This window comes from Euprymna scolopes, chromosome 26 (genome assembly GCF_053919585.1).
Source record: "Euprymna scolopes isolate OS-2025 chromosome 26, ASM5391958v1, whole genome shotgun sequence".
Lineage (NCBI taxonomy): Eukaryota > Metazoa > Mollusca > Cephalopoda > Sepiida > Sepiolidae > Euprymna > Euprymna scolopes.
The window spans coordinates 1,810,403-1,882,491 of record NC_136507.1 but is presented as its reverse complement, the minus strand read 5'-3'; the positions used below and the strand labels follow the sequence as shown (position 1 = coordinate 1,882,491).

At 33.1% G+C, this 72,089-nt stretch overlaps 1 protein-coding gene across 1 annotated transcript; it reads left to right on the top strand.

Annotated features, from left to right (window-relative positions):
• The first annotated feature begins 13,392 nt into the window (after positions 1-13,392).
• LOC145247887 (small nuclear ribonucleoprotein E-like) lies at positions 13,393-60,147 on the top strand. The gene is made up of 5 exons (XM_080109497.1): positions 13,393-13,549; positions 49,399-49,425; positions 53,241-53,303; positions 54,876-54,954; positions 59,968-60,147. The coding sequence occupies exons 1-5, from the start codon at positions 13,499-13,501 to the stop codon at positions 60,024-60,026; spliced, it is 279 nt and encodes a 92-aa protein (XP_079965623.1). The 5' UTR covers positions 13,393-13,498; the 3' UTR covers positions 60,027-60,147.
• Positions 60,148-72,089: the final 11,942 nt, after the last annotated feature.

The following is a 72,089-nucleotide window of genomic DNA, read 5'->3' as shown; positions in this document are numbered from 1 at the left end:
CTGATGTTTTTGTTTGTTTTAGTAAAAAAATGCTGAAATAGAAGATCTAAAAAATGCAGTTTTATGTTTCTTTTATTGCAGACTGATGTTTTTGTTTGTTTTAGTAAAGAAATGCTGAAATAGAAGATCTAAAAAATGTAGTTTTATGTTTCTTTTATTGCAGAATGATGGTTTTGTTTGTTTTAGTAAAAAAAAAAAAATGCTCAAATAGAAGATCTAAAAAATGCAGTTTTATGTTTCTTTTATTGCAGACTGATGTTTTTGTTTGTTTTATTAAAAAAATGCTGAAATAGAAGATCTAAAAAATGCAGTTTTATGTTTCTTTTATTGCAGACTGATGTTTTTGTTTGTTTTAGTAAAAAAAAATGCTCAAATAGAGGATCTAAAAAATGCAGTTTTATGTTTCTTTTATTGCAGACTGATGTTTTTGTTTGTTTTAGTAAAAAAATGCTGAAATAGAAGATCTAAAAAATGCAGTTTTATGTTTCTTTTATTGCAGACTGATGTTTTTGTTTGTTTTAGTAAAAAAAAAAATGCTCAAATAGAAGATCTAAAAAATGCAGTTTTATGTTTCTTTTAATGCAGACTGATGTTTTTGTTTGTTTTAGTAAAAAAATGCTGAAATAGAAGATCTAAAAAATGCAGTTTTATGTTTCTTTTATTGCAGACTGATGTTTTTGTTTGTTTTAGTAAAATAATGCTCAAATAGAAGATCTAAAAAATGCAGTTTTATGTTTCTTTTATTGCAGACTGATGTTTTTGTTTGTTTTAGTAAAAAAAAAAAATGCTCAAATAGAAGATCTAAAAAATGCAGTTTTATGTTTCTTTTATTGCAGACTGATGTTTTTGTTTGTTTTAGTAAAAAAAAAATGCTCAAATAGAAGATCTAAAAAATGCAGTTTTATGTTTCTTTTATTGCAGACTGATGTTTTTGTTTGTTTTAGTAAAATAATGCTCAAATAGAAGATCTAAAAAATGCAGTTTTATGTTTCTTTTATTGCAGACTGATGTTTTTGTTTGTTTTAGTAAAAAAACGCTGAAATAGAAGATCTAAAAAATGCAGTTTTATGTTTCTTTTATTGCAGACTGATGTTTTGTTTGTTTTAGTAAAAAAATGCTGAAATAGAAGATCTAAAAAATGCAGTTTTATGTTTCTTTTATTGCAGACTGATGTTTTTGTTTGTTTTAGTAAAAAAAAAAAATGCTCAAATAGAAGATCTAAAAAATGCAGTTTTGTTTCTTTTATTGCAGACTGATGTTTTTGTTTGTTTTAGTAAAAAAAAACTGCTCAAATAGAAGATCTAAAAAATGCAGTTTTATGTTTCTTTTATTGCAGACTGATGTTTTTGTTTGTTTTAGTAAAAAAAAATGCTCAAATAGAAGATCTAAAAAATGCAGTTTTATGTTTCTTTTATTGCAGACTGATGTTTTTGTTTTTTTTTAGTAAAAAAATGCTCAAATAGAAGATCTAAAAAATGCAGTTTTATGTTTCTTTTATTGCAGACTGATGTTTTTGTTTGTTTTAGTAAAAAAATGCTGAAATAGAAGATCTAAAAAATGCAGTTTTATGTTTCTTTTATTGCAGACTGATGTTTTTGTTTGTTTTATTAAAAAAAATGCTCAAATAGAAGATCTAAAAAATGCAGTTTTATGTTTCTTTTATTGCAGACTGATATTTTTGTTTGTTTTATTTAAAAAATTCTGAAATAGAAGATCTAAAAAATGCAGTTTTATGTTTCTTTTATTGAAGATCGATGTTTTTGTTTGTTTTATTAAAAGAATGCTCAAATAGAAGATCTAAAAAATGCAGTTTTATGTTTCTTTTATTGCAGACTGATGTTTTTGTTTGTTTTAGTAAAAAAAAAAATGCTGAAATAGAAGATCTAAAAAATGCAGTTTTATGTTTCTTTTATTGCAGACTGATGTTTTTGTTTGTTTTAGTAAAAAAAAAAATGCTCAAATAGAAGATCTAAAAAATGCAGTTTTATGTTTCTTTTATTGCAGACTGATGTTTTTGTTTGTTTTAGTAAAAAAATGCTGAAATAGAAGATCTAAAAAATGCAGTTTTATGTTTCTTTTATTGCAGACTGATGTTTTTGTTTGTTTTATTAAAAAAATGCTGAAATAGAAGATCTAAAAAATGCAGTTTTATGTTTCTTTTATTGCAGACTGATGTTTTTGTTTGTATTAGTAAAAAAAAAAATGCTTAAATAGAAGATCTAAAAAATGCAGTTTTATGTTTCTTTTATTGCAGACTGATGTTTTTGTTTGTTTTATTAAAAAAAAAAATGCTCAAATAGAAGATCTAAAAAATGCAGTTTTATGTTTCTTTTATTGCAGACTGATGTTTTTGTTTGTTTTATTAAAAAAATGCTGAAATAGAAGATCTAAAAAATGCAGTTTTATGTTTCTTTTATTGCAGACTGATGTTTTTGTTTGTTTTAGTAAAAAAATAAAAATGCTCAAATAGAAGATCTAAAAAATGCAGTTTTATGTTTCTTTTATTGCAGACTGATGTTTTTGTTTGTTTTAGTAAAAAAATGCTGAAATAGAAGATCTAAAAAATGCAGTTTTATGTTTCTTTTATTGCAGACTGATGTTTTTGTTTGTTTTAGTAAAAAAAAATGCTCAAATAGAAGATCTAAAAAATGCAGTTTTATGTTTCTTTTATTGCAGACTGATGTTTTTGTTTTTTTTAGTAAAAAAATGCTGAAATAGAAGATCTAAAAAATGCAGTTTTATGTTTCTTTTATTGCAGACTGATGTTTTTGTTTGTTTTAGTAAAAAAAATGCTGAAATAGAAGATCTAAAAAATGCAGTTTTATGTTGCTATTATTGCAGACTGACGTTTTCGTTTATTTTAGTAAAAAAAAAAATGCTGAAATAGAAGATCTAAAAAATGCAGTTTTATGTTTCTTTTATTGCAGACTGACGTTTTCGTTTGTTTTAGTAAAAAAAAAATGCTGAAATAGAAGATCTAAAAAATGCAGTTTTATGTTTCTTTTATTGCAGACTGATGTTTTTGTTTGTTTTAGTAAAAAAAAAAATGCTTAAATAGAAGATCTAAAAAATGCAGTTTTATGTTTCTTTTATTGCAGACTGATGTTTTTGTTTGTTTTAGTAAAAAAAAAAAATGCTGAAATAGAAGATCTAAAATATGCAGTTTTATGTTTCTTTTATTGCAGACTGATGTTTTTGTTTGTTTTATTAAAGAAATGCTGAAATAGAAGATCTAAAAAATGCAGTTTTATGTTTCTTTTATTGCAGACTGATGTTTTTGTTTGTTTTAGTAAAAAAAAAAATGCTCAAATAGAAGATCTAAAAAATGCAGTTTTATGTTTCTTTTATTGCAGACTGATGTTTTTGTTTGTTTTATTAAAAAAATGCTGAAATAGAAGATCTAAAAAATGCAGTTTTATGTTTCTTTTATTGCAGACTGATGTTTTTGTTTGTTTTAGTAAAAAAAAAAATGCTTAAATAGAAGATCTAAAAAATGCAGTTTTATGTTTCTTTTATTGCAGACTGATGTTTTTGTTTGTTTTAGTAAAAAAAAAAATGCTGAAATAGAAGATCTAAAAAATGCAGTTTTATGTTTCTTTTATTGCAGACTGATGTTTTTGTTTGTTTTATTAAAGAAATGCTGAAATAGAAGATCTAAAAAATGCAGTTTTATGTTTCTTTTATTGCAGACTGATGGTTTTGTTTGTTTTAGTAAAAAAAAAAAATGCTCAAATAGAAGATCTAAAAAATGCAGTTTTATGTTTCTTTTATTGCAGACTGATGTTTTTGTTTGTTTTAGTAAAAAAATGCTGAAATAGAAGATCTAAAAAATGCAGTTTTATGTTTCTTTTATTGCAGACTGATGTTTTTGTTTGTTTTAGTAAAAAAATAAAAATGCTCAAATAGAAGATCTAAAAAATGCAGTTTTATGTTTCTTTTATTGCAGACTGATGTTTTTGTTTGTTTTAGTAAAAAAATGCTGAAATAGAAGATCTAAAAAATGCAGTTTTATGTTTCTTTTATTGCAGACTGATGTTTTTGTTTGTTTTAGTAAAGAAATGCTGAAATAGAAGATCTAAAAAATGCAGTTTTATGTTTCTTTTATTGCAGAATGATGGTTTTGTTTGTTTTAGTAAAAAAAAAAAATGCTCAAATAGAAGATCTAAAAAATGCAGTTTTATGTTTCTTTTATTGCAGACTGATGTTTTTGTTTGTTTTATTAAAAAAATGCTGAAATAGAAGATCTAAAAAATGCAGTTTTATGTTTCTTTTATTGCAGACTGATGTTTTTGTTTGTTTTAGTAAAAAAAAATGCTCAAATAGAGGATCTAAAAAATGCAGTTTTATGTTTCTTTTATTGCAGACTGATGTTTTTGTTTGTTTTAGTAAAAAAATGCTGAAATAGAAGATCTAAAAAATGCAGTTTTATGTTTCTTTTATTGCAGACTGATGTTTTCATTTGTTTTAGTAAAAAAAAAAATGCTCAAATAGAAGATCTAAAAAATGCAGTTTTATGTTTCTTTTAATGCAGACTGATGTTTTTGTTTGTTTTAGTAAAAAAATGCTGAAATAGAAGATCTAAAAAATGCAGTTTTATGTTTCTTTTATTGCAGACTGATGTTTTTGTTTGTTTTAGTAAAAAAAAAAAATGCTCAAATAGAAGATCTAAAAAATGCAGTTTTATGTTTCTTTTATTGCAGACTGATGTTTTTGTTTGTTTTAGTAAAAAAAAAAATATGCTCAAATAGAAGATCTAAAAAATGCAGTTTTATGTTTCTTTTAATGCAGACTGATGTTTTTGTTTGTTTTATTAAAATAATGCTCAAATAGAAGATCTAAAAAATGCAGTTTTATGTTTCTTTTATTGCAGACTGATGTTTTTGTTTGTTTTAGTAAAAAAATGCTGAAATAGAAGATCTAAAAAATGCAGTTTTATGTTTCTTTTATTGCAGACTGATGTTTTTGTTTGTTTTAGTAAAAAAATGCTGAAATAGAAGATCTAAAAAATGCAGTTTTATGTTTCTTTTATTGCAGACTGATGTTTTTGTTTGTTTTAGTAAAAAAAAAAAATGCTCAAATAGAAGATCTAAAAAATGCAGTTTTGTTTCTTTTATTGCAGACTGATGTTTTTGTTTGTTTTAGTAAAAAAAACTGCTCAAATAGAAGATCTAAAAAATGCAGTTTTATGTTTCTTTTATTGCAGACTGATGGTTTTGTTTGTTTTAGTAAAAAAAAATGCTCAAATAGAAGATCTAAAAAATGCAGTTTTATGTTTCTTTAATTGCAGACTGATGTTTTTGTTTTTTTTAGTAAAAAAATGCTGAAATAGAAGATCTAAAAAATGCAGTTTTATGTTTCTTTTATTGCAGACTGATGTTTTTGTTTGTTTTAGTAAAAAAATGCTGAAATAGAAGATCTAAAAAATGCAGTTTTATGTTGCTTTTATTGCAGACTGACGTTTTCGTTTATTTTAGTAAAAAAAAAATGCTGAAATAGAAGATCTAAAAAATGCAGTTTTATGTTTCTTTTATTGCAGACTGACGTTTTCGTTTGTTTTAGTAAAAAAAAATGCTGAAATAGAAGATCTAAAAAATGCAGTTTTATGTTTCTTTTATTGCAGACTGATGTTTTTGTTTGTTTTAGTAAAAAAAAAATGCTCAAATAGAAGATCTAAAAAATGCAGTTTTATGTTTCTTTTATTGCAGACTGATGTTTTTGTTTGTTTTATTAAAAAAAAAATGCTCAAATAGATCTAAAAAATGCAGTTTTATGTTTCTTTTATTGCAGACTGATGTTTTTGTGTGTTTTAGTAAAAAAAAAAATGCTCAAATAGAAGATCTAAAAAATGCAGTTTTATGTTTCTTTTATTGCAGACTGATGTTTTTGTTTGTTTTAGTAAAAAAAAAAATGCTCAAATAGAAGATCTAAAAAATGCAGTTTTATGTTTCTTTTATTGCAGACTGATGTTTTTGTTTGTTTTAGTAAAAAAAAATGCTCAAATAGAAGATCTAAAAAATGCAGTTTTATGTTTCTTTTATTGCAGACTGATGTTTTTGTTTGTTTTAGTAAAAAAAATGCTGAAATAGAAGATCTAAAAAATGCAGTTTTATGTTTCTTTTATTGCAGACTGATGTTTTTGTTTGTTTTAGTAAAAAAAAATGCTCAAATAGAGGATCTAAAAAATGCAGTTTTATGTTTCTTTTATTGCAGACTGATGTTTTTGTTTGTTTTAGTAAAAAAATGCTGAAATAGAAGATCTAAAAAATGCAGTTTTATGTTTCTTTTATTGCAGACTGATGTTTTTGTTTCTTTTAGTAAAAAAAAAAATGCTCAAATAGAAGATCTAAAAAATGCAGTTTTATGTTTCTTTTAATGCAGACTGATGTTTTTGTTTGTTTTAGTAAAAAAATGCTGAAATAGAAGATCTAAAAAATGCAGTTTTATGTTTCTTTTATTGCAGACTGATGTTTTTGTTTGCTTTAGTAAAAAAAAAAAAATGCTCAAATAGAAGATCTAAAAAATGCAGTTTTATGTTTCTTTTATTGCAGACTGATGTTTTTGTTTGTTTTAGTAAAAAAAAAAAATGCTCAAATAGAAGATCTAAAAAATGCAGTTTTATGTTTCTTTTAATGCAGACTGATGTTTTTGTTTGTTTTATTAAAATAATGCTCAAATAGAAGATCTAAAAAATGCAGTTTTATGTTTCTTTTATTGCAGACTGATGTTTTTGTTTGTTTTAGTAAAAAAAAAAAATGCTCAAATAGAAGATCTAAAAAATGCAGTTTTATGTTTCTTTTATTGCAGACTGATGTTTTTGTTTGTTTTAGTAAAAAAAAACTGCTCAAATAGAAGATCTAAAAAATGCAGTTTTATGTTTCTTTTATTGCAGACTGATGTTTTTGTTTGTTTTAGTAAAAAAAAATGCTCAAATAGAAGATCTAAAAAATGCAGTTTTATGTTTCTTTTATTGCAGACTGATGTTTTTGTTTTTTTTAGTAAAAAAATGCTCAAATAGAAGATCTAAAAAATGCAGTTTTGTGTTTCTTTTATTGCAGACTGATGTTTTTGTTTGTTTTAGTAAAAAAAAATGCTGAAATAGAAGATCTAAAAAATGCAGTTTTATGTTGCTTTTATTGCAGACTGACGTTTTCGTTTATTTTAGTAAAAAAAAAATGCTGAAATAGAAGATCTAAAAAATGCAGTGTTATGTTTCTTTTATTGCAGACTGACGTTTTCGTTTGTTTTAGTAAAAAAAAAATGCTGAAATAGAAGATCTAAAAAATGCAGTTTTATGTTTCTTTTATTGCAGACTGATGTTTTTGTTTGTTTTAGTAAAAAAAAAATGCTTAAATAGAAGATCTAAAAAATGCAGTTTTATGTTTCTTTTATTGCAGACTGATGTTTTTGTTTGTTTTATTAAAAAAAAATGCTCAAATAGATCTAAAAAATGCAGTTTTATGTTTCTTTTATTGCAGACTGATGTTTTTGTGTGTTTTAGTAAAAAAAAAATGCTCAAATAGAAGATCTAAAAAATGCAGTTTTATGTTTCTTTTATTGCAGACTGATGTTTTTGTTTGTTTTAGTAAAAAAAAACTGCTCAAATAGAAGATCTAAAAAATGCAGTTTTATGTTTCTTTTATTGCAGACTGATGTTTTTGTTTGTTTTAGTAAAAAAAAATGCTCAAATAGAAGATCTAAAAAATGCAGTTTTATGTTTCTTTTATTGCAGACTGATGTTTTTGTTTGTTTTAGTAAAAAAAAAATGCTCAAATAGAAGATCTAAAAAATGCAGTTTTATGTTTCTTTTATTGCAGACTGATGTTTTTGTTTGTTTTAGTAAAAAAAAAATGCTCAAATAGAAGATCTAAAAAATGCAGTTTTATGTTTCTTTTATTGCAGACTGATGGTTTTGTTTGTTTTAGTAAAAAAAAAAAAATGCTCAAATAGAAGATCTAAAAAATGCAGTTTTATGTTTCTTTTATTGCAGACTGATGTTTTTGTTTGTTTTATTAAAAAAATGCTGAAATAGAAGATCTAAAAAATGCAGTTTTATGTTTCTTTTATTGCAGACTGATGTTTTTGTTTGTTTTAGTAAAAAAAAATGCTCAAATAGAGGATCTAGAAAATGCAGTTTTATGTTTCTTTTATTGCAGACTGATGTTTTTGTTTGTTTTAGTAAAAAAATGCTGAAATAGAAGATCTAAAAAATGCAGTTTTATGTTTCTTTTATTGCAGACTGATGTTTTTGTTTGTTTTAGTAAAAAAAAAAATGCTCAAATAGAAGATCTAAAAAATGCAGTTTTATGTTTCTTTTAATGCAGACTGATGTTTTTGTTTGTTTTAGTAAAAAAATGCTGAAATAGAAGATCTAAAAAATGCAGTTTTATGTTTCTTTTATTGCAGACTGATGTTTTTGTTTGTTTTAGTAAAAAAAAAAAAATGCTCAAATAGAAGATCTAAAAAATGCAGTTTTATGTTTCTTTTATTGCAGACTGATGTTTTTGTTTGTTTTAGTAAAAAAAAAAAATGCTCAAATAGAAGATCTAAAAAATGCAGTTTTATGTTTCTTTTAATGCAGACTGATGTTTTTGTTTGTTTTATTAAAATAATGCTCAAATAGAAGATCTAAAAAATGCAGTTTTATGTTTCTTTTATTGCAGACTGATGTTTTTGTTTGTTTTAGTAAAAAAATGCTGAAATAGAAGATCTAAAAAATGCAGTTTTATGTTTCTTTTATTGCAGACTGATGTTTTTGTTTGTTTTAGTAAAAAAATGCTGAAATAGAAGATCTAAAAAATGCAGTTTTATGTTTCTTTTATTGCAGACTGATGTTTTTGTTTGTTTTAGTAAAAAAAAAAAATGCTCAAATAGAAGATCTAAAAAATGCAGTTTTATGTTTCTTTTATTGCAGACTGATGTTTTTGTTTGTTTTAGTAAAAAAATGCTGAAATAGAAGATCTAAAAAATGCAGTTTTATGTTTCTTTTATTGCAGACTAATGTTTTTGTTTGTTTTAGTAAAAAAAAAAAATGCTCAAATAGAAGATCTAAAAAATGCAGTTTTATGTTTCTTTTAATGCAGACTGATGTTTTTGTTTGTTTTAGTAAAAAAATGCTGAAATAGAAGATCTAAAAAATGCAGTTTTATGTTTCTTTTATTGCAGACTGATGTTTTTGTTTGTTTTAGTAAAAAAAAATGCTGAAATAGAAGATCTAAAAAATGCAGTTTTATGTTGCTTTTATTGCAGACTGACGTTTTCGTTTATTTTAGTAAAAAAAAAATGCTGAAATAGAAGATCTAAAAAATGCAGTTTTATGTTTCTTTTATTGCAGATCGATGTTTTTGTTTGTTTTATTAAAAAAAAATGCTGAAATAGAAGATCTAAAAAATGCAGTTTTATGTTTCTTTTATTGCAGACTGATGTTTTTGTTTGTTTTAGTAAAAAAAAAATGCTTAAATAGAAGATCTAAAAAATGCAGTTTTATGTTTCTTTTATTGCAGACTGATGTTTTTGTTTGTTTTAGTAAAAAAAAATGCTCAAATAGAGGATCTAAAAAATGCAGTTTTATGTTTCTTTTATTGCAGACTGATGTTTTTGTGTGTTTTAGTAAAAAAAAAAATGCTCAAATAGAAGATCTAAAAAATGCAGTTTTATGTTTCTTTTATTGCAGACTGATGTTTTTGTTTGTTTTAGTAAAAAAAAATGCTCAAATAGAAGATCTAAAAAATGCAGTTTTATGTTTCTTTTATTGCAGACTGATGTTTTTGTTTGTTTTAGTAAAAAAATGCTCAAATAGAAGATCTAAAAAATGCAGTTTTATGTTTCTTTTATTGCAGACTGATGTTTTTGTTTGTTTTAGTAAAAAAAAAAAATGCTCAAATAGAAGATCTAAAAAATGCAGTTTTATGTTTCTTTTATTGCAAACTGATGTTTTAGTTTGTTTTATTAAAGAAATGCTGAAATAGAAGATCTAAAAAATGCAGTTTTATGTTTCTTTTATTGCAGACTGATGTTTTGTTTGTTTTAGTAAAAAAAAAAAAATGCTCAAATAGAAGATCTAAAAAATGCAGTTTTATGTTTCTTTTATTGCAGACTGATGTTTTTGTTTGTTTTATTAAAAAAATGATGAAATAGAAGATCTAAAAAATGCAGTTTTATGTTTCTTTTATTGCAGACTGATGTTTTTGTTTGTTTTAGTAAAAAAATAAAAATGCTCAAATAGAAGATCTAAAAAATGCAGTTTTATGTTTCTTTTATTGCAGACTGATGTTTTTGTTTGTTTTAGTAAAAAAATGCTGAAATAGAAGATCTAAAAAATGCAGTTTTATGTTTCTTTTATTGCAGACTGATGTTTTTGTTTGTTTTAGTAAAAAAAAAAAAATGCTCAAATAGAAGATCTAAAAAATGCAGTTTTATGTTTCTTTTATTGCAGACTGATGTTTTTGTTTGTTTTAGTAAAAAAATGCTCAAATAGAAGATCTAAAAAATGCAGTTTTATGTTTCTTTTATTGCAGACTGATGTTTTTGTTTGTTTTAGTAAAAAAAAAATATGCTGAAATAGAAGATCTAAAAAATGCAGTTTTATGTTTCTTTTATTGCAGACTGATGTTTTTGTTTGTTTTAGTAAAAAAATGCTGAAATAGAAGATCTAAAAAATGCAGTTTTATGTTTCTTTTATTGCAGACTGATGTTTTTGTTTGTTTTAGTAAAAAAAAAAAAAATGCTCAAATAGAAGATCTAAAAAATGCAGTTTTATGTTTCTTTTATTGCAGACTGATGTTTTTGTTTGTTTTAGTAAAAAAATGCTGAAATAGAAGATCTAAAAAATGCAGTTTTGTGTTTCTTTTATTGCAGACTGATGTTTTTGTTTGTTTTAGTAAAAAAAAAATGCTCAAATAGAAGATCTAAAAAATGCAGTTTTATGTTTCTTTTATTGCAGACTGATGTTTTTGTTTGTTTTAGTAAAAAAAAAAAAAATGCTCAAATAGAAGATCTAAAAAATGCAGTTTCATGTTTCTTTTATTGCAGACTGATGTTTTTGTTTGTTTTAGTAAAAAAAAAAAAATGCTGAAATAGAAGATCTAAAAAATGCAGTTTTATGTTTCTTTTATTGCAGACTGATGTTTTTGTTTGTTTTAGTAAAAAAAAAAAAATGCTCAAATAGAAGATCTAAAAAATGCAGTTTTATGTTTCTTTTATTGCAGACTGATGTTTTTGTTTGTTTTAGTAAAAAAAAATGCCAATTCTACCCTTTGCGACAATGGCTGCCAACCCTCAATATTTCCTCCTGTATCAGAAAACACGCTATGTGATATAAAAATATCAGTATGTGATGCTAATCAAAAACCTTGATTCCAGTAAAGCAGCCGGCCCTGACAGTATTCCAATTATAGTACTAAAAAAACTTCAACCAGAACTAGCACCCATACTTACAAAACTGTTTAAACGTTGTCTTAAGGAGAATTGCTTCCCATCACCCTGGAAATCTCATCAGTTTGCCCTGTATTTAAGAATTCAGGTGATCGGTCATCTCCCTCTCAGTACATGCCAATAAGTCTTCTGTGCGTCATGAGTAAGTTGCTGGAATCTGTGTTAAATAGAGAAGTAATCAACCATCTCAGCAAAAATAACCTTCTTAGTGACACATAATATAGTTTCCATTTTGCTTGATCTACAGTAGATGTGCTTACAGTTATATCTCATAGGATTAGTGAATTTCTTGACGGAGGCAACCTTTCTAAGACAATTACTTTTGACATATCAAAGGCCTTTGATAGGGTATGGCATAAAGATTTACTTCACAAGATCTCCAGCTATGGTATAGCTGGAAATGTCTTCTCAATTGTTAAATCATTTCTCTCTGATAGGTTCATAAGAGTAGTAGTTGATGGGCAGAAATCAGAAGCTCACAGTATTCAGTGTTCCATCCAGAAGCTCACAGTATTCAGGGTTCAATCCTGGGCCCAACTCTCTTCCTGATTTACATTAATGATCTTCCAAATCACATCCTTACATCATTTGTAGACATTTATACTGATGACACTACCATGTATGGTAGCACATCTAAGACGGTAAATGACCAAGTTCTCTCCGATTCTCTCTCCTCTTATCTTGAGCACGTGATACAATGGGGAAAGGAGTGGCTGGTTACTTTTAATGCGTCTAAAACCAAGCTTATATCTTTACATCATCAACGCTCTGATCTCCATCTGGCATCAGTTAAAATGAATGGGTCTCGTCTTGGGGAGGCCTCATGTTTTGACAAGCTTCTGGGCTTGACCTTTACTCCTGATCTGAAATGGAACATGTACATCAAATCTGTTGCCAAAACTGCTGGAAAAATGGTGGGATCCTTCTAGCGACCCAGTAGATATCTCACTGCTGATGAAATTCTCTATCTATATAAGAGCCAACTTCGTCCAAGGATGGAGTACTGTTGCCACATCTGGGCAGGAGCTGCTAGAAAGGACTTATCCTGCCTTGATAGAGTTCAAAATAGACTTCGTAGCCTCATAAGAGATGTCGTTTTTCTTCCCTGCAACCTCTTTCTCACAGAAGAGATGTAGCAAGTTTGTCTTTGCTTTATCGTTATTTTCATGGCAAGTGCTCGATTGAACTTCAATCTATGGTCCCCTCCCCCTCGTCAAACTTTCACAAGAAACACTCGTCTACCTGAAAACACTATCAATAATTCCCCCCACTCTTTATCTGTGTCTAAACCTAAACGTAGATTCCATGAACAAATCTTCTTTCTTAGAACTGCACGCCTGTGAAACTGTCTTCCGTTTTCCTGCTTTCCAGCTGACTACAATATGGTTGTCTTCAAGTCCAATGTAAACAAGTTCTTGATAAGCCGTTCATCTTAAGTTAACAAATTTACTGAATTTCCATTACTGACAATTACTATATTGTCCAATTGACTACTGTACACTCTTTAACCTTATCCTCGAGTGGCCCTTGGGCCTTGATAAATGGTGATGCCTATGAAAAAAACAAAATGTATGGTACTTATGCAGAATACTGATTGCACTGAAATAATAACGTTGTTATTTATTATGTAGAAACCTATTCTTAACGTGGGAGGATGGGCTTTTTTGTTAATTATTCTGAACTTTTACCTAACAATTTAATAAACAAGAGCTACCGTAAAAATTGAATTTAACTTGAAATTCATGTCTAAAAAAGCACGTTCCGTACTCTGCATAACGACTAAATTTATATATAAGGTACAAAGTTAAAATCTAGTGTTTTCTGTTTTGGGAGATTTTTTTTTTTTTTTTAAATCTCGGTTACGAAAAGTAAAAAATCTAGCGATTTTCTGGAGATTTTATGCCCCCCAATCTAGCGGGTTTTGAAAATCTCAGTTGGCAAGACTGCTGTGCACTCTCCAAATCAAGAAGCATTTATTGTGACGCATGCGCAGGGCAAGGTTTGTTTTTTTATACCTCTCTTCTTATTGCAAAAGTCGCTTCGTGTTTGTTTTTTTTGCAAAATAATCATGGCTTACAAAGGTGGACAAAAGGTTCAGAAAGTGATGGTACAACCCATTGTATCCTTTTACTGTTTAAAAATCTTTTTCTCAATTATTCTTTTTTCTCAATTATTCAAGTATGTGTGTTTTGAGTCTTTCTTGACCTAATGTTGTTCTAAATTTAACCATCGATCCACGTGCTTTTATTCTTTCTCGCGTTTTCAGTGTTTGATTTCATTGTTATTCATTTTATTATTCATTTTACTTTTTTAACTTGCGTTCACTAATTCCAATTTGACACTAGTGTAGTTTAGCATCTCTTTATTTTTTAATACAAATCTGCACATTTTAAAGTGAGTAAAACCTAGGTATGGGCAAAATGAATGCCGATGCTCAAAATTCATTTTGACCCCTCCCATTACTTAAAAATTCACCAAAAATCAGGAAATTAACCAATTTTAATGAAATTTTGATAAAATTTTACATTCAGCCCCGTCTCACGTTCGTATATAACAATATTATTTTTTTCCCGGTACTTCTAAACTGGTGTGTGCGTGGGTTTTGGGTTTGTATTACTGTACACATAGATTCGAAAAAGTTGTCAAAAAACAAATATATAACAAATGTTATCAAAGGCAAGATAAGTTACTTTTCTGCCAAACTGGATAATTTTTTAGTGTTTTAATGTAAAGTGTTTATTCGGCTCGAAAAACAGTGTTTACCGACGTATTGGAAAAATGCAAATGGCAGCCGTTAAACATGGTAAATTTGGGAAAACGAGTTTAAACAAAAAAAAGAATATACAAAATGCTGTTAGAAACTCCCTCAACATACATAGGCGGACATATATTCGTTGGGTTTCTAACAGTATTTTGTATAATTTGTCTGTTTGAATTTATTTTCCCAAACTTATTCAACAGCGAGCATGTCGCCATTTTTCGGTAAATTTTCAGATTAGGTCCACCTCCACAATTTTCTTTTAAATGACGACTTTATATAGGTTTTCGGGTAATCGTGAAGAAAGAGAGAGCCTGTTTCCTCCGTTTGACTATAGGTGGCGTTAATGTCTGTCCACCCAGTTACGGAAGCACAAAATGTATATAATGGCACCGTTGAAATAAAAATAAATGTTTAATTTTAAACATGTTTTGTTTGTTTGTTTGTTTGTTTTTTGCAAACATATTTAAGTTTGTTTTTGTTTTGTTTTTTCAAACATATTTACGTTTGTTTTTTTGTTGTTGTTTTTGCAAACATATTTAAGTTTTATTTTTCCAAACATTTACGTTTTGTTGCTAGTTTATTTTCAAACATTTACGTTTTTTTTTGTTTTTACGTTTTTTTTTGTTTTTTTTTTGCAGGCATAAACTAAATATTTTTGAAATATTTTTCTTTTAGAAAAGTTTGCTTATGCACTTATTGTACCACGCTATTTTTTTTTTTTTTTTTAATAGTAGTTTCAAGTAATATTCAGGTTTTACAATATCCCTTTTCAAATATATATATAAATACTCGCGGAAAAAGTAAAATAAGTCCAGAAAAATTAAGAAAAAAGAGGGTGGGGGTCAATAAAAAAAAAGATAAAAGAAAAAACGTTGACTTTTTTTTATTATAAGAACGTAAAAAATACTCGCGGAAAAACGGTTGTACCCATAAATATGTTTAAAAGAAAAATATAGCAAAAACATTTAATTTATGCTTGCAAAAAAAAAAAAAATTAAAATTAAAACAAAAATAACGTAAATGTTTGAAAATAAACCAGCAACAAAACGTAAATATTTGGAAAAATAAAACTTAAATATGTTTGCGAAAACAAAACAAAATAAAACTTAAATATGTTTGCAAAAAAAAAAAAAAAAAAAAAAAAACATGTTTAAAATTAAAATATAATAAAAACATTTATTTTTATTTCAACGGTGCCATTATATACATTTTGTGCTTCCGTAACTGGGTGGACAGACATTAACGCCACCTATAGGCAAACGGAGGAAACAGGCTCTCTCTTTCTTCATGATTACCGGTTTTCGACTATGCTGAATACGAATATCGCATTGATATTTTGCAGAAATAAGTAGTTATCGAGATATAAGAAGTTGTATTATGCATTGTGTTCTTCGGCGGCCATTTTTGTTACGCGCGAGCGCCATAAACAAATCTACTGAGACTGCCGCCTACCGGAAACACATTTCTGGAATTGCCCCCCCCCCCTACCGGAAAAATCCACTGTTCTGAAAGTAATAATCACCCCCCCCCCACCACCACCACCACAAAAAAAAATGGTGCCCGCAAAACTGGGGGGGAAAAAAACTAAAAAATTTTTTGAAAACAAATAAATTTAATGACTTTTAAGGGGGTTCTTTTTCTAGTTATGAAGTTCTACTTTTCTGAAACTGAGAATACCCCCCTCTCCCTGTTAAGTATGTGTTACTAAATATTTTCAGTTTCGCAAGAAAATAAAAATTAAAAAAAGATAAATAAATAAAAGGATTCAACTGGCAAGTAACAAAAAAATTTTGAGTTAAAACATTGAATTTTTATTAAAAAAAAAAATAACTTTTGTGTGTGTGTGTGTGTTTTTTTTTTTTTTTTTTTTTTTTTTCCGAATAAATAAATTTAAATGAAATATTGAGATTATAAATTCAATTAAAAAATGTTGGAATTAAAGCAACATTGGATTTTTATGAAAAAGAACGGGTTTGCATTACTGTACACATAGATCCAAAAAAGATTGGAGATTTGATTGTCAAACAAGTGGACGCGGCGCCACGATAATTCTCTCTGTCGCTCTCCCACTCTCTCTCTCTCTCTGTCTCTATCTATCTATCTACCAAGCAAGAACAACAGGAGAAATAAAAAAAAAACTAAAAAAAACGGACTGTTGCTTACACCAATGGTTGTTGTTTTGAATTCTTAAAAAGGGTTTATAATATAACATTTCTATCTCGATAAGGACTTGTGTCTGTAAATTTTCAGTGTGATTTTCATATTCAGCCTAGTTGAAAACACTCACCTTTAAAATTACTTTTATTGGTTTCGGGTATGCTGAAAACGAATATCACATGTAGATGATCGTTTCTCCATTCCTTGGGACCTGTCAGAGAGAGCGCTCACGAAATTCCGTTTGGAAATCATCTCAATGCTCGCTCCAAAAGAAATAAACACGCTTTGGCGCCACTGGGTACTGAAAAGCACTACAAACAAATGTATTTCTCCGCGACCAACAATCCACAAATTTCTCCTTGGCCTTCGGGTCAAGATCAAAGTGCTGCATTTCAATTTCTTGTTTTCTGTCAGTGGAGGAGAAATCTTTCACGACTGAGACAATTTTTATTTTTGTTCCTTTTCTCCACGTTAAAAAACGACCCTGGTGTCTAACTCTGCCCTGTGAGGAGGCATTGTAAATAGGAACAATCCACAAATTTCTTTAAAATTGTGACTTAATTGGATTTTCGACTATGCTGAAGACGAAAATCTCATTTACATTTTACAGAAAAAAGTAATTTGCGAGATAAAAAAAGACCTGTATTATAGAATTTCACATGGCCATGTTCACAAGAATATCTGACACGGCTTGTTTACAGTTACATCGCTTCATACAGAACACCACTAACACTTTTTCACATTTTCTTTTTATAAGAATTTCATTTTTTTTTTTTTTTGTTCACTCCAAAAAGTCGCAGGACATTTTTTGCACATAATTTATCATAAAAAGTTCATTTTTTTGCACATTTTATCATAAGAATTTCATTGTTTTTTTTTTTTTCTTTCATAAAAATAATGGCTGACAATGAGTTCTACCACAGAAACTTGTGACATGTGCTGTAACAAGTACTTTCTTACAATTTATGGGTTCATGTTACAAGAAAAGAGTAGAAATTTCCTCAGAGAACATGGTGTGTTACCAAAAAGTGTAACATGCCCTAAATGTAAGCAACCTTGTTCATACAGGGAGGATAAATGTTTAACCATTTCTTAAGTAACCTGTGGAATCACAAAACTGGAAAATCTTGACATCTCTAGCTGTTCCACTGTTGACTGGAGATCTTTCTGCTCTGAAGTTTTTGCGGTAACTGGCTGCAAAATCAAGACCCAATAGGAGGCCAAGATATTGAAGTTGAAATTGACAAAACCTTAATCGTGAGAAGCAAATACAACCGAGGTAGAACACTTAGTCAAATTTGGCTTTTTGGGGGATCGAAAGAAAGTCCAAAAAGAGTTTTGTCGTCGCTTTGACAGGCCCGAATGAACGAAGAAACGAGGAGACGCTTGGTTGGTTAATAAGAAAATTTGTTCTGCCAGGTTCAATTATCTACAGCGACTCCTGGAAAGCTTACAATAACCTCAGCCAGAATTATACGCACCAGATTGTTAATCATTCAAAAACTTTCGTCGATAAAGAAAACCCAAATATTCACACACAGAATATTGAACGCCTGTGGCGAGACCTAAAAGAGTGGGTGAAAAGGCCTGGCATTCGAGCACAATGAATCAGTACTTGGCTAGATACCTCTTTATCAGAAGTGAAAGTGATAAGTCGAAGATACTACACAAGTTTTTCAGTCACGCTTTACACATGGTTCAGAGAACCATGAGCAGTAAAGTAACGCATGGCACTTTTCAGTGTTGATTTTCGTTTAAATTATTTATTTGTTTGGAAAAAAAAAAAGTTCTATTTTATAAAAAAAATCCAATGTTGCTTTAATTCCAAAATTTTATTAAATTTATATTTTCAATATTTCATTTAAATTATTTGTTTGGGGGGGGGGGACACAAAACAGTTCAATTTCATAAAAATCCAATGTTGCTTTAATTCCAACATTTTCAATATTTCATTTAAATTATTTGTTGTGGGTGGGGGAACCTCGAAAAAAAAACACACACACACAAACAAAAGTTATTTTTTTTTATAAAAATTCAATGTTTTAACTCAAAAATTGTTGTTTATTACTTATTTGCCAGTTGAATCCTTTTATTTATTTATCTTTTTTTAATTTTTATTTTCTTGCGAAACTGAAATACTTAACAGGGAGAGGGGGGGTATTCTCAGTTTCAGAAAAGTAGAACTTCATAACTAGAAAAAGAATCCCCTTAAAAGTCATTAAATTTATTTGTTTTCAAAAAAATTTTTAGTCCCCCCCCCCCCAGTTATGCGGGCACCATTTTTTTTTTTTTTTTTTTGTGGTGGTGGTGGAGGGAATTATTACTTTCAGAACAGTGGATTTTTCCGGTACGTGGTAGGGGGGGGGAATTCCAGAAATGTGTTTCCGGTAGGCGGCAGTCTCAGTAGATTTCTTTATGGCGCGCGCAACAAAAATGGCCGCCGAAGAACACAATGCATAATACAACTTTTTATATCTCGAGAACTACTTATTTCTGCAAAATATCAATGCGATATTCGTATTCAGCATAGTCGAAAACCTATATAAAGTCGTCATTTAAAAGAAAATTGTGGAGGTGGACCTAATCTGAAAAAATACCCATTTTTCTTTTTAAAATATATTGATAAACACTATGATTTTCGAACCGATTACACGTTTTAAAGTGAATAAAACCTAGGTACGGGTAAAATGAATGCCGATGCTCAAAATTTTGTAAACATTTTGACCCCTCCCTTTACTTAATGGTCCTGGATATGATCTTAAACTATATCCAATGGTGAGGCCCCAGCTTGTGGGCTTTGGGGAGTGTGGAGCCACCCTTTAATTGCCATTGCTCCCAGGTCCACTCTGACCCAGAGTGGTAGTACCTGTTAGGGTCCCAACTATGGGTTAAATAGAAACTGACTTGAAAAAAAAAAAAAAAATTCTTCAAAATCACTGGATTTGGCATTAAATAACCTGTTGATATGCCGGAAAACAAAAACAACCAACCAACCCATTACATAAAAATTCACCAAAAATCAGGAAATTAACCAATTTTAATGAAATTTTGGTAAAATTTTACATTAAGGCCCATCTCACGTTCTATATCACACAATTTTTTTTTTTTTTTTTTTTTGTAGATTTCGGTGTGCTAAAAACGAATGCAAACCGTTTCCGTCACAAAAAAGTTTTCATGATATGAAGAAATTACTTTTTCGAAAAGTTGGTGATCACTTTTCCATGTAAATTTTACTTAAATGAGCACCCACTTTCTGGCCACTTGAAAGAGGGGGGGCTTTTTGAGTGTTTATTGGCTAAAAGGTTTTTCGATTTCTTTTGTTTTCATTTCTCAATAAAGACACAAGGAAATTAAAAAAAAATAAAGACAAATCGGTATTATTTTACTTTAAGGCTCGTCTACGTCTCACATTCTTATAGAAAAAAATGTTTTTGTAGTTTTTGAATATGGTAACCGTTTCCGTTGCAAATTTACCGTTTGTATGGTATTAACCCCTTAACTAGGTGTATCAGAAGCGGCCATTAAAAATGCTGTACATGAACTTGAATAAATCAACTTACTATCTTTCGAAGCTTATAACTACTTGAAAAATGTAATTCAAACCCTAATTTTTTTTTTTTCAATTAAAGGAACAAAGACCAAATTTAAAAAAGTTTAATAGCAAATTATGCAATATTTTTTTTTTTTTTTATATATATAATCGGTTTTCTTTAAAAGATTTAAAGAAAATCAACAAAATTTTACTTCGATTATAAAAAATATATATAAATTCCAAAAAATCACTTGCCTATAAAAAATTCTGTTTAATGGGTACTTCCATTGTTCATTGTTAAGAATTTATCTATATTTATACTTACTTATATTCCATGTCCTTTTTAAGTAAAATACTTTTTTAAACAAGGATTAAAAAAAAAACGCGAACTCAGATTTTTTCACTGTTCAAATAAAGGGAGACAAATCTGATTTTTTTTTTTTTTTTCGATTATCTTACGGTGACTTATAAACGGCACAATTAATATCTTTTCATTGCGTGCTGTTAACCAAAATTAGTATTTTTTGGCCTCTGTAGTTGAAAAAAAGCACACATTCACTTATAAGTTTTTGCCGTTAAACAAAAAAACCCAGTTGACCGATTTTTATTTTTTTATTTTATTTTTTTAATTCTCTTAATGAAATACACAAGTTTTTTATATTTTATTTCTACTTTATCAAGTGAATTTTTTTATTATTTAATAGCTAAAAAAAAAACAAAAAAACATTGAATGAAATAGAAAAAATTGTCGTCAGTGTCCGGTATTTACTTGACGATATAAGCATAGCATGAGCTTTCATTAAAAAAAAAAAAAAAAAAATCAACGTGTTTAAAAAAAAAAAAAACGGGTGCTAATGCACTTATTGATCCGCACTATTTTTTAAATAGTATTTTCAAGTTTAAAGTTTTATGATGTCTGTTTTTATTAAATTGTGAAGTTAAAGTGCAGAATAGCTACAAAACACCCTCCCTTCCCCATGTTAAGAATGGCTTTCGAAATAACTTTATTTCAGCACGGATCAATAAGTGCACTAGTACCAAAATAGGTTTTACACAGGTAAATTTCCAAAAAATACTTTTTTTTGTTTTTTGTTTTAAATTAGAGTATTTTATTTATTGATCTTTTATCTTCAATTTGTGCTATATAAAATTTTGGTGAATCAATTATATAAATTTTAAAAATAATGGGGGGGGGGTGAATTTAAAAAAAAAACATTATCTAAAATATTATATTCGGTTTATTGGAAAGAGCATAAAGTTTCACATTGACCCTGAAAATATCGTAAAAAATTGAACCAATAGAAAAATTTTGATAGATTTTTAAAGTTTAAAAATTGAAAAAAATTCACTCAATTCAATTGATTTCATACGTAAAAAATATAGCTGGTTGAAGGCGCACTGGCATTTTCTAAACACTAAATAAAAAATAATATTTCTATTATTTTTCAAACAACTTTAATAGTTTATTTTGGAAGTATATTCCATACAGAAAATAAACAACCCACTTTAAAAAGAGAAATTACGAGTTTTTTATATTTTATTCGCAGTTTTCTGTTAGGGGTGTCAAAAATTTCCTAACAATTCTGATACACATATCCCTTAACTAGGTGTATCAGAATTTTTGTCCAAAGTGTAAAACTTTTTTTTTTTTAATTGGAAGCCCATGTTCTGCTTATATTGTGTCCAGTTTGGATGCTGACGACAATTTTTTCTATTTTATTAAATGTTTTTTTTTTGTTTTTTTTTTTAAATTCACTCAATAAAGTAGAATTAAAATATATTAAATCAAAAATTTGTATTTCTTTGAAAAAAAAAAAAATTCCTCGACTTTTTTTAAGGCAAAATCTTATAAGTAAGATTTGACTATTTTTTTAAACTATGGGAACACATATTTTTTCATGCACAAGGCTAGATGGCTAACGCGAATGTGTGATTTTTACTTCATTCTGTCCATCAGTAGTTCTAAACAAGAACAAACCGGTACTTCTGGTGTTTCGATAACGTAAAAATCCTTACATATTGGCGCCTTTTTCAAATAGTCGTTTAAAAAATTCTTTTATTTAAAAAATAAATGGAATTTAAAATATAAATATGAATAAATTCTTAACAATGAAGAATGGAACTACACATTGAATAGTATTTTTATAGGTAAGTGATTTTTTTTTGGGGGGGGGGATTTATATCGATTTTTTTTTTTTTTTTTTATAATCAAAGTAAAATTTTGTTGATTTTCTTCAAATCTTTTTTAAAGAAAACCAATTTAAAAAAAACAAATATTGCATAATTTGCTATTAAACCTACCTGTTTTTTTTTTTGTTTTTTTTGAAAATTTGGTCTTTGCTCCTTTAATTGAAAAAAAGAATTAGGGTTTGAATTACATTTTTCAAGTAGTTATAAGCTTGTAAAGATAGATTGACTTATGCAATTTTTCTTTTTTCACGCATTAAGGTCGGTTTCTGACACTGCTACCACTTAACTCTGCGACTATTTTCCATTTCACAGCCCAGCCTTCATTTATTCTACGCGCGAGCATAAAAACGCTGTTAAATGTGCACTCGCATACCAAACTGCCTTGTCACAGTGTAGTAGTACTGGCAAAAATTCTTAATTCGATGAGAAACAAGTAGTTTTCCAAATATTAAACCATGTAATTCTACGGGTGGCCATTTTGTACACGCATGCACATGATCGAACACAGAAAAAATGCCCCCTCTCTCTGGTGTCCAGAAAGTGGGTGCTCATTTTAAGTTAAATTTACATGGAAAAGTGATTACCCACTTTTCGAAAAAGTAATTTCTTCATATCATGAAAACTATTTTTTTGCGATGGAAACGGTTTGCAGATTCATTTTTAGCACCGAAATCTACAAAAAAAAAATGTTTTGTTATATACGAACGTGAGACAGGCCTTAAAGTAAAATAATACCAAAATTTTTGTTTGTATTCCTGTACACAGATTCGAAAAAGTTGTCAAAAAAAAAGTTATCAAAGGCAGGATAAGTTACTTTTCTACTTAAGTGGAGATGTTTTTCATGTTTTTATTTAATGTAACATGTTTATTTATCTTGAAAAACATAGTGTTTGTTTACCGATGTATTGGAAAATTAAAAATGGTGCCCGACTTTGACACGGTAAGTTTGGGAAAAGGAATTAAAAAATTTTAAAAAAAGACAAAATACTGTTAAAAACCCACCGAATATGTTGTCAGCCCTATGTCACGGTAACATATATTGAGTGAGTTTCTAACAGTATTTTGTCTAATTTATTTTTTATTTTTAACTCCTTTTCCCAAACTTACCATGTCAAAGAGAGTTGGGCGCCATTTTGAATTTTCAAATACATCGGTAAAAACTGTTTTTCAAGCTGAATAAAAATGTTACATTAAATAAGAACACTAAAAAATTAAAAACATCTTGCCTTTGATAACATTTATTTGTTACATATTTGTTTTTTTACAACTTTTTCGAATCTGTGTACACCAGCTATTATTTTTGCTTTTTTATGAAAATAAAGTAGTAATCTTGAAGATTTTTCTTCCTTTTCTTTACAAAGCCATTTGGTGGAAGTGACGTACAACATTTTTAGCTATGGATGCCCAAAACTATGGAATGAACCTTTTTTCTTTTTTTTTTAACTGTTTTATTCTTTTTATCAAACAAAAATAGAACTTTTGTAATTTATATTATGGACTGCTTTCCGAACATCGAAATTTTGAAATTAAAGTTTGTTTTTTTGTTTTTTAAAAGAAAAAAAAAGTTTTCTTTTTTGAGATTTTTTTCTCCATTTATCACTTTCAAATTTTATTCAACAATAAAATAACCCAATTTACAATTAAAAAAAAAAATACAAAATTTATTTTTCGAAACGAGATTTTTTCTTTAAAGAAATTTTAAAATCTTATGTTAAGAAAGATCAATAAAGTCTATTTTTTATGCAAAAATATGTTAAAAAGTTCAAATAAACAAAGACAATTGGGGAATATTATGTATTGGATACGGGTTGTTTTTATGAGGTTTGATTAAATACATGAGAAATGTAAAAAAAAACTAATTTTTCGTTAAATATATTTAAAAATAATAATAAAATATCTAAAGTCAATGTTTTATGTAAGTAAAAGTTCAAATAAAGTTTAACATGTAATTGATAGAAAAACATTTTTTTTTGTTTTTTTTTAAGTAAGACTAACTTTAATTTCAAAATTTCGATATCGACGTTTACCTAACTTTTATAATAAAAGTTAGGTAAATGTTCATAAACATATTAGTTGGGGGGAAAAAACAGTTCATGAATCTAAAAAAAGAAAAAAGGTTCATTCTATACGGTTTTGGTCATCCGTAGTTAAAAATGTCGGACGTCACTTCCGCCAAATGGCTTTGTAAACAAAGGAAGACGAATTTTCAATATAACCAATAAAGCATCGTAAATTATAACAATTTTTAAAAAATTAATTGTTACAGGAACATTACGAAAAAGGCCCTAAAATCCCTATTAATGAATTCGATATAACTCAAAGAAAAATGAATTTCTCGAACTACCGATATTAAATAAGTATCGTTTATTTAATATTTTCATTAAAAAATAATAGCAAAAATATATATTTTTTTTTTTTTTTAAATTACAGATTTCGCATCATTTTTATATGCAAGATTTTAATAATTTCCTTGCTTGCATGAATATGAAACTTTTGGCGTATCATAATTTTTATATAATCTCAAACAATAATTAAAAAAAAATAATTTAATAACAGGAACATAAAAAATAATTAAATTAAAAAATGAGAAAAATTGATACAAACGCTCAGAATAGGAATGTATGGAGGCACGTTTGATTTAAAAAATAAAAAAATCCCACCCCTACCTCCTCTTAATATCAATTTCATTTTGAAACAGCATTTTTCGATTGGCTGTAATTTTGGGCTTCTGTATAATCATGTTTACAAACCTTTATTTGTTGCATTTTGGCAAACGGCAGAATTACTTGCTTTTGGGGGGGGGGCTAATTAAACTATTTTTTGTACAAGGTGTTTTTTTTTGTTTTGTTTTTTTATTTAATTCAATATCTTGATTTATTATTTTATTATTCATAAACTTTGGAATTTTTTAACGTTGGGTCCACCTCCACAAATGTTAAGAACGGCTTTCAGATTACCCCCCCACACACACACCAACCTCCCCATGTTAAGAATGGGTTTCGGAATAAACACTGGTGGGTGGGTGGGTGGAGGGGTATTTGCCAAATTTAACTGATATTCGTTGTCACCCACAAATACTATTAAAAAAGGACGTTCAATGTCTGTTGCAGAGAAGTAGATTTATTTATCGCACTGAAATTTTTTGAAAATCAATAAAAGTATTTACTTTAAAGAAAATTGTGGAGGTGGACCTAAATGTAAATATTTACATTTAGGTCCACCTCCTTTACTAAATATTTACCAAAAAGTAAAAGTGAGAAATTATCAATAAATGATTTAGTTATTTTTCTTTTCATTAAGAGTTAAACCAATGTAAGTAAATAAATTACAAATATTTGTAAAAGTGAGAAATTATCAATAAATGGTTTCGTTACTCAGCGTTGGCAGTGCAGACGTTAGCCTTTTCTAAGCGTTGGCTGTGCAGGCGTTACCCTTTTCTAAGCGTTGGCTGTGCAGGCGTTAGCCTTTTCTAAGCGTTGGCTGTGCAGGCGTTAGCCTTTTCTAAGCGTTGGCTGTGCAGGCGTTAGCCTTTTCTAAGGGAGTGCCTATTAAATAAATATGCTGGTCGCCATGGAACTCGATGCCCAAGGAGTGCCCAAGTAAAATTCAATTATGATTTTTTTACGAAAAAGATAAGGGGGACCTAGTTTGAAAGCCGATTTATCATAATTTTTTTGTAGTTTTCCGACTACTTTTTGATTGTACTTGAAAGATTAGAGACTAAAGTTAATTCCTAAAGGAAAAAAATATTTGTACATGTGAAATAAAGTTATGAAAAATGTTTTCACGGCGAATTAACCAATTCAGCTAAATTTTGAAGTTAAATTCATTGTAAAAATTCTTTAAAGGATAAATATTAGTTTTCTGGGTCTATTTCAAAGTTAATTAGTAAAGTCCCAAGATATTGAATTAATAAAAAAAAAAAAAAAGCACCTTGTTTGTACAAAAAAATAGCTTAATTAGCGCCCTCAAAAGCAAGTAATTCTGCTGTTCGCCAAAATGCAACAAATGAAGATTTGTAAACCTGTTTATACAGAAGCCCAAAATTGCAGCCAATCGAAACGCTGTTTCAAAATGAAGTCATGATATTAAAAGGTGGTAGGGTACCAGTTCCTTCTTTCCCCCACCCAACCCCGCATCCGTACATTCCTATCCTTAACGTTTGTATCATTGTTTAATTTATTTTTTATGTTTCTGTTTTTAAATTAAATTGTTTTTAGTGTTCAATATTATATAAAAATTATGTTACGTCGAAAGTTTCACATTTCTGCGAGCAAGGAAATTATTAAAATCTTGCATATAAAAATTATGCGAAATCTGTAATTTAAAAAAAGTAGAATTATTTTTGCTTTTTTTGTAAAAATATTAAATGCTTAATTTAATGGTAATATCGGTAGTTCGAGAAATTCATTTTTCTTTGCGTGATATCGAATTAATTAATATGGATTTTAGGGGCTTTTTTGTAATGTTCTTGTAAAAATTAAATAATTTAAAAAAAAAATTTTACAATTTATGATGCTTTATTTTCATAAAAAAGCAAAAATAAATTCTTGCGTTTTCTTTGTTTTTTTGGGGTTTTTTTACTACATAAAACTATAACTTTAATAAAGGTATTTTTTTGTTTAAACAAAATAATACATTTCCACTAAGATTTAAATAAAAATAATGGGTTCATTATATTCTGTGACATTATTTTATAAATACTGAAAATTTCATTAAAATTGGTTAATTTCCTGATTTTTGGTTAATTTTTAAGTAAAGGGGGGGGTCCAAATGTTTATACATTTTGAGTATCAACATTCATTTTGCATTTATACCTAATAACTTTATTATTTAGAACTAGCAGGACCTGTGGAAATTCCACAGTGAACTCTTTCATATGTAATATATCAATGTTGACATGCTGTAGATATTCAACACAAGTAGACACCCTGATATTATTGTACCTCTTTTGTAAAAACTGCAAAAGTATTTATCTAAGCCCAATCATAAATACGCTTAAATATATTTTCATTTATGCAGATTTTATTTGTATGTGTATAATATATATGTCAATGAAGTGATTTCAAAAATAAAAGATATATAAATATATTCATATGACTTGGGTGCATCAGCTTGAATCTAAACAGAAATCAAAACTTATAAACTTCAGTTCCTTCAGCTATGATCAAAACCAAAACTTATGAAGAATTCTTAAAATTATTACAAGAAATGGAAGGTCATAACAATTAAACCACAGTTACTCTGAAGAAAAAAGTGTAAGCGTGACACAAAATAACACGTGTTATTGTATTAATATAAAGATGAAAAACAAATGATTGCGCCCTTGTGCAAACAAACCTGGGCACCAGTAAAAACAAGAGGTCTTAATATCAGGAAAATGTGTCTGCCCAAATTTTAAATGTGCTATTCATTTTCAGTAGACACAAAAGCCTATAAAGTCATGAGTTAGAGATTAAAAATTGACAAAGAAAAGATATAGTAAAATTTTAATTTAACTTGAAAATAATCAAATAATTAGTTCAAGTTCGTTTTACTATATCTTCATCAATTTTATGCAAAAAAGTTACCATAGTATTTGTTTCTCTTCAGTATTGACTTTAAATATAATAAATATCCATTTATTTACTTTTATGCATGTATTTCTTTTTACACATAAATGCCTAAGTTCCACTATGCTTTGCCTTTGTAGATTACAAAAAGGCTTTCAACTCTATAGTTTGATGCACTGTTCAGAGAACCAAGGAGTTGACTCTACTTACATCATCTTGCTGACAGTCGATATTCCAAACCAAAATTTTATTTTCATTATATCTAAAAATTAAAATTAATTAGGTGATATAGATTTTTGTAAACCATAAACAAAAGTACCAAATTTATTTTGGTAGCTCAGTTAGCCATCAAGTTATGATCATTTAAAGTTTGTTGAAAATTTGCTATCATGGTCCAGAAGCCAAATTTCATAGTATATAACTAATAAGTGAAAAATCCTTATAAATGTAATGTCATCTTGTGATAAATGAAAATTAATACTAATGAAAGCAATAATTATTAGATGAAACCAACCTAAACACTAGGCAAAATCCCACTACCAATGGGGAAAAAAAGTGCAAATATGACACGGAAATACAACTTTGATTGTTCATATCAATTTCATTTCAATAGCTAATGTATTGAATCTTCTTAGTATGATTCATAACACATTAGAGATCAAGATAATTTTTTCTTTTAATCATAAATTGCTAAAACCACTCAATTGTGGACCATATAAAAGCAGTTGAACAGACAATTTTGTAAAAAGGGTTTTAAAAAAATGAGTCAAAAGTATGTTACTGAAATTGCTGTAAAAATGTAACCATTGGAGGTAGAAGCTTAAAACTTTGCAACTTTACTAATTTTTGGGTGAGGAATTTAAAAAAATGTTTGCCTTGTTTTTAATAAAACTTTTTGCCACAGAAATATTTTTACTTTGGGGAATTTAAACCAACCAGGGTTGCGGAGTTGGAAGGAGTCAGAGGTTTTAGTTGGAGTCGGATTTCTAAGAGTCAGAATTTTTTATCTGACTCCGACTCCCAATAAATTTATTTTTTTTACATGGTTTTCCTTTTTAGTTTTACCAGTTTTATATTTTCACCCCAAACAAGGCACATTGCCACTTTGATGTAGGAGGATACTATCAGAGACCTAAGTTGCAGGAGTACTATGTAGGGAGTTTAGCAGCAAGATGTCTGTTCACATTACACTTGAACTTCTGCATGTATGTACAATTGGAAACAGGAGCCTGGAAGAGAATTCCAAAGTCTAGCAGTTTTGGGGAAGAAGCTATACGAGTAGAAAGCTTTCTTACATCTAGGGATCTCGACTGTGTAGGGTTGGGACTTTGCTGTTAGTCGGGGATATTTTCATTGAGGGGGTACAATAGCTTGTGGTTCGTCTGAGCATCCACCATTAAAATACTTGTAAAACAGGCAGAGGGATGCCCATTTCGTTGATGAGACTGAAGCTTAGATGATAGTTCAGGACCTATCAGGTTGGCGACTCTTTTGATCCCTGTCCAGGAGCGAGAGACTAGTAGCAGATGCACCAAATGTGACAGCAGTACTTGATACATGGGCGAATGTAGAAGTACAGGATACTTTCTAGCACGGTAGAGAGAGCTCGCAGCAGCCTTGGCAATGATCTCGATGTATCTATTCTAACTCATGTTCTCTGTAAACGTTAAGCCGAGGCGTTTGAACGAGGTACTTTCAGGTAATGTATCTTTAGCTATTGGTGGTTGGTAAGGTTTCATGTAATTAATAAAGGAAACAAACTTTGTCTTGCAGCTTGAAAGTTTACCATACATTTTTGACCCCATTCCACTACAGACTGAAGTTCTTCCTCTAGGGTTTCCACCATTACGTTAGATATGTGCTCATTAGTTTTCCCCACATGCCTGCTATAGAGTGTGCTGCAGTTGGCAAATATATCCATGTCAGAGATAATTTTATCAGGTAAGTCATTTAAGAATATCAGAAATAATAAAGGACCAAGGATCGACCTGAGGTACACCCGCATTTATATCATATTGTTTGGATGTAAGCCCATCGAGGACAACCTGGATTCTTCTCTCATTTAAGGATTTAATTAAAACATTCATCCAGTAATACCATAGGATTTTATTTTCATGAGAAGTCCATCGTGCCATACCCTGTCAAAAGCCTTAAAAATATCTAGGTCTACATCCCACCTCTCCTCTGCCTTATCCAGTGCTTGGTATAAACGTTCAGAGATTACAGTAAGAATATCTGCAGTAGAACGGCTTGCCTAAATCCATATTGATGGTCAAACAGAAGTTTAGTAGCTGTAAAGTGGTGGACTAGAGCTTGATTAATTAAAGACTCAAATATTTTGGTGAAAAGGCTAATTGGTCAATAATTTAATGGGTCAGTTCTTTTGCTAGAGATTTTGTAAACTGATACCACAGAAGCAGTTTTTCAGCTGTCAGGAAAGCAAGATTCGTTAAGACATTTGTAAAAGAGTTTAGAGAGAACTGAAGCAACCTCAGTGGAGCATTTATTTAATAGCATAGCCGGGATGAGATCAGGTCCACATGCTTTTGATGTGTCTAGGTTTTTTTATGATATCATGTACTTGAGAAGGGGTAATTTTCAGATCATCTAGTGTGGTTTCTGTCTGCAGAGGAAAATCGGGGAGGAAATGGTTTGCTGGGTCCAAGCTAGAGTTTGACTGACAAGTCAAACACGTTAGCTTTCTCAGTTGCTGTGCAAACAACCTCGTGATTGTTGGATAGTAGGGATATTGTTGATTGCCGATTATTTACTACTCTATTGTAGATTTTCCTAATTTCTGCGCTTCAATGAGTTTTCTGATGGTTTCAGTATATTCACTCTTAGCTGTCGCTTCTTTTTTCTTACAGTTACTTCTAGTTTCTATATACGTTTTTCTGTTTGTACAGGACTTAATCTGAATAAATATATGGTATGCATGTTGCCTCTGAGCAATGGCAGCTGTGCAAGTAGAAGTAAACCATTGGGGAGAGTGGGGTTTGCTATGGAACTTCTGTGTAGGAATATGTACTTCAATTGCTGCTTTGAACCATTCAGTAGTCTCATTTGCGCACTATTCTGCAAGAAAAGAAAAGATATTTCCTCATAGTACGTCTCTGATGTGATCTCGAATGGCATCCCAGTCAGTCTTATTGTAGTACCTTGTTGTTGTGAGCAATGACTCTTCAACTTGGGGTTGAGAGTTTAAAGTAATGTCTATAATTATCACAACATGATCAGCATTCCCGAGTGGGTAATGAGCATTTGGTACACAATCAGTAGGAACTGTTGTCAGAAATAGATCAAGAAATGAGGCTTACTGGTCCTGACGATCTGGGAATGTTACTGTCTGTGTCAAGGAATGGGATATAGCAAAGATATGGATGACGCTACCAGCTGTGTCAGTGTAATTAGAGAAGCCAAGCCAATTTCTGTGTTGGGCAGTAAAGTCACCAAGTACATGTATTTGGGCGCTAGTGTCAAGGGAGAGTGCTACATCTATGCTGTCATTGACATGATTGATCCTGAGTTGGTGGAGAGCGATAAAATGCAGGTAGCTAACGCTATGTTGTAAAGTTAGTTTAAAACACATGAACACCTGGTTACCTGATTCTAGTTTAGATTTCCTAGACATGGGAGAGTGTTATGAATATAGATTTCAAGTCCGTGCATGTGCCAGTCAGTCCTTACAACAAAATGGAAGATCACCAGACATGTTAAAGATGTTAGAGGGGATGGAAGAGTGCAATTTAGTTTAACTTAGTGCTAAGATATCCGGGGAGTTTGCTAGAAGTTAGTTCTTGGAAATTTGTAAATGCAAGCCTCAAGGGAGTGGGTGAATTATTTGAGTGAGTGTCTCATTTGAATGTTTATTTTGGATTGAGCGTTCATTTAATTTTATTTTGTAGTTTCAGATCTAGGGTGATGTACACCATCATGCAACTTCAACTGCAACTGTCAAACCGGTATGCTAAAATCTGTCCGACAGGAGTGGCCCAATCCAATCATGTTAGCATATATCATAAACAAGCACCCCCAAGTATAGGGAAAGGGAATAAGGCAAATGTGGGGGATGGCATTCATTGCCCTAGTCAGGACACAAGGCTAGGCACTGGGCGTCTCTGAGTCCTCTGCTCCTGCCTAGAGGGAGTATGAAGCCGGCGATAGGCAGAGCCTATCAACTCCTTAAGCAGCTTAGGTTTGCAAACTGGTGATTTGATCAAGTCACCAGCTCTAGGGGGTTGTCGTCCAGGATTGAGGAGGCCACCCATCCCCCGTTTTGTGCCAAGACGTGTGAGGTCAGTGGCACAGGCTTACAAATCGTTTTCCCTCTCCCAGATGGATGACCTGACCAGATCTATGGGCGCATCTGCACCGAGAGGGTTTTCTTCTCGCCTGGTTTCAAAGCCAGGTATTTCTATGCTCCGGCATGGATAGTTAGTATTAATAGAGTTAGTATGAAAAAATTTATACTCCTCAAAAATGGAGTGTGGATTTAAGGTTAATATCTACTATGGTTAAGAAAAGATCAAATATGCTTTGATCTTTAGTGACTAATTGGAAAATTATAGTATAAAGATTAGGGTGCATTTTGAAATGTGCTTTAGGTGTTAGTTTTCATGTAAAAATAATCACCAGTACTTAATCCCATCTAAGTGGAAGAAAGATATAGTTGCTAGTTTATATAGATCACTTTTACTCTGGGCACAAACTGTAGCTAATAGGTATCTATTTTATAGATATTATATAGGGTATAAATATAGGTTAAGCTAATGCATGCCTTAGCAATAGAAATTTATAGATGTTTAGTATTTATCGACTTTGAAAAGGTCAACCTACTAAAGTTTAGGACCAGATGTTACCCCCCCCCCTCCCAAGGTACATGCAAAGTATGAGATTTTCTATTAGCTTGGGGAGAAGAGCAATTGGTTTTTTGTCCAGTTGGAACAGAGGAGATGATATAACTTACAAGAATACAGCATTAATATACAATATAGATATACAGGAATTTGGGGAGAATTTAGGAGTATAAGGATTTTTAATGTTTATCATGCAAAACAGACAGGCAGGCGTCTTGGAGGCAAAATATTATCCCTTTAAAGCAGACATTTAGAAATAACATTTGTGCCGGTTATTTTTAATATACATCAGTAACAATACACATGTGGCCAGGATAGGCCTTATATTTAAACATTACACTTAGTCATAGAATGAGAAATTATGATTTCCAAAAAGAGGAAGCAATATAAGTAAATAAGAGCAGGAAAACAGAGTTGGTGAATAAGCAATAACTGAATTGCTTCCTTGCTTCCTAAGCAGTGGTTTGTACAATTTAGTTTTTGTATGGTCTTCCTTTTATTTTTGGAGATATCATTTTGTACTGTACTGTAATGCTTCTACTTCAAGATATTTCGATCTATCGGATCACTTCAAATCCTGTCTGGTTGACTATTTTCGTTTTGGTGGTGATGTCACACAGAATCAATGAAAGTTCTGTCTTTGAGTGGGAACACTGTGGATTACATTGGATAACAATTGGATTGTAAAAGGGAAGAGAAATGGATGCCTCCCCTAGGTTATGAAGTTTATTTTGTACTTTGTCATGGTAGGATAAGTGTTTGTGGCAACAGTATTCCATCTTTGGATGTACCTGGCTCTTACATAGGCAGAGAATTGCATCAGTAGTTAGATATGTACTAGGGTGTTAGGACCCCATCATTTTTTCAGCAGCCTTGGCAACGGATTTGGTGTACGTGTTCCATTTCGGATCAGGAGTAAAGATCAAACCCAGAAGCTTGTCAAAGGAGACTTATTGGGCTGTACTGAGAGATGACCGATCACCTGAATTCTTTAATACAGGGCATACTGATGAGGTTTTCAAGGGTGTTGGGAAGCAATTCTCTTTAAAATAAGGGTTAAGCAGCTTTGTAAGTATGGGAACGAGTTCTAGTTGAATCTTTTTCAGCATTATAATTGGAATGTTATCAAGGCCAGTTGCTTTACTGGAATCAAGGTTTTTGATTAGCTTGGCAACATTATGTACAGATATTTGTATGTCACATAGCATGTTTCCTGATAAAAGAGGAAAAACGGTGAGAGGGGGGGGTTAACGGCCTTGGTCATATTGGGTATAATTAGTTGTAAAGTTCTTGGCACAGTCTGATGCTGACGAGATTAACTCAAGTCCATTGATGATGGTTGGGATAGAACACATGCTTCTGTTCAGGACCCTGTTTGCTATTTGGCAAAACTGTTGGGAACCAAGCCACTGCTCAGCAACTTTAGACTTAACAGACTGAGCATACAACTCACATTCTTTATTACTCTTTTAGCGATAGCTGGCAGTCCTAGAATGAGCTCTAGTCTCAGTACAGCTTCATGTTTTTCCTTTGATCCTTTTTCCATAAAGCAATATTATCTTTTAAAAAATTTCTCTGTATAATGTGTCTTTACTCCCCTCCTGGTGAGAAGCATTTTGCTTCGAAATGCCATGACCTAAAGAGGTTTCCCTATCCTGAAATATTGTAGTCCCTTTTGAACTGATAGCATAATAAAATTTAATTGTAAATTTTTTTTATTCCTTTGTTACCTTAACTTATATCTATAAAATTAGTTCATATTTTTAAATGTATTTATAGTGTATTTTTAACCACATTTTTAAACTCCCATTCTTATCTGAATTCATTTTAAATGGTGAGTCTTCCCATGTTATACAATAGAATACGATAAAACTTTGTAAGGGGGGCTTGCATTAAAAAAAAGCTTTAAATCTGTTTAAATTTTAACCATCCCTTAGTCTGCCTTTAAATAGATATTACTAAAATATTAATTTATTTTATTGTATTATTTTATTCCATTTCTATTTCGTATATCTTGTCAGATAATCCATCTAAGAGAAAGAAAACTCTGATAATATAAACTGGAAGAAGGAGGCTTCCTTGGTCATGGTTGCCAACCTTCCTAGAGCTGGTGCCTCGAACAAATTCCTGGTTTGCAAACTCTTCCTATCGGCGGCTTTCACACTTTGTTTATTAACCAGGCCAGAGGTACAATGCCAGAGACTCACCAGAGCTACCCTGTGCTTGGCCCTGTTTCCTGACTAGAACATTGAACGCTGTTCCCCTATTCCCTATTTTTAATTTCTCTCTTTCTCTCAGAAATTGAGAAAATTGGGTTTGCTTGCATGCCACTTGTGCCCACTAGACTTGTTTGGGCCGTTCTTGTCTGAGAGATTGAGGGTAACTGATTGACAGTTTGTCTGGCTGTTTCCAACTGACAGTACAGGAGTCCTAACTTTTTGGTAACACTTATACGGCTGCTCTGTTATCAGTTGTATAATATCCTGCTCTAAGCAAGTCTGACGACCTAGTCCACAAACTCCAAAATTCCATCATGACAAATTTCAATAAAAAATACACAATTAAACCCGGATCTGAAACTTCCAACGTAGACCCCCACTACCATGTCTCCTTCTCCAACATCAGGGGTCTATGTTCTAACCTTCCAGAGGTTGAAGCCCAATTACAGGAGACTAAACCAGACCTTTTATTTTTAAGCGAAACTGGAATTGGACAGACTATTTCCCTAAATGAGTTTGTAATTAAAGGATACTCTAACCTAACTTCCAAATCTGACCCCTAAGATCGCCATGGGCATGGAATATGTGCCTATATAAAAGATGGCTTTCCATGTGGTAGGGACATCTCCAGAGAAGATCCTAACTTACCCTATATGTGCTTCCGAGTAGCACTAGCTCACACTACGGCATTTATATTTACTCTCTATCGCCCCCATAACAGCGGAGTTAATATCTTTAAAAGCATATCTGAGAAAATTGACCAAGTTCTATCAGCAAATCCTTCAGCTAACATTCACGTATGTGGAGACTTCAATGTTCACAATGTGAAATGGTTGACCCACTCAAACAAGACCGATGATGAGGAGAGGTTCTGTCATGATTTCTCCATTGCTTATGACCTCACTCAGATTGTTCAGGAACCCACCCGTGTGCCCGACAATGACGGCCAGTATGCAAGTCTCCTAGACCTTTTTCTCACAACTTGCCCTGAACTATATTCAGTTTCCGTTCTGTCTCCTCTTGGATCTTCCGACCACTCAGTTGTATCAATTAAGATAAAAATGAAATGTAATAAGTCCTCAGACGTACCTCTCCATCGTACAGTATATCGATACACTATGGCTGACTGGGATAGTTTCCGTACATTTATATCGGATCTTCCTCTGCGTTCCATGTTTAAAAAGGATGTGTCGTCTATAGTATCAGACCTGACAGAATGGTTAATTATAGGTATAGACAATTTCATACCCTCGAAAAAGTTCCAGCAAAAACCTAACAGCCAGCCATGGTTTTCTCCAGAATGTGCTGCTGCTATTGTGCACAGAAATCACTTTTTCCACTGCTTCCAACGTAATAGATGTATGGAAACTAAAGCCGCTTTCAGGACTGCCAGCAACCATTGTAAGAAAGTAATAAAGAACGCAAGAGAGTTGTATGCTCAGTCCGTCAAGTCCAAAGTAGCTGAGCAGCGGCTTGGTTCCCACCAATTTTGGCAAATTGCAAACAGAATCCTGAACAGAAGCATGTGCTCTATCCCAACTATCATCAATGGATCTGAGTTAATCTCGTCAGCATCAGACAAAGCCAAACTCTTTGTCAAGAACTTTGCAGCCAATTCTATCCTTTGCGACCAAGGCCGCCAACCCCCAATTTTTCCTCCTGTATCAGAAAACACACTATATGATATACAAATATCTGTGCATGATGTTGCCAAGCTAATCAAAAACCTTGATTCCAGTAAAGCAACTGGCCCTGGCGGTATTCCAATTATAGTACTCAACAAACTTCAACCAGAACTAGCACCCATACTTACAAAACTGTTTAAACGTTGTCTTAAGGAAAATTGCTTCCCATCACCCTGGAAAATCTCATCAGTATGCCCTGTATTTAAGAATTCAGGTGATGGCTCATCCCCCTCTCAGTACAGGCCAATAAGTCTCCTGTGCATCATGAGTAAGTTGCTGGAATCTGTATTAAATAGAGAAGTAATCAACCATCTCAGCAAAAATAACCTTCTTAGTGACATGCAATATGGTTTCCATTCTGCTAGATCTACAGCAGATGTGCTTACAGTTATATCTCATAGGATTAGCGAATCTCTCGACAGAGGCAACCTTTCTAAGACAATTACTTTTGACATATCAAAGGCCTTTGATAGGGTATGGCATAAAGGTTTACTTCACAAGATCTCCAGCTATGGTATAGCTGGAAATGTCTTCTCAATTATTAAATCATTTCTCTCTAATAGGTTCATAAGAGTAGTAGTTGAAGGGCAAAAATCAGCTCACACTGGAGTCCCTCAGGGGTCCATCCTGGGCCCAACTCTTTTCCTGATCTACATTAATGATCTTCCAAATCACATCCTTACATCATTCGTAGACATTTTTGCTGACGACACTACCATCTATGGTAGCACATCTAAGGCAGTAAACGACCAAGTTCTCTCCGATTCTCTCTCCTCTGATCTTGATCACGTTGTACAATGGGGAAAGAGGTGGCTGGTTACTTTTAATGCATCTAAAACCAAGCTTCTATCTTTACATCATAAACGTTCTGATCCCCATCTGGCATCAATTAAAATGAATGGCTCTCGTCTTGGGGAGGCCTCAAGTTTTGACAGGCTTCTGGGCTTGACCATTACTCCTGATCTTAAATGTAATACGTACATCAAATCTGTTGCCAAGGCTGCTGGAAAAATGGTGGGATCTTTCTATCGATCCAGTAGATATCTCACTGCTGATGCAATTCTCTATCTATATAAGAGCCAGATACGTCCAAGGATGGAATACTGTTGCCACATATGGGCAGGAGCTGCTAGAAATGACTTGTCCTGCCTTGATAGGGTTCAAAATAGACTTTGTGGCCTGGTGGGAGATGTTCTTTTCTCTTCACTGCAACCTCTATCTCACAGAAGAGATGTTGCGAGTTTGTCTCTGCTTTATCGTTATTTTCATGGAAAGTGTTCAACTGAGCTTAAATCTATGGTCCCCCCTCGCCAAACTCACAAGAAACACTAGACTAGCTGAAAACATTATCAATAATTTTCCCCACTCTTTATCTGTACCTAAACCTAAACATAGATTCCATGATCAAAGCTTCTTTCTTAGAACTGCACGCCTGTGGAATTGTCTTCCGTTTTCCTGCTTTCCAGCTATCTATAATATGGTTGTCTTCAAGTCCAACGTAAACAAGTTTCTGATGAGCCGTTCCATATAAGTTAACAAATTTACCGAACTTCCATTACTATCGATTACTATATTGTCCTTTTGACTACTGTACACTCTTTAACCCTTATCCTTGAGTGGCCTATCAGCCTTGATAAGTGGTGACGCCTATGTAAAAAAAAAAAAAAAAAAAATCAGGATAGTTGTAGTGCCATGCCATGCATGGAAAGAGACTCAGCTGCTATCTCTGGTGGGCTTTCACAAGACCACACTTTCTAGACAGGACACGGCTAACGGACCAATGTATGTGTGCATACTTGGCGTCAAAACAGGCCCACTTTGCTCAACATTCTTCCCCTAAACTGACATTAAACAAAAACGTAATGAAATGATAACCCAAACAAAAACCCTTGAGACTCGCTTTCACAAATATCAATGGGCTTGGAGGTAATCTAGATGATGTAGAGTCTTACCTTTTAGTAAACTCCCCGGATATCTAAGCATTAAGTGAAACATTCTTACACTCTTTAATCCCCTCTAACTACTTTAACATGACAGGATACACCCCTCTTTGCTGTAAGGACTTGGATAGATATATTCTCAGGCTTAGAGTCTATATTCGTAGCATCCTCCCTTAAACTAGAGAGAAAAATCTTTAATCGGATGACCAGGTTTTTATGTTCTTTCGACTAACATTTCATAACTGCGTTACTTATATTTCTCTACTGTTTTTCCTCAAGTTAGGATTGTATAGTATTATAGCAAGCCTCACTCACCCTCATGGTTCACTACAGATTGTGCAGCTGCTATTGCACAAAGGCAGCATGCATTCTGCCCGTTTGTACATCATAAGTCAAATACAAATAGGTAATAATTATATTACTAGAAATCATTGTAAAAGAGAAATAGTGACAGTCAAAAGAAAGCATGCTGAAATAATCAGGGAATGCATAGAATTACAAAAGATAGGAACTCCTGATTACTGAAAAATCTATAATAATGTTGTGAATAAATGACAATCGGTAATTGCTCCATTGAGCAACAACCATAAGGTTGCATGCACGGCAATGGAGAAAGCAAGACTGCTTGCCTCGCGATTTGCCTCCAACTCAGCCTTAGAGCAAACAAACAACTCCCTCCCAAATTTCCCTATGCGATGTGAAGCCACATTAGATGATGTAAAAATCACCCGTTCTCATGTCCGTGATATCATAAAAAAAACTTAGACACGCTTAAAGGCGTGTGGGCCTGATCTCATCCCTGCTATACTAATTAAGAAGTGCTTAACTGAGCTAACCTCCTAGCTCTACAATAAATACCTTGCTGAATCTTGCTTCCCTAATAGCTGGAAGATGGCCTCTGTGTACAGAAATTCTGGTGAAAGAACAGATCCTCTCAATTATCTTGTTTAGTCTCCTCCCACTCTTCACTAAAATCTTTGAGACCTTAATTAATCAAGCACTAGTTCACCACCTTGCAAAAGCAAGTATTTTCTCTGACAAACAATATGGATTCAGGCAATGTCATTCTACTGCATATATTTTAACATTCATCTGTAATGCATTTAACATGTACTGGATAAATCGTGCGAAGCTGTAGCCTTGATATATCCCAGGCCTTTGACAAAGTCTGGCACAAAGGGTTGCTAATGAAAATTAAATCGTACATTATAACTGGACGAATACTAAATATAATTAGATCCATCTTAGACAATAGAAGCATACAGGTTGTCATTGACGGATGTACATCCAAGCTGCATAACATTAATGCGGCAGTGCCTCAGAGGTCGATCCTTGGACCAGTATTATTCCTGATATTCATAAACGGCCTCCCTGATAATACTGTGCCCGAGATGGTTATATTTGCAGATAATATAACGCTTGCATGAGGGAAGAACAGATGTATACAAATCTAAGACAATGGCAGAATCGTGAGAAAATGACCTCCGAACCATTGTTGAATGGGGACGCAAATGGGTGGCAACATTTAATGCTATTAAAACTATGGTTCTCTCCTTTAATAATTACAAGAGGCCTCTCAAAATCTTCATGACAAATAACACCCTATCTGAGAATTCACCCTTCAAACTCCTCGGCGTAACATTTGCAGGCATAATGAACTGGAACAAATAAATAGAGGGCATTGCAAAGACTGCGTGTTCCTTCTATTGAGCTAGAAGACTACTCACACCTGAGAGTATCCTGTACCTCTACAAATCCATCATTCGTCCATGCATGGAGTATTGTTGCCACATCTAGGCTTGTGCATCTACCACCAGCCTCTCCCTCTTAGATAAGGTTTAAAAATAGTTGTCAATCTAATATATCCCACTTTATCAACTAAACTCCAGCCCTTGTCCCATCATCGCAATGTTTCATTTCTGTGTCTGTTTTACAAATATTTTAATGGAATGTGTTCTGATGAACTCGTTGCACTTGTACCCCCTCACCATACATATCCCAGATAAACCCACTTAGCAATAACTGTTGAGGTCCCTAGATGCCATAAAGCTTTCTATTCTAATAGTCTCTTCCCTCAAACAGCTAGACTTTGGAATTCCTTTCCTGATAACTGCTTTCCTGATATGCAGAAGTTTAAATGTAGCATAAACTAACATTTTGTTAATCTTTCCTAGTAGTGATATGTCTTGTTAGGGGTTTATGTAAGTAAAATAAATAAATACATAAAGCTGGTTGAGTGTATATGTGAGTATGTTTATCATACAAGTGAATGTTGACTGTAAAAAACGATATATGCATGAAAAGTAATTATAAAATGAAGGCTGAATAGGTGTGGGAGGCTGGTATAAGGATCTGCAGAATAGATTTCCACATAGGGGTCTAGGAGGTCAGAGTCGGGCTTTTACTATCCGACTCCGCAACCCTGATTTAAACTCGCCAAAAAAGGGCTGACAACAATATGATTTAGAAATTTGTTATACAAAAAGTCACAAGTCTTCTTTTTTTTTTTTTTTTTTTTTTTTTTTTCAAGCATTGAAAAACTTTCAACTTAAAAGACAAGTAAACAAGTAAGATATTTTCTAGGCAGAGGTCTTACTACAATTCCTTTCCTTATTGATTTTCTCTCAGAATTCTTTCATAGGCTTCTGCTATGGTAGATATATCAAGAACACTCCAAATCCTACCATCACTTGAAACTGGCATTACCTCAAAACCCCATTTGTAAACAAATGTTGATTCTACCTGTGCAATGTTATCTAACAAAGGCCATCGAAAAAATTCTTTTCTTTTTGCGATAAAAATTTTTATTACAGCACTAGATGCAGATATAACCTCAATGACTTGGTCAATGTAAAAGTTGGTGTCATAGTAGACAGCAACCCATTGTCCTTGATGCTCATAACTGAAGATATCCTGAGATGGTTCTTCATCACAACTGCAGGAGTTATCTGAATGTTCAGCAGATTCAATAAGGGACTTTTTTTTTGTTGCTTTGGAATGGAAATGAATTAATTGGATTTCTTAAATAGTCAGAGAAAGCAGTTTCCAGTTGAACTGTATTTCCACTGGTGTTGATTTTGACACCTAACACAACCTTTAGATATCTCAGTTCAAGTTTATCAAAAACACCTGATAGAACATGTAGGTCTCCGGGATACTTCTACAGTTTATCGCCAAAAATAGAGACGCCATTTTTTTTTTTTCGTGCACCTGTCATTAAAATCCAAGGAAGAAATCAGTATTTTAAACTATGACTGAAGCATGAAGTAAATAACAAAAAAATTAAATTAGATAATGATTTTTCGGTTTCATTTAAATTAATTTTTTGTTGACCCTTTAAAGTTGCTTTAATTAAAAAAAAAAAAAAAAAAAAAAAAGTTTCATTAAAATTATTTCTTTGTTAGGAAAAAAAAAATAAATAAAATAAAAACTATTTTATAAAAATCCAATGTTGCTTACATTACAAAATTGTTTTATTAAAATTATATTTTCCTATGCGAACTTTTCAATAAATGTTTTTACAATTATATTTTGATAAATTTTTATACAGTGAATGTTTTGGTTTTCAAATGGCATTTGCCCAGTTTAGACAATTATGAATATTTCATTTTCTGTTTTTAGTAAGAAAAATATATATACGCTTCATGATAAATTTTTGCGTTTTTATTAAATCCAAACAATATGTTCTTTCACTGTCTTTATTTACTTTTTTTCATAGTTCTTTTTGGAAGTAATTAATATCTAGTTTAATTTTTTTTATTTATTTCTAACTTTGGTCATAGTTTAAAATACTGATTTCTCCCTCAGATTTTAACGACATGCACGCGAAAAAAATGGCGTCTCCACATAAACACCTGATAGAACATGTAGGTCTCGAAAACGGTGATAAACGGAAACAAAAGAAAAAATAATTTTTAAAGTGAAATTAATTTTTTCATTTACTCGTGCTTATAACTTAATTATATTTTCAGTTATTTTTTAAGTAATGTACAATGTAATAAAAAAATAATTTAACAAAATCTTTAAATTTATTAGAAATGCCTGATAGAACATAAACAAAAAAATGCACATTTTTACATGAAATTAATTTTTTTTATTTACACATGACTTGTTGCACGTGATGTAGCTATATTTTAGCTAAATTTTGTTAATATTTTTTTTTTAAAGTAATGTAACGATACAGTCTAATAAAAATAATTTAATAAAATGTTAGATATACCACAAATGCCCGACAGAACTTAAGACAATTAAATAAGTAAAGAAAAAAGAGGCACATTTTTTAAAAGGAAAAATTTTTCCATCAGAGTCAGACGCAACTAAAAATGTGCTTTTGGTTTAAAATGTACTCAGTTTAATTTTTTTTAAAATAAATTAACAGAAGATAAAGCAAAGAAAAAAATCACGAATAAACCTAGAACCCCATCCTCCAACGGTAGACCCCTACTACCATGTCTCCTTCCTGACATCAGGGGTCTACGTTAAAACCCAATTACAGGAGGCGAAACCGGACATGTTCTTCCTAAGCGAAACTGGTATAGGGCCGACCACTTCCCTAGAAAAGTTCATGATTAAAGGATACTCTAACTTAACATCTAAATCTGACCCCCAAGATCGCCATGGGCATGGAATATGTGCCTACATTAAAGATGGCTTTCCGTGTGGTAGGGATATCTCCAGTGAAGACCCTAATTTACCTTATATGTACTTCCAGGTTGCACTTGCTTACACCACTGCATTTATATTTGCCCTCTATCACCCTCACAACAGCGGAGTTACTCTCTTTAAGAGCATGTCTGAGAAAATTGACCACATCATGTCTGCTCATCCTTCGGCTAATATCCACACTTGTGGTGACTTCAGTGTCCACAATGTGGAATGGCTGATCCACTCAAACAAGACAGATGATGATGAGGGGGGGGGGGGGGTCTGTCATGATTTCCCCATTGCCTATGACCTCACCCAGATTGTTCACGAACCCACCCGTGTGCCTGATACTTCCGGTCAGTACGCTAGCCTTCTAGACCTTTTTCTCACAACTTCCCCTGAGCTATGTTCAGGTTCCGTTCTGTCTCCTCTGGATTCTTCCAACCACTCGGTTGTATCAGTTAAGATAAAAACGAAATGTCTTTTTCTCACAACTTGCCCTGAACTATGTTCAGTTTCCGTTCTGTCTCCTCTTGGATCTTCCGACCACTCAGTTGTATCAATTAAGATAAAAATGAAATGTAATAAGTCCTCAGACGTACCTCTCCATCGTACAGTATATCGATACACTATGGCTGACTGGGATAGTTTCCGTACATTTATATCTGATCTAGCCCTGCATTCCATGTTTAAAAAGGATGATCGAATGGTTAATTGTAGGCATAGACCGATTCATACCATCCAAAATTATTTCAACAAAAACGTAACAGCCAGCCATGGTTCTTCCCAGAATGCTGCCATCGCGCACAGAAATCACTTTTTCCATAGCTACCAACGTAATAGATGCACTGTGACTAAAGCTGCTTTCAGGAACGCCAGCAACCACTGTAAAAGAGTAATAAAAAATGCAAGAGAGCTATATGCTCAGTCCGTTAAATCCAAAGTAGTTGAGCAGCGGCTTGGTTCCCACCAGTTCTGGCAAATAGCAAACAGGATCCTGAACAGAAGCGTGCGTTCTATCCCAACCATCATCAATGGACCTGAGGTCATCTCGTCAACATCAGATAAGGCCAAACTATTTGCCAAGAACTTTGCAGCTAATTCTACCCTATGCGACGAAGGCCATCAACGCCCTGTATTTCCTTCTATAACAGACAACACGCTATGCAACATACAAATATCTGTGCGTGAGGTCGCTAAGCTAATCAAGAACCTTGACTCCAGTAAAGCAACTGGCCCTGGTGGCATTCCAATTATAGTGCTGAAAAAGCTTCAACCAGAACTTGCCCCATACTTACAAAACTGTTTAAGCATTGCCTTTAGAAGTGCTTCCCAACACCCTTGAAAACCTCATCAGTATGCCCTGTATTTAAGAATTCAGGTGATATGTCGTCTCCCTCTCAGTACAGACCAATAAGTCTCCTGTGTGTCATGAGTAAGTTGCTGGAATCCATATTAAACAAGAATAAAAAAGCATTGGAAATGCAAAAGGATATAGGGATGGTATGCCAAAAAGTATACAAACAAGATAGCTATGAATGGCTAGGCATATGGAAATAGAATTGCATCCAAAGTATAGCCCTATAGCTTTTCTCCAATCTTCATTCCGTGCCATCATTACGGTTGTAAAAAGCTATAGGGCTATACTTTGGATGCAATTCTATTTCCATGTGCCTAGCCATTCATAGCTATCTTGTTTGTATACTTTTTGGCATACCATCCCTATATCCTTTTGCATTTCCAATGCTTTTTTATTCTTGTTATTAAGTCTACAGTCTTATTTTTAAACTTACATTCATGATAGTATTGTCTTTTTTAAGAGGCGGCTCATTGCCGCCTCCATTAGTAGCAGGTCGCTTCCTGCTGGCTTTTAGGTCTTTGGGTTTTGGGCCTTAGGTCTTTGGGTTTTGGGCCTTAGGAGTTCCCTCTTGGTCCTCCATCGGTTCTATATTACATAGAGAGTGCTACCGCCTCTCTGATAAAACAGTTAGAGTATTATAAAGTTCTAAAATGTTCATACCTTCACTATTAAATTTTTCTTGGTTCATTCTTTGGCGTTTTGGCAAAGATTTGGCAGTTTTTGATATTTATATTTATAATAGTTTGTGCATGAGGCAGCTTTTTTCCCCTTGGGATCCCTGTTATACCATGCTTTTGAGTCAGCACGTGAGGCAGCCTTCTTTTTTTCTGGTTCTTTGTTGTAAAGAGCACGTGAGGCAGCTTTTTTTCCCTCGGAATCCCTGTTATACCGTGCTTTTGAGTCAGCACGTGAGGCAGCCTTCTTTCTTTCTGGTTCTTTGTTATAAAGAGCACGTGAGGCAGCTTTTTTTCCCTCGGAATCCCTGTTATACCGTGCTTTTGAGTCAGCACGTGAGGCAGCCTTCTTTTTTTCTGGTTCTTTGTTATAAAGAGCACGTGAGGCAGCTTTTTTCCCCTCGGAATCCCTGTTATACCGTGCTTTTGAGTCAGCATGTGAGGCAGCCTTCTTTGCCTCAGGATTTGCATGGTACTTAATTTTTATTATTTCAGCATTTTTCTGATAGTATTCTTTTTGCTCAGATAATACCTTGACTTTGTTTTTTTCATAGTCTATATTTCTCTGAGCTTTTTTACTACGTGCTGACTTTGGCATTTTTTATTAAATGTAAGCATATAACACTTATGTGTATCTTACTATAATTATCACTTATCAATAGTGTAGTTGTTATCTTTATATGAAGTCCTAATCAGTGACAGTGTGAGGTTACTTGGTTAATTTATTGTAGTTTATTTTAGAAAACTTACTTGTTTTTATTAGTAGATTGTGTATAGTAGCCACAATATCTAGTTATTTTTGTGGCTAGGGCTTGGATCTTGATTCTTTTTGGTCAGCTTCCAGTGAGTTCTTAGAAGATGACTTTCTTGCAGTTTCTTTTGCGGTTAATTTGGCGTTTGGTGAGTTCTTAGAAGAACTGGTCTGATCTACTTTTCTTAGCGAGCGAAGAGATTCAGCTGCATTTAACAATGGTTGCTATAGTGTATTTTTGCGCATGCGTGAGAATTTCAAGTTTCCTCCTTATTTTTCAATAGTTTGACAGTAGTCATGTGTCTTTCTGCCAAGAGCGACAGACATCAGTGTTAGCCGTGATCGTCTAGAGGTTAGGACCCCACGTTGTGGCCGTGCTAACCTAGGTTCGAATCCTGGTCACAGCATTGACATTTTGTACATATTTTACAGTCCAAAATCTGAAGAATTATTTGTTTTTATAACATTGTTTTTTGACGTCGTACTTGCTGATAGGTTACTCTTATAACAATTTTGATCAACTGAGGTAAAGATTTCGTGGTTTCATTAACGCTGGTGGGTTACTGTTTAAAGAAAAAACCTTAACGTTCACCTCAAATATTCAGCGTCCAAGAAATATAGGCCACTGGCAAACTGGAACGTCTGTGAGCATCCGGTGTATTATTTGGAGCTGTCCCTTTTGAGAGAAGTTCCGTGTTCGAAGTGGTCTGTCTACATTGGGTATATAGTGTTTAAAACTTATTACACGTAATCTTATTTAATTAATGAGTTAGCTAAAAAGCGATGGGTCACTGCACTTCTCCGTGTAAAGAGCAGTCGATTGATGCTTGAACTGTTGTCAGAGACCGTTCGTACACCGAGATACATCGTCTCAAAAGAAAGAAGAAAGCAGAAGAAAGAACAATTGGCCATTTTTGTACCTTTTTTTTTTTTTTTTTTGCTCTGTTTTGACATTTTAACCGACGTTCTGACACTCGCTGGATTCGTAAGACGCTTCTCTGTAAGAATATGTACTTTTTGAAACTTATAAGTTGATTTTAGTTGAGATTTGGATAGTTTTGTAGGCGTATATAGGCGTGTACGGGCCATCCCTATATAGAGAGTGCTATCGCCTCTCTGATAAAGTAGTCAACCACCTCAGCAGAAATAACCTTCTTAGTAACATGCAATATGGTTTCCGTTCTGCCAAATCTACAGCAGATGTGCTAACAGTTATATCTCATAGGATTAGTGAATCTCTTGACAAAGGCTTCCTCTCTAGGGCAATTGCTCTTGATATATCAAAAGCCTTCGATAAGGTTTGGCATAAGGGCCTACTTCACAAGATCTCCAGCTATGGTATAACTGGAAATGTTTTCTCAATCATTAAATCATTTGTCTCTGATAGGCTCATAAGAGTAGTGGTTGATGAGCAGAAATCAGAGGCCGTCAGTATTAATGCTGGGGTCCATCCTGGGCCCAACTCTCTTCCTAATCTACATCAAAACACATACTTAAATCATTCGTTGACATCTATGCTGATGACAACACATCAAAGGCCGTAAATGACAAAGTTCTCTCTGATTCTTTCTCCTCTGATCTCGAGCACGTGGTACAATGGGGAAAGACGTGGCTGGTTATTTTTTAATGCATCTAAAACTAAGCTCCTATCTTTAGATCATCAATGCTCTGATCCCCATCTGGCATCAATTGAAATGGATGGTTCTCGACTAGTGGAAGCTCCATGTTTTGATAAGCTTCTGGAATTGACCTTTACTCCTGACCTGAAATGGAACACATACATCAAGTCTATTGCCAAGGTCGCTGGAAAAATGGTGGGATCCTTCTACCGCTCCAGAAGATATCTCACTGCTGATAATTCTCTATCTATATAAAAGCCAAGTACGTCCAAGGATGGAGTACTGTTGCCACATCTGGGCAGGAACTGCTAAAAACAGCCTATCCTGCCTTGACAGAGTACAAAATAGGCTTCATCGAGGATGCCCTTTTCTCTTCCCTTCATCCTCTCTCCCACAGAAGAGACGTTGCGAGCCTGTCTTTGTTTTATCAGTACTTCCATGGCAAGTGCTCGTCTGAGCTCCAATCCCTGCCCCCCCCCTCGCAATTCTTTCACAAAAAACACCTGTCTAACCACTGTCAAAAATTTTCCCCACTCTTTATCTGTGCCAAAACCAAAATGTAGATTCCATGAACAAAGCTTCTTTCTTAGAAGTGCACACCTGTGGAACTCTGTTCCATTTGCCTGTTTCCCACCTGACTACAACTTGGATGTCTTCAAGTTCAACATAAACAAATTCCTGATAAACCAAACCACCTTACTTAAAGTAAGACACATCATCAAATCTCAACATTAACGTACTGTACATGCAATAACCCTTATCCCTGAGTGGCTTCCGGGCCTTGATTAGTGGTGACCACTTTGTAAAAAAAAAAAAGTACCTGTAAGTTTGAAAGAAGATATAGAAAATAAACAACTGACATTTTTTAAATTGTAAATTTTCATTTCTTTTATTGACGCACTAAAAATATTATTTTAAACAATAACTTTCTATAATTTTTAAATAAACAAAAACAAACTCACTTAAGAACTTTGATATATACATAGTGAAACAAGTTGTTTATGTTTTCGTTCGGTCGTGCGGCTTGTTTGTGCTGACAGTTGATTTTCATGATGATACTTCGTACTTTGGTCACTTGGCAGTAAGTTGTAAATCTGTGTAGGTACACTCACTTTTATTAGTGGTGCTCCTTGATTTATTAATGTAGTAATGACGCCAACAGATTATTAAAGAGGAAAAAAAACGGTGTCATTTTCGGAATTTTTTCAATTGAATTTCTTTCATATTTCTTTCACTGAAGTTTTCAAGTTGGATGTTTTTGTGAAGAATAACTTAAAACCCTTTTTTAAGCTCACAATATTGATAAGTGACCTTTATTTTTTAAAATGGTACTATTTTTTTTTATATGTAGAAACTCACAATATTGCGCACACCAAATTTGAAAAACACCAACATTTTTTTCTGTGTTAAAAAAAAAAAAAAATAAAGTGGCGTTCACCAAAATTAGTGATATAACTTGAAGTAGCCTGGGGAAAAGGAGCTATTAAAGACACAAAAAAAAATTATATATCTATAAAGTAAAATTTTTATTTAAATCAAAACTATGAAAATAACCAAAAAAAAATAAACAAGATAGCAAATAATATTTGATATTTCTGCACAATATATGCTGCACTTATATGAAGGGCTGTATTTGTTAGAGGCCAAACTTGAAATCTTGGGTAGAAAATTACTTTTAATAAAATCACACTGAATTGCAGTTGATATTTTATTTTTTCATCTAAGAACTTAGGTTTTATACAAAACTTGTCACTTTTAGAATTGATATGTTTTCATTTGGATTATAATGTGTTTATGATAGTTTATATTCTGTCCTATCAACAATGTTTACTTCTATTGTGTAACTAGTCTTTTGATTAAATTGCTTTATAAATAATTCATTTTATTTTTATAGTTAAAAAAATGAAACCTTTCATTTTTTTTCTTTAAGATTTTTTTTTATTGAAGGTATTGTTTGATTAATAAAATCTAATGCTTTAGTTTTTAAAATTTTGAAAAATATTGTATTTCCTTGACTCAAATTTACAGAACTTGATTTTTCGTTATTTACAAAATGTAAGTATCAAGCAATTTTAAGTATGTTTTCTGTATTTTTAAACTACTTTGATAACTTTAAATGTAAAAATCTGTTGTCAATTGAGGGTTTTACCTCAACTTAAAATGTTAGCACAGTTTTCCTTTTTGTTTTCTGTTTTTTTTTTTTATCTAAGTGTTTATCTGAAATACAGGATTTTAAACATTCAATATAATGAAAACTGAAACTATAAAAATAAAGAATCCTTATCTATATAAATTTTAATGACATTCTGAAGAAATAACCAACAAATGGTCATTGACATTTAGGTAATTTTGCTACAAATTTATTTTTTAAATATAACTAAAGGAAAGATGAGAAGAACCAACTTAGCTTTTCACATACAATTTAGAAACAGATCACATGGACCCATTCTAAATATTTATTCCAGAAAATTTAGAAACAGATCACATGGACCCATTCTAAATATTTATTCCAGAAAATTTAGAAACAGATCACATGGACCCATTCTAAATATTTATTCCAGAAAATTTAGAAACAGATCACATGGACCCATTCTAAATATTTATTCCAGAAAATTTAGAAACAGATCACATGGACCCATTCTAAATATTTATTCCAGAAAATTTAGAAACAGATCACATGGACCCATTCTAAATATTTATTCCAGAAAATTTAGAAACAGATCACATGGACCCATTCTAAATATTTATTCCAGAAAATTTAGAAACAGATCACATGGACCCATTCTAAATATTTATTCCAGAAAATTTAGAAACAGATCACATGGACCCATTCTAAATATTTATTCCAGAAAATTTAGAAACAGATCACATGGACCCATTCTAAATATTTATTCCAGAAAATTTAGAAACAGATCACATGGACCCATTCTAAATATTTATTCCAGAAAATAGAACAAATATTGTGAAACAAAATTATTTGCTATTAAAATCAAAACAATTTAGAAACAGATCACATGGACCCATTCTAAATATTTATTCCAGAAAATAGAACAAATATTGTGAAACAAAATTATTTGCTATTAAAATCAAAACAATTTAGAAACAGATCACATGGACCCATTCTAAATATTTATTCCAGAAAATAGAACAAATATTGTGAAACAAAATTATTTGCTATTAAAATCAAAACATTTTTTTTAAATTAAAAAAAAAAAAAAATAGTTGATTAATAAAATTTTCTTTTTCAAAACCAATATGCAGACGTTATGACTAATCTCACATATACATGAGTAGTATATAAAAAACCTGATTGTGCTATGTTAAATTACTGTGTTTTACATTTGTACACAGCTTTGGATTTATTTGTCTTGATAGCCATCACAAGAAAGTTAAAAATTTCCTGAACAACTTTGTATCACTTTTATATCATCTTACAAAGTTATGCTGCTACTTTATCTAGAATCCTTATTCCAATTGTTAGTATTTATGCATCCCTGGAACCAGACGTAACTCTGCATTCACCGAAACATGACATCAACAGCTGGATAATAATGAGCATTGACGATGAAAACAGTAAAATTTCAAATGTAGAAACATCAACAGAAAAACAAAAGCAAACCCCTACTGTAATTTTTATAAACTGTGAGAAGAAAGTTTTTTGTGACAAATAAATAATTTTTAAGCAAAATGGGTTTTTTTCCAATAAAGTGTTGGCAGTTTTTTGGTGGAGTATAGTTTTCAAGTATTTTTTATAAAACAACAAAAGAGGGTGGGTTGTTTTTTTTTTGTTGTTTTTTTTTTTTTGTCAATTCGACTGGGAGTAGTTGGAATCTTTTGTTTTTCCACTGTCAGGAAAATTTCTTTCGGAAAATGTTTATAATATGGAGATAAACAGATCACTACCAAATTTTTACCTCCACATAAACTCTAAAAGATAGGTGTCCAAAAGCTCCTGCCTGGTTCCGCATTCTTGTTTCTACTTCCACATTTGCTCCACGATCCGTAGCTGTCTGCATTTCAGGATCTATAAAGATTTTTATTTGTTGCCATCAGAAACGCCCACAGGTATATCAATTTGATGTGCCCAGGAGATTTTCAGCTGTGATTTTTGCAAAGAAGATTCCAGTCTGGATTGCTGTCCACCATCGACATTTAACATTGTCACATCTCCAACCATAGCTGTCTGTTATGCTCCCTCTTTTTGCTAGGATGCACTCGTGGCCACAGGTTGCATATTTTATTGATTTTGCCATTAGTTTCCTCTGTCGACAAAAATCTATTACAGCATCCCGTGTCTGGAGCTGTTGTAGCAAAATTCATTTTTTATTTAGATCTTCTCTACTCTTCCTGACTTGTAAAAAATGGTGGATTATTTTTTCCTCTTCCAATTGGTATCCAAATCCTTGTCTGCTGCTCAGGCGTGCACATGCGTGTAGTTAAAACTCAGCATGTGGCATTGTGATTGGCTGATCGCCATGTTACGTCGGACAGCAGCTAAACCGGAGCTATTGATGTTGTGTCTTGGGAAAAGCTGAGCCGAATGCTGCGTTACGTCTGGTTCAGAGAATGCATAAGTACCCAACTTTTAGCAAAATCCATTACATCATTTTGGTTTAAGCCTAAAGAGTTTTAAGAATTTGAAAATCAGGGAATTTTATTCAATTGGTGTCTAATGACTATATCAAATTTTATACACATCTAAAATATTCAACATTTCCAATGGAAGTTTATCCATGTTGTAGCGCTTTAAAATACTAAAAAATACTGAAATTTGGGAATTATTTATTAAACTTTTACAAATCCATATTTGAGGTACCTGAAGTTTCATAGTGCTTCCATCTCCTCTTTGCTTAAAACTAAATATAGTTTACATTACTCACCCTTAACCTATCAGCTGTATTTTAAAGTTAATAAGTTTAGGAATAAATCCTCTCTCTCTATCTCATATATATATATATATATATATATATATATATATATATGATGGAAATAGTATTCCAACAAAATAGAGAAAATAAAAAGGAACAAACCATATTATGTGTTCATCAACGTTTCGTCTTTATTTCGAGACTTCCTCTGGATGAATGAGATTAAGTAAATAAAAAATATCAGTACAAAATATTTGAAAATGTTTCACGTGCACAGTGTGACACAGTTCTATTTCAGAGAAACGGAAAAAAGACGTTGGAAATTCAAAAAGGAGGGGGAGGGCTGACGCTGTTAAAGAGAAGAAATTTTAGTGACGTCATATAGTCGTTAATGTAATTTTAAAACTATGAACGCAAGTTAATATTCTTATTGGGAAAAAGATATATCTGTTGAAATTCAAATATACGTTTGTAACAGAAATAAAATGAGTGTTTTTTATGTAATTTATTGATTGAGATTATGTGTTAATTATTACAGGAGGTGTTTGAATGGTATATATATATATATATAGAGAGAGAGAGAGAAATATTCAGCCTACATGACTTTTTCTTTTATAAATTGTCAGAATTGTGCATGTTTTAGTGCCTATGGCTTTTATTTAGATAATGAATGTAAACTGGAAAAACAATTAAACACAGAAAAAATAAACAGGAGATTTGACCAGTTTCATTCAAATTGAACATCTTCAGAAAATGTTCATTAATCCAAATGAAACTGGTAACATTTCCAGTTTACTTCCTCCTGTGTTATTTTTCCAGTCTCTTTCATATGTTCTGTTTCTGCAATTTCTCATTTTTATAATACATTGTGTATTTTGTCCTCGGATCATAAATAAAATTTTCCCTTTACAAGATTGACTTTGAATTTAACTCTTTACTTTTTAATTAAGTATTTTATTTTTATGTTTTCAAAGACATTAAATTAATTTAAATATTTTACAGCGATCTCGAATTCAAGTCTGGTTGTATGAACAGGTAAACTTAAGAATTGAAGGATGTATTGTGGTAAGTTTGTTTTTCAAAATTCAAAGATTCCAGCACTTTTGATACATAATACACTTATAAGACCGCATCAGATTCATGTTTTATTTCTTGAAAGCATGAATTGTATTAATGCTGGAGTCCCTCAGGGATCCATACTGGGCCCAACTCTCTTCTTGATCTACATCAATGATCTCCCAAAACACATACTAAAATCTTACGTTGACATCTATGCTGATGACACGACCATCTATGGCAACACATCAAAGGCCGTAAATGATGTTCACTCTGATTCTCTCTCCTCTGATCTTGAGCACGTGGTACAGTGGGGAAAGAGGTGGCTGGTTACCTTTAATGCATCTATGACCAAGCTCCTATCTCTACATCATAAACGCTCTGATCCCCATCTGGCATCAATTGAAATGGATGGCTCTCGGCTAAGGGAGGCCCCAGGATTTGATAAGCTCCTGGGTTTGACCTTTACACCTGATCTTAAATGGAACACATACATCAAGTCTGTGGCCAAGGTCGCTGGGAAAATGGTGGGATCCTTCTACCGCTCCAGAAGATATCTCACTAATGATGCAATTCTCTATCTATATAAAAGCCAAGTATGTCCAAAGATGGAGTACTGCTGCCACATCTGGGCGGGAGTTGCAAAAAAAAGCCTATCCTGTCTTGACGGAGTACAAAATAGACTCCGTGGCTTGGTGGGGGATGCCCTTTTCTCTACCCTGCAACCTCTTTCCCACAGAAGAGACGTAGCGAGCCTGTCATTGTTCTATCGTTACTTCCATGGCAGGTGCTTGTCTGAGCTCCATTTTCTGGTCCCCCCTCGCCAATCTTTCTCAAAAAACACCCGACTAGCTGAAACCACTGTGAAAAATTTCCCCCACTCTTTATCTGTGCCTAAATCAAAACGTAGATACCATGAACAAAGCTTCTGTTCCGCTTGCCTGTTTCCCTCCCGACTTCAACCTAGATGTCTTCAAGTCCAACACAAACAAATTCCTGATGAACCCCCCCCCCCCCAGACAAATTCTCATTTTCTTCTGATCTGAACTCTTTCACTACCAGAATATTTTTTCTTTTACTAAGCAAAAAAAAAAAAATGTTTACAAGGAAATCGTCTAGGTATTTTTTCTTCTGCAACATGAAGTACTTTTCTGTAACATTTGTTATGGCTGAGGTCAAGGTTATGAGTATTGGTTAGTGGGAGGTGGTACTTCCTGCTTTGTTGGTATGTTGATGATGATCTGCTATGGAGTGGAGGCATAACACCTCATTGGTTTATCTGACAATCTGCTTTGACATTAGTTCCTCTTCTTTGGTTAGATCACACTTCATTTTCTCTCCTGTTTGGTTGACAAGATCTCAAATTGCAGTTAGCCTATTTTTATATACTAATTTTTATCTAATAAATTATACTATTGTGATAGAATGATTAAATTTGGAACAAAATTTGGTTAAATAGACAATTGTATCTCTTCATTGAAATAAATAAAATGCACAATTAACAATCATATAAAAGAAGTTGATATGATAAAAGGAAGACATTTTAAATAAAAAGTAATTCATCTTTTTTCTTTACTTCAGGGATTTGATGAGTACATGAATTTGTGTTTAGATGATGCTGAAGAGGTCTATATGAAAACAAAGGTTCGAAAACCACTTGGTAAGATTTTTTTAAATAAAGGATTTTTTTTTTACTTTTCATTTAAATTTTCTTCAAATTGTTTACTCCATTAAAACCTACTTATATACTTAGTAACATAGCAATAATTTCTGGAAAAATGTATTTCTATAAAGTTAAATTTATAGATGAACAATGTTTTTTGTTTTTTTTTTTTTCTGTTCCAATTTTCATGAAATGTTCGTTAAAATAACTTCAGTTGACTTTATTCTTTTCATACATCTTTTTTTCTAAAAGGACTGAATATCAATGTAAAATTTGATTTTAGTGTCCGAACTTTTAGCTTACTCATTTCTCATCAAAAACAATTTCTTCAATTATCTATTTGTGACCTATTTGCATTATGCTTCAGTCTGACAGCTGTTTCTTATAAAACATACTCTTCCTTAAACCTACCCCAAATGATCCAAGAAAGAGTATTTCCCCCTGGATTTATAGTTAGTCATAGGATTAAGAAAGTTTCAAAAAAGCTCATCTTTATTTATATTTCCTGGTTTTCATAATATTGATTCTGAGAACAATTATTTTTACCTTCCTTTAAATCATTGTTGTATTCCCCTCATTCCTGCTGGGCTGCTGATCCTGCCAGTTTATATATATATAAAGACACGTGCGTTTTTGTATGGGGGAGGGGGGTCTCAAGAGGGTTACTATTTTTTAGAACTTTTTATATACTTCCTAGATTATAATATGTACGATTTGCGAACGGACATTTATTTTGATTGACTTTTATAAAATTCATGCTATTCCGTCTTTTTGCGTGTTTGTTCGTCCACAAGTAACAAGGTACTATTATGCCAGTAGTCACCCTTTTAATTTTGAAAAGGCGTATGGGTTTGTTGCCACAGATAATAGTAACTGTCAATGGGAGGAGGGTAAGAGCCCTTGTTAATACCATCTGTGCAACTACACATCACTACAATTGTCACTGACTCTTGAAATGGAGCCAGCAATATTAGAGCAGTAGATGGCAAAGGGGTGAAGCATTGTGGAGAGACTAATACTAAGATTGTGATAAGGTAAATATCACTATGACTCAGAATGATTGCACTGATAGACCCATCACGGGAGTCAACGTGATCTTGGGCTTGGAATTTATAAACCGGCTGGGAGGAGCTACAATTGCTAAGAGTCATGTGAAGTTCAGTGATCAGTACATAACTAGAATAGCAAGAAATGTGATCAATAGCAATGCTATCTAACCAACAAAACTTAGGTCATGTCAGATTGAGGTTGAAGACTTTCAAACCTATTTTTATGGTGACAAGTAGAGTGGCAATAGACCACAGGGCCATCTGATCTGTGTTAAAAAACTGGGTTAATTGCTACAAAAGCAACTGCAGTTTTAGAAAGAAGTTAGGAGGTGGATCAAAGGAATTCTAATATCATGGCCAGGAAAGGTTCAAGCAATTCTGCCACTTAATGGCAGTGGTTCAACCTACCAAGAAGAAAGTCAGGCCAATATTGGACTTTCGGAAGTTAAACAAATATGTTGCATGTCACACCAAAGATGGAATTGATATATGTGAAGAAGTTATGAAAGAGTGGACGAGAATAGAAAAAGGAACCAAAATCGTTGACAGTCTACCTTCAAGTTCATGTGGACAAGAAGTTATGGCAGTACCAATTGGTCAAATATAAAGACCAGGTTTATTGTTTGACCAGATTGGGATTTGAATAATTTCGTACCAAAAATTATGACAGCAGTGCTTAAGACCATGTTGACCAAAGATTGGGATTTGAATAATTTCGTACCAAAAATTATGACAGCAGTGCTTAAGACCATGTTGACCAAAGATAATGCAGTGACAAGAGCCACATGCTCGATGGATGAGACAGAGACGACTATGAAAAAGGTGAAAGATCATGTCAACACGTGACCATCAGAGTTGTTAGTAAATGGAACAGCAGGAAAGTTTTAGACGAGGAAATGAGATTTCTGAAGTCAAGAATGGCTTAACCAAGCAAGAACTTTTATCAGTATGCAGGAGATTGATTGGCCAACTGTACTGACATGCAGAAGTTCAAGTGTAATGTGAACAGACATCTAACCGCTCAACTCCCTACATCGTACCCCTGCAACTTATGTCCCCGATAGTAACCCCCTACATCAAAGTGGTACTGTCTTGTTTGGGGTGAAAATGGAATAATAATAAAAAAAAAAAAAAAAAAAAAAAAAAAGATATGGCTTTGGTGTGCAGTCGGGTTGAAGATCTGAAGAACCTGCATAATGTAACACGACACAGTTTACACAGGACAACATGTAGGGATCCAACACGTAGACTCCATCACAAGAAAAAGCTGAACTCACTTTTTCCTGTTAAAAACATTTCTGGGTACTTTCCCACATAAAATGTTATCCTTTCTAACGTGAATGTTATCTCAATCTGTGCACACATTCTTTTTATATCTTTTTCTTCTTCACTGTGATGTCGCTTTGCACATGGCTCGATTATTTGCATACAGCCGCCATCCGCACTCTGTCACATTTTGGAAAGGAAAGAACTTTATCTGGCAAGGAAAATGAATCCCTATGGCAAAATGGACAATGTGCTGGAGGTGGTGGAACAATATAGGGAGTGTTAATCCATTGATCCTGCACTGTCCAAGCACAAAAAAAAAAACTGCATCTAACAAAATAGGTCATTGATATCACGTATTACCAACATGAACTGTATTTATGACTCACTGTGGACCTGAGAAAGTGTAAAATGGTGAAAAGTTAATGTGAAAACAGCAGAAGAAGAGGTAACAAAAGCTGCTGAAGAGGTATTCATAGAAAGGGGGCATGTGGATTACAAGCAAAATGTCTTTCCGCTTAGAAGCCTTTAGAGTGCTGTGTGAGAAGTTGGACATTAAGCAACATTTTAGATCTTCAAACTATTCAAGTGACTATGGAATCCTAGAGAGGCTTCAAACCATAAAAGCTGTGGCAGCAAGAAGCCAAATTTTGGCCCAGGAAGCAGTATTTTGATATAACATGGCACCAAAAACTTGATAAGATGAAACCTCAGTGCCATATCAACCTGTTGGCAACATCTACTGGCCGCAATCGAAAGAACGGAACAGGTGCAAGTGAAGGTCACGGTGAGTGAAACTGGCCAATCCTCACTGTAAAACCTGCTGACAAAGAAAGAGGGACAGTAACTGAAGTACTCTCCAAGAACAAAATTGCAGTTGGAGTGCTGCTTCACATCTTAGACATACGGAGAGTTTCCTTACCAGCAGAAGAGAAAGTTGAAATCCCTCAAGAAGAACCCTTATGACGGCTTGCATAATGGAATATGATACCAACTATTGATCTTAAAAATCAAGGGGGGAAATCATTTTTATACATTTGTTAATATATAAAAAATTTTGTCCACCTCTGAACCATTTTTAAGATCCTTTTAAAATATTGAACGAGATTTTGTTAAAGATAAATATAGTTAAAAAAATTTCCATAATTATGACTGAATATTGTTACATTGCTCAGATAGCAATTACAAAGGCGATCAAAGAAATGAAAACATGGAAATTCAAATATTTCTCATTTTTTTTGAGTACTTTATATGTTAGTAACGTGTTATCACTTCTCATGTGTGTGTCCTGCTTCTGTGCCTTGCACATTATTTTTTATTGATTATTAGAGAAATCTGAGAAATTAAGGAACCCAAGAAATTTCTGATCCTCATAAGTATTATGTAAATTGCATGAAATATTGTTTTTTTAATCATATATAGAATAGTCTATGCGACAGTTCTGTTAATATAATTTTAGAATAAAATAGGAAATATCAATATTATAAATAATACTACTTTAGTAGTATTGACCATAAAATGTTTTAGATAAGCAGACTTCAAAAGGGTTCTAAAATAATCATACAAATCAAAGAACTTAGTCCTCAAATTATCATTTTGTTTGAGATGCATTAATAAGTCATGATATATTTAAAATTTTGAGCAAAAAGAGTAATAAAACAGCACATGTATAAGGTTTGCCATAAAGTCTAAGTGAATTGGTTCATTAAATGACAATTTTCATAACATTTTTAAGACCAAAATTCTTAAAAATTAAATAGATGTAAATTACCAAAAATAACTTTTAAAAAATCATTTAAAACTATTACAAAATTAAATCAATCACATTTTAGTTTATTCGTAAAGTAAATATTTCTTTAGTTAAAAAAAAAAAAGGAATGCATTACTTTATCCCTTCAAAATTGAAAAGGAATTTAGAAACCTTTAAACTGTTGAATAGAAAGTTATTTCTGGTTTTAAAACTGTTAGCAATATCTATATATTAAGATTGAAATATTTCATTAACAAAATTAATTATAGCTTTATAACAATTTGGTCCAGTTGATAACCTAATGATCCAGCAAAACTGTAATGATTAAATTTTGAAACTTTTTTCTTTAAATTTATCTAATAAATTAGTATGTGTGCATAGGTAGATCAACTACTGATCTCTTGAGATTTTTTAATCGCTTCCACTATCTGTTTTATTAATGAGCATGTGAATAAGTGTTTCAGAAATCTATCAGATAATCTGTAATTTATAGAAAGAAAAAAAAATTGTTCACCTTTAAGCCATGTCTGATAAAATTAAATGAAAGCAGCGTTTTAACAACTGACCTTGCAGTTTAGATGAATTATTTGTATAACAATTTTCAACTGAATTGATTAAATTTTCTCAGATTTCTGACAATTTAGTTTTTCATCTTATCTGATGGAATTTCCTTCAATGCAACAAAAGGAGACAAAATATTGCTATTCTTTGTGTAATCAATTTTTGTTATTACTACATATAAAGTTAAACCTTTTTAATTTTTCCACAGATATAACAAGACATATCTGTTTCTAGCATTTTATATAACTATTTATTATTTATATTTGTTTATCAAAAGCGTTTTTTTTTTGTTGTTTTTTTATGGTTGTCAAATGCTAACTTTTAAGATTTTTGAACAAAACATTTTTGTTTCAAATCTATTAAGATATTTTAAATTTCTTTCAGGTCGAATACTTTTAAAAGGAGAAAACATCACTTTATTACAACAAGTGGAACAAAAATAAGATGATTTGCACAATCTCACCGAGCAAAAGACTCAAATTATTTCACTTTTATCTACTTTAGAAGTAGCCCTAAAATTTCATACTGTGTCATTTTCAATTTAATAAATTGTATTTTCACTTTTTTATTCTTTGGTGTGCTTAAATCTGAAAAAGTTGTAAATACTCAACAGAAAAATGCTTACAGAACCTCATTTGTTCACAATCTTCAACTTTTGAAAGAAACCTGGATATGCAGCTAAAAAAGTCTACAGTGAAAGTGAATCATCTGATGAAATATGCAGAAGTTTGAGGCACCAAATTGGGTCTGCCCTTTCCCAAAATCTATAACAGATGAGAAGCCAAACAAGTGGTGATCAAAAATGGAGTTAAGATCTATACCTGTCGAGTAATGCATGGTTCATCAGTCATTTGCAACTGGTGTAAAAGATTCTAATAGTTGTGATAAGATCCAATGCCAGTGATGTAGTTGCAAGGAAGGCTGTGAAGCTTGTTAATCTGCTCAAACCAGGATAGGTTGTAAATTGCAAAAGTGAAAAACTTTGAGAATTATCTGTAGAGCTGAGAAGGTCACAGATAATAATTATTTAAATATTAATCAAGATACTCTGTTACCCTGCCCTTGCAACTAGCCACCTCGAGGTAGGGAGAGTTGACCAAATAGTCGCCAAATTTGATCAGGCTGTTGAATGAATCGCTATTCAAAATGTTTCTGAAGTCCCTCACAGATCTCTAGAAACAACCTCAGGGTATGTCCATATTGGTGCTTGACGCTCGCAGTGTACTTATCACAGCCACATATGGAGACCTCTATACGCGCATCCGCATCAGAGTTCACGGCTTCGTTGACTCCTTTTCTTAGTCTAGCCATAACTACTTGGATTTCATAACACTCGCTAGCCTCATGTCGAAGGTCCTACTTAACTAGTTCTTGACCTGCAGTATCCCTGGCTAACTTTTCTGTCAGCTGCTTCTTTGTTCTGACTTTTTCTAGTGCGAGGTGTTGGGCATATGTGACAGAAAGTTCCTAATCTTAATTTTTAGGCTAACCCACCACCTATTCCCAGTGACTTCCCCCACTAAAGCCTAGTTTTACCCAGAAGTCTTATATCTCTGGCAGAGAGGTATTCAACTTCCAGTTAGGGCCTATTTGCTAAATTCAAACAGGTTTATAGTCTATTTGACCTAGCCAGTAGAAATTGAGAGATTTTAGGAAGTCTGTCGCCACTTTTTAACGAGCATCTTATCCAGGTAGGTATTTAAGAAGTTGTGGAACCAGGTGTGACACTGCTTAAGCAGTGTCATACCTGGTTCCATAGTCTTCTGGTGAGAGGACGCCGACGCAATGCGCCATGTTCAATCTAGTCAACTCTGTGTTTTGTCTGCTGCACGCAATGCCGCCAACGTCCAAGGAGGTAAGTTAATTTAAGGGTACGATGCAATGACGGATGTAGCAGGATTGGAACCCTTTCCTTGCATTAAGATGAAAGTTCTTCTATGGAAGGGTCATTGCCTCCCTTGTGGCTCCACCATCTGCCAAACTGAGATTTTGCGACCAACTGGCGATGGTGGTATCCAGGAAGTTGGTGGGAGATTTTGTCCTTTCCTCCTATCTGCTGAAGATCCAGCAGTGGTTTCAAATTTTTCTGCTGGCGCAGGAGGCTCGTACAGACAGGCGGAGTCAATTTTGCATATGTGTAACTCAACAGGGCTTTAAATCTATCACTTGGGCACTAATTCTAAATCCTTGTGGCTACACCTTTAACTCTATTTAGTGGTGGACTCTTCAAGGTTGACTCTGGAAAATACTGCTTGGAACACACAAAACATGCACAACTCTAAGTCTGTAACAACACTGTTCACTTCAGCTGGCTGTACATTATTTGTTGTGCTGAGTTCTCTTCTCACAACAGCTTGATCTGTGTCTTCACCATCTGGGCATTAGAGTAGACCTGAAATCAACATCACCTTCAATTCAACAGACAATAAACAAATAAAGAAAAACCGGTGGTCATTTTTCTTAGAAGCAAAAAAAATAATTATTCACTGAAAGTTTTAAAAAAAAAAAAAAAAAAAAAAAAAAAACTTTGATCTAAATACAAATGCTCTAGGGACTGGCAGCTTCCATTAATAAAGTCCGGGCTTGTCTCTTCAGTGTAGATTCAGAAGTTTAAAATAGGGTGAGACTTGAGTCAGGAGTTTCTCTCTGGCTGGTGTGAAAACCTCAGACAGTTGGCAGAGTGTGTCCTTGAGGCTATTTTTACCTTACATTATATTGAGAATCAGGTGGGCTTAACCCCACCTCCAATCCCCAGAATTTCATTTCACAATTCTCAGAAAATCAATCTCAGACAGTTTTTTAAATTCTTAGGCTCCAAAAATTTTTCCTCTTCATTCTCAAATATTTATCTCTGATTTTTTTTTTTTTTTTAAAAAGGCATCACCACATTATCAAGGCCCAGAGGCCACTCAAGGATAAGGGTTAAAGAGTGTACAGTAGAAATTGGTCAATATAGTAATCATTAGTAATGAAAATTTGGTAAATTTAATAACTTATATGGAACGGCTCATCAAGAACTTATTTACTTTAGACTTGAACACAACCATATTGTAGTCAGCCGGAAAGCAGGAAAACGGAAGACAATTCCATAGGCGTGCAGTTCTAAGAAAGAAGCTTTGTTCATGGAATCTACGTTTAGGTTTAGGCACAGATAAAGAGTGGGGGAAATTATTGATAGTGTTTACAGCTAGACGAGTGTTTCTTGTGAAAGTTTGGCGAGGGGGGACCATAGATTGAAGCTCAGTTGAACACTTTCCATGAAAATAACGATACATCAGAGACAAACTCGCAACATCTCTTCTGTGAGATAGAGGTTGCAAGGAGGAGAAAAGGACATCTCCTACGAGGCTACGAAGTCTATTTTGAACTCTATCAAGGCAGGACAAGTCCTTTCTAGCAGCTCCTGCCCAGATGTGGCAACAGTATTCCATCCTTGGACGTACCTGGCTCTTATATAGGTAGAGAATAGCATCAGCAGTGAGATATCTACTGGATCGATAGAAAGATCCCACCATTTTTCCAGCAGCCTTGGCAACAGATTTGATATACGTGTTCCATTTAAGATCAGGAGTAATGGTCAAACCCAGAAGCTTGTCAAAACTTGAAGCCTCCTGAAGAGGAGAGCCATTCATTTCAATTGATGACAAATGTGAATTGGAATGTTGATGATGTAAAGAGAGAAGCTTGGTTTTAGATGCATTAAAAGTAACCAGCCACTCCTTTCCCCATTGTACTACGTGCTCAAGATCAGAGGAGAGAGAATTGGAGAGAACTTGGTCGTTTACTGTCTTAGATGTGGTACCATAAATGGTAGTGTCGTCAGCATAAATGTCTACAAATGATGTAAGGATATGATTTGGAAGATCATTAATGTAGATCAGGAAAAGAGTTGGGCCCAGGATGGATCCCTGAGGGACACCGGCATTAATACTGTGAGCTTCTGATTTTTGCCCCTCAACTACTACTCTTATGAACCTATCAGAAAGAAATGATTTAATAATTGAGAAGACTTTTCCAGCTATACCATAGCTAGCGATCTTATGAAGTAAACCTTTATGCCATACCCTATCAAAGGCTTTAGATATGTCAAGAGCAATTGCCCTAGAAAGATTGCCACCGTCGAGAGATTTGCTAATCCTATGCGATATAACTGTAAGGACATCTGCTGTAGATCTAGCAGAACGGAAACCATATTGAGTGTCACTAAGAAGGTTATTTTTGTTGAGATGTTTGATTACTTCTGTATTTAACACAGATTCTAGCAACTTACTCATGACGCACAGGAGACTTATTGGCCTGTACTGAGAGGGGGATGAGCGATCACCTGAATTCTTAAATACAGGGCATACTGATGAGATTTTCCAGGGAGATGGGAAACTATTCTCCTTAAGACAACGTTTAAACAGTTTTGTAAGTATGGGCGCTAATTCAGGTTGAAGTTTTTTGAGTACTATAATTGGAATACCATCAGGGCCAGTTGCTTTACTCGAATCAAGGTTTTTAGCTTCGCAACATCACGTACAGATATACGAATATCACATAGCGTGTTTTCTGATACAGGAGGAAATATTGGTGGTTGGCGGTCTTGGTCGCAAAGGGTAGAATTAGCTGCAAAGTTCTTGACAAAGAGTTTGGCTTTGTCTGATGCTGACGAGATTACCTCAGGTCCATTGATAATAGTTGGGATGGAGCACACGCTTCTGTTCAGGATTCTATTTGCTATTTGCCAAAACTGGTGGGAACCAAGCCGCTGCTCAGCTACTTTGGACTTAACAGATTGAGCATACAACACTCTTGCGTTCCTTATTACTTTCTTACAATGGTTGCTTGCAGTCCTGAAAACGGCTTTAGTTTCCATACATCTATTACGTTGGAAGCAGTGGAAAAAGTGATTTCTGTGCGCAATGGCAGCAGCACATTCTGGAGAGAACCATGGCTGGCTGTTAGGTTTTTGCTGAAACTTTTTAGAGGGAATGAAATGGTCAATACCTACAATTAACCATTCAGTTAGGTCTAATACTATAGAGGACACATCCTTTTTAAACATGGAATGCAGAGGTAGATCAGATATAAATGTGCGGAAGCTATCCCAGTCAGCCTTAGTGTATCGATATACTGTACGATGAAGAGGTACGTCTGGGGACTTATTACATTTCATTTTTATCTTAATTGATACAACAGAGTGGTCGGAAGATCCAAGAGGCGACAGAACAGAAACTGAACATAGTTCAGGGCAAGTTGTGAGAAAAAGGTCTAGTAGGCTCGCATACTGGCCGTCATTATCGGGCACACGGGTAGGTTCCTGAACAATCTGAGTGAGGTCATAGGCAATGGAGAAATCATGACAGAACCTCCCCTCATCATCGGTCTTGTTTGAGTGGGTCAACCATTCGACGTTGTGAACATTGAAGTCTCCACATACGTGAATGTTAGCTAAAGGATAAGTAGAAAGGACTTGGTCAATTTTCTCAGATATGCTTTTAAAGATAGTAACTCCGCTGTTGTGGGGGCGATAGAGAGTAAATATAAATGCAGTAGTGTGAGCTAAAGCAACCCGGAAGCACATATAGGGTAAGTTAGGATCTTCCCTGGAGATGTCCCTCCCACATGGAAAGCTATCTTTAATATAGGCACTTATTCCATGCCCATGGCGATCTTGGGGGTCAGATTTAGAAGTTAAGTTAGAGTATCCTGAAATACCAAACTCATCTAGGGAAATAGCCTGTCCAATGCCAGTTTCACTTAAAAATAAAAGGTCTGGTTTAGTCTCCTGTAATTGGGTTTCAACCTCTGGAAGGTTAGAACGAAGACCCCTGATGTTGGAGAAGGAGACATGGTAGTAGGGGTCTACGTTGGAAGTTGGAGAACCGGGTTGATTTAATTGAGTCTCTTCCTTTCACCATTATTCACATGGGAGGATACCATCTCTTCTTGCTTCATTTGCATAACCAAGGGTTTTTTCCCAAGTGCCATTATATATGAGTAAAAAGATAAATAATTTGGTTATCTTCTGGGGTGATCAAATTCATGAATAATTATTAATAGACAGTTGACTTTGTATCCACCAACTCATATTTTGGGTAACCCAATAATAAATTTTGACCACCCAGAATTTGGTTAATTGTTTTTCTTAACAGGAGTGGCATATTCAGATAAACTTGTCAGAAATGGCGCCTTTTGGCATTTGACATTTTTTTCTAGATATTTTTATATTGCAAACGTTCATATTTTCAGCTAGTGTATTTTTTTTTTTTTTAATGGCTGTTTATTATCATAAAAGAAAACATTTCTTTTTCAATATCCACAAATAAGTGTGTGCATGCAATAAATCAATAACCTTTCTTAATGCTCTTTCTTTCCATCATTATCGTGGTCATTATTGTTATATCTAGTGAACGACATTATCACATATGTCCTTCCCTGATTTAAAGGGGAGGGCTTTGGTGTCTTTTGGTGAGGAGGAGATGCCAATTGAAGAGTTTATTATAAGAACAGAAAAAAAGGGAAATATAAAATGAACAACCTAATTGACTTTTACAGGTTACATGCAGTGGTGCGATTCAAATTTTTTAAGAACAGGTTCTAAGAAAACAGATCGTGTATAAACTGTTATGTTAACGTAATTTTAATAACTGGTTCGCCGAACTCGTAATATTTTAAGCACCGGTTTGCGCGAACCGGCTGAATCCCATCACTGGTTACGTGGATCTTGATGATCTTTTTGTCTTTAAAAAGAATTGAGTAAATGAAAAGGTTTAACAGTTTAAGGGAGGTAATTAAGATTATTTCAGATTTTTTCAGTTCTAAATTCTTAGTTTTTTTGGTGGTTGGACTACCACTCTTTGTATATTTTACTTTGGAACTTTTTTAGTTAAAAGGTTGAGTATCTTTGTGTACAGTTGACTGCACATCTATCTGGTCAGTTTATTCCATTAACTTATTGTGGCTCTACTTAGGAATGTCTTGGTAAGACAGACAATTCAGTCGGTGTAGCTATTTGAGGAAACTTGATTTGCTCCTTTCTTTTTCGAAGATGGCTTCTATTTCTATGAAGCAATCCTAGATCCACGTCTCAACCAAGACTGATCTTGGAGTAATAGTATCTTGCACTTTGGCTGGACTTGTTTTAGATGTTTTCAACCAAACTGCCTGTCCTTGGGTAACAGGGGTTTGTTCACTAGTTCTCTGACATTTATCAAAATGTCTTGTTTCATTTCAAGCTGAGTATCTGCATCTTTGAATTTTTCAACATTTTGTTGATAATTTTCATTTTGGTGAGGGAGTGCTAGAATGCGCCTAATGAGATTCATGTATGAGAGATATGGAAACATAAGGTCAGTTCATCAAAGCGTTTGATTTTTGATAATGCTAATAATGGCTTGTGATCTGTTTCAATTATGAACTTATGCAATCCAACTTAGAAGTCAGCAAATTTTTCAAAACACCAAGTGACCGCAACAGCTTCTTTTTCAATACATCTCCAGTCATTCCCTTGTTTCTAGAGAAGTACTCCAGTTAAAGCATAGGAAGATGTATCAACTGAAATTTTTGTGGTGGAGCAGTACCAGTTCAAAACTGATTTTTCTTGGGTGTTTTAAATGCAGTTTCCTGAGGCTCATCCAAATCTTCTGAAGATCTCGGAGTGGTTTTGTGATTTCTGCTAAATATTTAGCAAATTTACTAACATGATTTGCCATCCCTTAGAGTCATCGCAGTTTAGACATGTTTTGTGGTCTGGCCATGGTTATCTTTAATCCTCTATTTGGATACCTTCTTGTGAAATGATTTACCCGATAAATTTAATTTTGCTAACAGAATACACATTTAGCATTTAATATTATTCATGCTGCTTCCATCCTTTCTAGCACTATTTCTAAATGCTGGTCATGCTCCTGCTGGTTTCTTCTACTGACAAGAACATCATCTATGTCACAGATGACTCCTGGTATTCCTGACAAAATATGTGTCATTTTGTGGTGAAAAATTATGGTAGATGCTTGTAGCAATATCTTCTAAATGGCATAATAAAAATGGTTAGCTTCTGATAATCTTCACACAACACAATTTACTAAATACTTAGCCTCCATCAAGTTGAGCTAATAACTGATCTAAAAAAGGTAGGGTGAAATGTTCACGCTTCACATTTTCATTAAGTTTAATGAAGTCAACACAGTCTGATTTCACCATCCTTCTTTAGAACTGCTACAATAGGAGCACACCAATCAGTAGGCGTTATGATCGGGCGGATAATGTCTTCACTTTCTAATCTTTTAAGCTCATCCTGAACTTTTTGTCTCATAGCAGTCATCGTGCTAGTCGTCTGGGAATTGTAATTGAAAAAAGTTAAAGTCTCATCCAAATATATTTTATAAACATGATCCAGTTTTCCTAGTCCTGTAAATACTTTTGGAAATTTTGTTTTTGCATTGTTGATTTCTGCTTTTTATAGAGTTCACCCAACAATGGTCCCATTAAATCCTTAACGATGTACAACTCTTGCTGTGAATATTTTTCTCTATAACAGTGTAGCATCTACTTTTCCAACCATCTTTTTTGTTCTGACTTGGTTCATATAGTCTTTTATCTGTCCGCTCTATTGTAAAAGAATTTTTCCTAAACAACCGATCTGGTACTACGCTCACATCTGTGTCTAACCTGAAGTTGACTATTTTCCTGCACATTGTGATGGTGATCTTTTATGTTAGCTTAGCAGTCAATTTTTCCTTCTTCACTATTTTTAATATTTCCCAATGAGATCGACCCTAAGAAGTGATTTTACTTTTCTGCAACTCCCCTTACCAATTTACTTCTATATTCAGATGCATAATATCCTAATTTTTACACTTGTTGCATTTTGCATTAATTGCAGTCATCTCTGCCGTGTGAGGTAAAATGTCCACAGCATGTGTATTTCCTTTCAGTCATTTTATTTTTATTCTGAAAATTGTTTTTCCTAAATACATGGTTTGTGTATCAGGTTCATGTGTCTCGGATATAACTTGTGACTGTTGCTTTTGAGGTTTTGCATGCTCTAATAATTTGCAGGCAATTATCTACAGTTATGGTTTTATCTGCTGAAAATTTTTCTTTTAAAAAAGCATCCTTCACTTCAACTTAATCCCTATCCGTTAATTGTTAATTGTTCAAAATTGCAACTTTTGTAAGTTGGTGTAGAACCGCTATTGAATTTCTATATTTTTTCGTGTTTCTGTTTTCAAAGATGGATTTTTCTTTCTTTTTTTTTAAATAGGCATCACCACTTATCAAGGCCAAGAGGCCACTCGATAAGGGTTAAAGAGTGTACAGTAGAAATTGGACAATATAGTAATCGTTAGTAATGAAAATTCGGTAAATTTGTGAACTTATATGGAATGGCTCATCAAAAACTTGTTTGTTAGACTTGAAGACAACCATATTGTAGTTAGCTGGAAAGCAGGAAAACGGAAGACAATTCCAGAGGCATGCAGTTCTAAGAAAGAAATTTCGCTCTGTGAATCTACCTTTAGGTTTAGGCACAGATAAAGAGTGGAGGAAATTATTGATAGTGTTTTCTGATAGACGGGTGTTTCTTGTGAAAGTTTGGCGAGGGGGGCGCATAGATTGGAGCTCAGTCAAGCACCTGTCATGAAAATAACGATAAAGCAGAGACAAACTCGCAACATCTCTTCTGTGAGAAAGAGGTTGCAGGGAAGAGAAAAGGACATCCCCTACAAGACTACGAAGTCTATTTTGAACTCTATCAAAGCAGGATAAGTCCTTTCTAGCAGCTCCTACCCAGATGTGGCAACAGTACTCCATCCTTGGACATACCTGGCTCTTATATAGATAGAGAATTCCATCAGCAGTGAGATATCTACTGGATCGATAGAAGGATTCCACCATTTTTCCAGCAGCCTTGGCAACAGATTTAATGTATGTGTTCCATTTAAGATTAGGAGTAAAGGTCAAGCCCAGAAGCTTGTCAAAACATGAGGCCTCCCAAGACAAGCCATTCATTTCAATTGATCGGGATCAGAGCATTGATGTCCAGCTTGGTTTTAGATGCATTAAAAGTAACAAGCCACCGCCCCCTCCTGCCCCACTTATTCAAGATCAGGGGAGAGAGAACTTAGTCGTTTACGGTCTTAGATGTGCTACCATAGATAGTAGTGTCATCAGCATTTTTTTTTATTTTTTTTTTTTATTACATTTTCACCCCAAACAAGGCACATTGCCACTTTAATGAAGGGGGCTACTATCAGGGGAAACATCTACTGGGGTACTATGTAGGGATTAGGGCAGCGAGATGTTGGTTCACGTTGCACTTGAATTTATGCATGTCAGTACAGTTGGGGAAGCAGTGACCTGGAATGGAATTCCAAAGTCTAGCAGTTCTGGGGAAGAAACTACTGGAGTAGAAAGATCTATTACATCTATGGATCTCTACAGTGTGGGGGTGGGATTTTGTAGCTTGTCGGGTCTGTTGAGGGTGTTCACGTCGTGGGGGCACAAGTGCTTGCAGTTCTTCAGAGCATTCACCATTATAATACTTGTAGAACAGGCAGAGGGATGCAACGTTTCGACGATGGGACAGAGGCTGAAGTTTTGATGCCAGTTTAGGGCCTGTCAGATTTGCGACTCTCTTTTGAACCCTGTCAAGGAGCGAGAGACTAGTAGCCGATGTACCGGCCCAAATGTGACAGCAATACTCCATACATGGGCGAATAGTGGCCTTATAGAGGTACAGGATACTTTCGGGTGTTAGAAGTTTTCTAGCACGGTAGAGAGAGCCCACCTTCCTCGCAGCGGCCCTGGCAATGCCCTCGATGTAATTGTTCCAGCTCATGTTTCCTGTGAACATTAGGCCAAGGAGCTTGAAAGACGTACTCTCAGCTAAAGAGTTGTTGGCCATTGCTATAGGTGGTAGAGAAGATTTCTTGTAATTATTGAATGAAACCAGTTTTGTCTTGGTGGCATTGAACGTTACCATCCATTTTTGTCCCCATTCCACTACTGATTTGAGGTCATCCTCTAGTGTTTCTGCCATTACTTTAGATATATGTTCATTTGTTTTCCTGTCGTGCCTGCTATAGAGTGTGGTGTCATCAGCATATATACCCATCTCAGAGGCAATTTTGTCGGGGAGGTCATTTATGAATATCAGGAACAGCAGAGGACCAAGGATAGATCCCTGGGGCACTCCCGCATTTATATTATATTGTTTAGACGTACGACCGTCGAGGACAACCTGGATTTTTCTCTTATCTAAGAAGGATTTAATTATGTTAAGTATTCTACCAGTGATACCGTAAGATCTAATCTTCCTGAGGAGACCCTCATGCCATACCCTGTCAAAAGCCTTAGATATATCTAGAGCTACCGCTCTGCCCTCGCTTTGTCCAGTGAATGGTATATGCGTTCAGAGATTACAGTGAGGATGTCTGCCGTGGAACGGGCTTGTCTAAATCCATATTGATGGTCAGTCAGAAGTTTAGCATCTGTAAGGTGCTGGACTAGAGCATGGTTAATTAAGGTCTCAAATATTTTGGCAAAAAGTGGGAGGAGGCTAATAGGGCGATAATTTAATGGGTCAGTTCTTTCGCCAGAATTCTTGAATACTGGTACCACAGAAGCAGTTTTCCAACAGCTCGGAAAGCAAGAATGTCTACGAATGATGTAAGGATGTGATTTGGAAGATCATTAATGTAGATCTGGAAGAGAGTTGGACCTCTGAGGGACTCCAGCAGTAGGTGTGTCAGAAATTTCGTGAAAATAGTGAATAATTCCACCCCATCTTTCCCAGCTTATAACTCCTCGAAAAATGCAATTCAAGCCCTAATTTTTTTTTTCAATTAAAGGAGCAAGGACCAAGGTTTCATTAAAAAAAAAAAAAAAAGTTTTTATTTTTTTTAAAAAGGTTTTAAACTTCGGACTTTACAGGTAAATTTCTAAAAAACAGTATATTTTTTTTGTTTTAAATTTGAATATATTATGTATTGACCTTTTCTCTTCAATTTGTGAGTAAATAATTATTTACTTTTCGGTGTCTAAATTAATTATTATTAGACATTTCAAAATGGGAGGCGTGAATTATTCAACCCCCTGTCTTTCCAAGCTTATAACTCCTCGAAAAATGCAATTCTAGCCCTAATTTTTTTTTTCAATTAAAGGAGCAAGGACCAAGGTTCCATTAAAAAGAAAAAACAAATAACGTGGTTTAAAAAAACGGTTTTAAACTTCAAACTTTACAGGTAAAATTCTAAAAGAACACTTTTTTTTTTTTAAATTTGAATATATTATTTATTGACCTTTTCTCTTCAATTTGTGAGTAAATAATTATTTACTTTTCGGTGACTAAATTAATTATTTACTTTTTAATAGACACTTAAAAATGGGGGGGGCGTGAATTTAAAAAAAAACGTTTGTCTAAAATATTATATTCGATTTATTGGAAAGAACATAAAATTTCACATTGACCCTGAAAATATCGTAAAAATAGAATCAATAGAAAAATTTTGATAGATTTT

Coding starts and splice junctions, on each gene's coding strand:
- LOC145247887 (XM_080109497.1), top strand. CDS start 13,499: ATGGCTTACAAAGGTGGACAAAAGGTTCAGAAAGTGATGGTACAACCC. Junction 49,426..53,240: donor TTTTTCGTTATTTACAAAAT/GTAAGTATCAAG, acceptor AATATTTTACAG/CGATCTCGAATTCAAGTCTG. Junction 54,955..59,967: donor AAAGGTTCGAAAACCACTTG/GTAAGATTTTTT, acceptor AATTTCTTTCAG/GTCGAATACTTTTAAAAGGA.